Source organism: Haemaphysalis longicornis, unplaced genomic scaffold, assembly GCF_048455015.1.
Source record: "Haemaphysalis longicornis isolate Haplotype H1 unplaced genomic scaffold, Haemaphysalis longicornis Haplotype H1 scaffold_16, whole genome shotgun sequence".
NCBI lineage: Eukaryota > Metazoa > Arthropoda > Arachnida > Ixodida > Ixodidae > Haemaphysalis > Haemaphysalis longicornis.
The window spans coordinates 10,410,478-10,482,566 of NW_027526266.1; the positions used below are offsets into that span (position 1 = coordinate 10,410,478).

Genomic DNA, 72,089 nt, shown 5'->3' on the forward strand with positions numbered 1-72,089 from the left:
ACATCCGCTCCTGCCTCGAATGCCAGCGCCGCAAGTCTCCGCCGCAACACCCTACCGGACCACTACAGCCACTACCATGCCCGGCGCGCCCTTTCGACCGCGTTGGGATCGACATCTACGGGCCCCTCCCGAGCACAACCGCAGGAAACCGTTGGATCATCGTTGCAGTGGATCATCTTACCCGATATGCGGAAACAGCCGCACTCCCCACTGTCACGGCGCGTGATGTGTCACAATTCCTCCTGCAAAGGTTTATTTTGCGCCACGGCGCGCCCAAGGAGGTCTTGAGCGACAGGGGACGCGTCTTTTTATCCGACGTTGTACAAGCCCTGCTGACCCAGTGTCAAGTCGTTCATAGAAAAACTACAGCGTATCACCCACAAACCAATGGGTTAACCGAAAGATTTAACCGCACGCTTGGCGACATGCTTTCGATGTATGTCTCTTCGAACCATTCAAACTGGGACTTGGTTCTGCCATTTGTCACGTTTGCGTATAATACGGCGACGCAGACTACGACGGGCTTCTCGCCATTCTTTCTACTCTATGGGCGTGAGCCTTCCGGCTCCCTGGACACCATCCTGCCCTACCGTCCCGATGTCTCCGAGTGCAGGCCCGTTTCCGAGATAGCTAGGCATGCCGAAGAGTGCCGTCAACTGGCTCGATCCTTCACCGCTGCGGAACAAGGGCGCCAAAAATCTCGTCGTGACGTTTCAGCCACCGCACCTACCTATGCAACCGGATCCCTCGTGTGGCTGTGGATTCCGTCCAAGACACCCGGTCTTTCACCAAAACTTCAAGCTAAATACCATGGACCCTACCGAGTTATCGAGAAAACGTCCCCCGTGAATTAAGTCGTTGAGCCAATCACTGCCACGACCGATCTTCGTCGCCGTGGGCGCGAAACAGTTCACGTACAGCGCATGAAGCCGTACTATGACCCCGTCGTTGTCGCATCGCCTTGAGCCGCCAGGATGGCGTCTCTCTTTGCCGGGGGGTGATTGTAATGAAGATACTACGAGCAGCAAGGGCACTTCCTTAAATGGGTATGTGCGTAGTATCGGGACAATTTCCCCAAAGCGGGTATGTGCTCGAATATGGGACAATCCGCCACAAGGGGGTATGTGCCTGGATCTGGGACTGGCAGCCCCACCGAGAGTGCTGTGCGCGAGACTGCTTCTGAGACCCGCCGAGAGCTCGCCCTGACCCGTTTGGACTTCACGGCAGTAAGACCTCGCTATAACGCCCTGTCAATAAACCCCACTATAATAGCTACACCAAAAAAATGTAAAAATAGCTACAATCTATATGAAACTTTAAAAAAATCAAACCTTCTGGCCCCCAAAGCCGGATGTGGATAGAAACACTGCTTCCCTTCTTCTGTAATATAAGAAACTTGTTAGAGCTGCCTGACCACTCTATTTTCGCCCCTGCCAAGAATTTTGATCAGCTAGAGGAAAGGTCTGTATTTGGTCTACACAGGTTTGAAAGGTCGGCGGGTAAATACGCGCGCGTATAAGCATTTGGAGAGAGAACAAGCAACTAAGTTACGTCACAAATGCAAACAAAATCGCAAAGGGTGACACCAGAACCTAAAGCTTTATACGGGCAATGCGAAGAGACACATTGGAGTACCCTCCATGCGCAGAAACGCCCATCAGGATGCCATCGTATCTCCTATATTTTTGCATTGGTGTGACCGAAAGTAAAACTTTGCATCAATGACACACACGATCGGTCAAAGTGTTGTATTGTTTATATTGTTTACAGTACCATCTCACTCGACCCCTACTAAGCTGCGGCGGCGCTGCCTCACGTCGAAAGAAAATGAGGCGTTATCAATGAAATTTCCTGAAACTCCCGTACCTTTTCATTCCCTCCGTAAAACAAAGGCAGGCCCCTCATTAAGAACAAGCAATAGGAAAGCACACGTGGTTTTGATTTTGTTATTTTCCTGTACAGATAAATGTTCGAAAGTGTTTGGCACTTCCCTTTGTAGACGGGATTGTGCGGTCGACGACTTCTCCATATACAGGCCTTGGCAGCCATATCTGCTGAGGAAATACGTACCGCCTACCCTCAGTTTCTTCTCCCGTTCCGGTAGACTTTGAGTCCTCACGCCTCGCTTTTTGTGACTCCGAAATGCCATAACGGTAGCCCTACGAGCCCCCCTCTGCTTTAGCGACCAATATACGCATTTATTTGTTCGCTAAGCTGAAACCATAAAGAAAACAAACTTTAAAGTTCTACTACCTTTTTCGTAGATGTGTTTTTTCCCACAAAAAGTACTCATGTGATTAACCTGCTCGCCGTGCACACGAGACGCACACCATCAGTGTGAAGGTAGTAGTGGCCGGCTCAAATCTGTCTCATTCCATCTGAACCGGTGCCTTAATCAGGACGAAACATTTTTAACTACCAAAAGGCGTTTTTAACCATGGAATTGCTTTTCTTCTACACCAGTATGCACTTTTCAGTCGGTATAGTGTCCAATTTCTCCTCCAAATATTTGAAGGGCCTCAGTGTTCACAAAATCACCGTCCATGTTGAGAGAACGTATGTAACCAAATAATATCTAAACCGAAAAGACTCCTTCAGAGGTTTAATGAGCCATGTAATGTTCCTTATACTATATCCACATTGCACAAGTAGTTAGAAGTTATGCAGCAAGAGCTAATATATATTGTTACGTAAAGTACGTACAAATTACGGCAGATGAATCCTTTTCTGAAACTACGCTCTCAGGTGCATTGCCACCAGGCATCAAACTGATTTGTTTGCGGTATTTTGTTTACACATAATTTCAAAATCACAAGCTCTCCGCAGTATTAGGCTAAAGTGACCCTAATCTCCAACGAACGTTTCTTTATTTTGTACAGCGGCGTCCACTGTTAAAGGGAAACAGCCAGCGCTTGGATGCGGCTATCCGCGAAGCGCCGGCGCCGAGAAGCTGCGAGAATCGAAGACAGCCGGTGCCTGCGTTTTGACCGCGTGAGGCGGCAGAAGCCACTCTATCGTATGCTACGGCTCTCCGCTGCGCCGCTCACATCATTCGAGATCCTTCGATTGCGAAATCGCTCAGCTATTGCAAGCTGAGCTGCGCAGCGCACCGGCGTAGCAGATGACAGAGCGGCTTCTGCCGCCTTATGCGGTCAGTGCGCATGTGCCGGCTGTCTCCGATTCTCATGGCTTAACCGATGCGCAAACAAACGAGGACGAAGAAGGAACCAACACGGACGAGCGCACTCTAACAACTAAAATTTTATTGAAGAAAACGAAAGACCGATCGTCTCTGAGCACGGATCTTGGCATGTGCTTGTTGCTACATTTCTGCAGAAAATGCTGAATACCTTGACGGTGGTAGATCCGTATGAATTGCCCAATTCCGAGGTACTTGTTGATTTTTTGGAATCTGGATGTGGTAAAACTAGCTGCGGTATGAGCATTGACGTTCAAGATCTGTATTATTCCTTGCCACATGAACCTCTAATGCAGTGCGTAAGTGATTGCATAATGACAGAAAACGATGAAGTTGTGTTCCGGAACAATTGCGGAATGACGGTTGAGTCGTTCCTGGAGTTGTTACATTTCTACATAAATAACACTCACGTTGGTTTCGGAGACAAGACTTTCTTGCAAACAGCAGGTGTGTGTATAGGCTCAAAGGTTGCTCCAGTCCTCAGCAAAATCTTTCTAAGTATTGTTGACAGGGCACTGTCCAGACACTTGGACGGCGTAGTGACGAAGGTGTTCAGATATGTAGACGACTACTTAGTTCTGGGCTCAGAATCTGACATAGATGCCTTTCGGGATCGGGTAATGGAGGCGTTTGTTTCCAGAGGAAAAGGGCTAAAATTCACGTCAGAAATACCTAGTGAAGATCGGTTTCAGTATCTTGATGTTCTTGTGAAATTCGAGCCCAATAATGTGTGTTGGTCTTATTCGCCAAGAGCTGGGAAGCCTCTTTTGAATTACGCTTCGGATCATTCTAGACTAGTAAAAAATGGCATTGTTGTTGCATGCTTCAGAGCAGCTTTGCTAAAATCGTGCTGTCATTCGGTAGACCAGGCCTTCAGATTACAGGTATCTAGATTGCAGGAGGCTGGATACCCGCTAAGTGTTTTGAGAGCATCTTGTGAAAGGGTACTAAAAACGCTTAGGCATAACACACAAGTAGTGGCAGAAGGAGAACAAGCAGAAGACCGCCCTAAAATTTCGGTAATCTCTTATGTACATGGTCTTTCCCACCGAATAAAGAAGGTGGCCCAGAACTTTGAAGTGAAAGTTGTGTTCTCCGCTAAAAACAAAATCAGTAGTGTTTGTCCTAGTGTAAAAAGAAAATTTGAGGGTAAGAATGAAGTAATAAAAGCCTGCACTATCGCCCACAAGCGTCCGTTTGTTGATTGTACTAAGAATGTTGTCTACCAGATACCATTGGATAAATGTGAGCACGTGTATATAGGTCAAACTGGAAGGTGCCTTAATATAAGATTAATGGAACATGCGTCGAGCTTGAAAGGAGGGCCTTTCACGCACTTGGCCACACATTGTAAAGAATGTGGTTGCACACCCTTGTTCGATAAAACAGTTGTTTTGTTTACTCATCACAATCAAACTTCCAGAGAGATTGTTGAAGCATTTCACATATCAAAGCATAAAACCAAGTGTGTTAGTCACCCTTCTGTGGCCTTATTGGACAAAGAAATAGAGATGCTATCTTGTAATGTTTGATTCCGACATGTGATTGATGCGTGTGCTTTGCGTGACGTGAAAACTATTTTGGGATGATGGTGCGCAGGTTTGTAGGTATATAGGTCTTTCGTTTTCTTCAATAAAATTTCAGTTGTTAGAGTGCGCTTGTCCGTGTTGGTTCCTTCTTCGTCCTCGTTTGTTTGCGCATCGGTTAAGCCATGGATAGATTCCAACTAGGCCGACTCACGGTGTTACTCCGATTCTCGCCACCTCTCGGCTACGGCGCTTCACGGAGCGCCGCATCCAGGCGCTTGCCGTTTCCCTTTAATAGAGGACCCCACTGTACATCCTATCGCATACTCCAAAATGAAGTACTTGAGCATTTTAATGAATGTATGTGAGTGTTGTCATGTTACAGTGATATTTGACAGCTTATTTCTGCCTTTATGTCTTGAAATACGGCTTTACAGGCCTATAACGCTACTCCATGCGGCTGTTTTTTCATTTTCTTCTCGAAAACCTACAAGATACTTCCCTTTGTGGAACTCTGCGAACTTTTTCTGTACTCATATTTGCCACATATCTGAATGTATGTCAACCATTTTCGTACAAGCCTGAGCAAAAGTTGACCAGGACCACGGCCCAATGTGATGGAAAGGCAAACTTCCTTCACTGTACTGAGAACCTCGGTGCACCGGGATAGCCCTTTTTTCGTTGATCATAACGACACCTCATTGACCCCCATCTTTTCAATTTTGTTTTTCTGACAGAGGCACAAAGCGAAACGAGTCTTCCGTTAAGGTACGGCGGAGGTTAGGTAACTCGTGGTTGTTTATGCTGCTAGGCTTATTCTTAGCAATAACAAACACTCTAGGCTTGTGCGTAGCAATAGCAAAACAAGAACGGTGGAGTAGTAGGCAGTTTTTTCCGTAAATGATAACTAAATAATTATTTATTGCAATGAATTATCGAACTCGAGAGGTATTGTCCGAGTCATTATTGTATATCTGAGGCACTTCTAGGCACCCACGAAAGGCATCAAACTGGAGTATTTTCAGCGCCGAACTAACTATGTACTGATTTATTCTGACTAATGAATAAATCCCGCGAAATATGAGAAATACCACGTTACCACGCTCCCATCTGCATCAGAAAGAAGCGCTCTGATATAAACGGATTGAAAAGCAACTGTTTTGCCAATTACAGTCCTCAACAGAAAATTCATCACCTTTATAATGGCATGGAAGCAGCAGCAAAAGCAAGTAACCCTGTGCGCGTATGGCATATTAGGCAAGAACTCGGTCGCGATTTCTTGTTTCTTTCTTTTCTGTGTTTCATTCTGGCTCACTAAGAGGAAGCCTGGTCGAGGGCCCTGCTTTACGATGGGAGCAGGAGCGCTGTTAAATTGTTTATTTAAATTTCGTGGGCTTTGTTAATGTAAAAAAATGAGTACACAGTAATTTATCGCAGAAAACGCCTAATTAGGGTTCTCTCACGTGAACAAATAAATGCCTCCTTGACATTTTAATGATTTATGCATACTTTTCGAGTTAGATGGTGAAACAGTGGGAATATTTAAATTTCATTAACAAAAAAATTACTGGCTACTCCTCCACAGTTCTAGAAACATATTGCACTAGGGTTTCTCCCTTCGAGTAACCCCAATTCTCTTTTCTTAAACCTTGGTGCGTGATACCTGGAACACCCTTTATAGTACACATAAAATTGCATTCCCTATGCCTGCATGTTTAAGGGACATAGTGTGCGTAGCTTTATATTATATGCGACGATAATTTTATGTCCTAAAGCAATGCAACGTTCGAAGCTCCTTTCGGCTACGTTTCGGCTACACTCCACGAGGCCTCTCTTCGGGAAGAAAGCATAATATTGTATACGCGGAGTCGGTGTCCGCGTTCATATAGCGCAAGGTATAGTCAGCACTGAGAGTAAAATCGGAAGGTATGGTCGATCTTAAAGAAAATCGCTTGCCTCTCGCATTATTGGCTATTAAAATTTGTGAGGGAGCTTTGTTTTATATAATGAGCATTACGGTAGTAACTATGGCACGTCATCCTCGTATACAAGCAGAAGCAAAATATTACGCGTACTCAGCCAGAATATTTTTTTTGCGGTTTACACCTATCCCGCATCTTAGCCAAAATCAGCAAATTAGTTGAAAAGCTAATTTGTTGAAAGTGGTCACACCACTGGTGAAATAACGCTAGACCTTGGGCGCACTAGTCAAAGGCATTATCTATGGTCTTTATTATAAATCCGAACATGCAGACAAAAACCATACTGCCTCAGCTTCATTAAAAAATTAATGCTGCAATAGGTTCGCGTACCTGCTCATCTCAAGAAAAGAGCTTCGGCTCCCTTCATGGCTGTTCTCATTGTGTTTGCCATTTACACGGCAGCTTGTGAACTGTATCCGTTCTTTTGGATAGACCCATTTTGGCGACTGAGGAAACAAGGAACATCATTGTGGTTGCAGCTGCATCTATATTGTAAGGACAAAGGAGAAAGAGCAAGTTACTATGACAGGATAATACCATAACCTAATCCGGCTTTGCCTGGGCCTTCCGAGCACATCTCCGGTGGCGGGGCGTCCACGGAGGCAGGCTCCAGGAATATCCAGATTCGGGCCATGCAGGTGGGGCTCCACCACATCCACCATCTGCACAGCACAGCGGACGGCGCAGCACTCCTCCAAGGCTACCGAATCCGGTCCAACTCTCGGATGGGCATGGTGCTCAGTACCTACGAGAGCCACATCGCAGTGCCACAGCGGCCCCGCCTGGAGACACCACCCGCAGGCATGGGGCAGGCGCTATGCATCGCGAACACATTGCCGGGGGTTCGTAGAAAGGGGTCAACCCACACCTCACCACTCACCATCTACCAAGAGGGGGCCGCCTTCCGGCATGGACGGCACTGTAGGACTTCTGCAGGTGCACTCGGTTGTCTCCACGCAACAGTAGACGTACAGAGCCGGAGCGACGTGCACGGCCCTGGAACTGGGCCCCAGCCAGGTGTGCAGCCTACCCTTCCTAGCATCATCCACCCTCGCAGAGCTGGATGCATTCCACTTCGCTGCGGATTCTCTACTAGAGCAGGGGACCCAGGTCTGAGTGGCCGTCCTCCTGACTGACTCCCGGTCTGCACTCCTCCATCTCCGCACTTCACATCAACCAGGCAGCCTCAGCGGATACGTAGAGATGTCGCTCCCGACGAAGGTTCATGCGGTGAAGGCCCAGGAGTGTCAACTGCGACTTCCCTGGCTGCTACCGCTTGAGGGCATCATGGGCAGCGAGGTTGCAGACGCTCTGGTCAAGGGTTCTGCTCGCCGGACAAGGTTCCCAGCTTCTCCGGATGCGGTGTCATTCGACGGTAAAAGGGCAGTCCTGGGCCGAGTGGTGGAGGCCATGCATCCAGATGCCCGAGTTGTCAGTTGGCACACGCCAAGGGACCCGCCTGGACGCATCAGCAGAGACTCCCGATCGCTCCTGCTTCACCTGAGGCTTAATTGCTGCAATGTGGGAGTCCGCTCGCACCAACACGGCTTCTGGGCGTTCCCCAACGGCGTCGAATGCCCACAGTCTGAGGCGCTCAAGCACTTACTTTGCTCTTGCCGCCAGCATGACACTGCGAGGGAGGAACTGCGAGTCACACTCCAGTGACGTGGTGCCCCAAGCCACCAGCGGGAAGACTTCCTGTTTCCCAAGGGACCGGACGCCATCCAACGGGAGGACTTTCAACAACTACTCAACTTCCTGGCCGTGACAGGAGCAGCACAGGGTTTGTAGCCGTCACGCCATGGACGATGTTATGGAACGGGACACAGACGCGAGGCCATGGCTGAGCCGGACCGAGGTTTATTAGCTTCTTTCTCTTCTAGCCCCTCATCGCGACGATAGTAGGTGGTCGCCCTCCTCGCCTTCCATAATTCCGCAACATACTCCCACCCCCGACGGTGACACTGGTGGGTAAGTTCAGAAAGGTAAGTATAGGTTCTGCCATAGATGGGTGGTCCAGTGTGATTCGTTTGAAGACGACAGGTGGCAGTTTGCGCCTGCTTTACCCTCCATCGATGCTTCGACGCTCGATGCCTTCTTCTGGATGCCTTCTTGGGTAGGACGGGGCCCCAATTTTTGCTTGGGGCAGGCTGTATTATAAATGATGAAGTAAAGTTAGTCCTGGAGTGAGCATGGACAAATCGTGTTCGTAATGCAGCCTGAACCTTCCGGTCAGTGGTGCCCTTTTCTATTCCTCTTCGCCGTCGACCTTCCTTTCTGCGTACTGGCTTAGTTTTAAACACTTGCATCTGTATCGTCACAATATAATTTTCTGTTTTCTGTTTTTAGAAGGCCGAGCGGACGCTTGGCTTTCACGTGCTTGAATTCGCTTCTTCAGAGACGTACTGCCGAGCCACTCGTTTCGTAACGCTCGCACATGGGTGAATGTCATCTCGTTGCACACGAGACACCTGTCATTCGTTGGCTTCACCTGAGATTTGCGCGTGCGCGATGGCCTTTTGGGTTGGGCCGCGGGCGCACCCGAGTCTTAGATGGTATCGTCATCGCTTCGGCGAAATTCCACGGCGCCGGCTGCTTGGTCGAACTTGATCTTGGTGCTACATCCTGCGTCCTTTTTCACCGACGACGTTTCAAATGTAGGGGCGCTGTGCTGCTCCGTGTTGTCTTCCGCTGAACACGACGAACTCGCGGTTTCGGAAGCAGCCCTTGTTGCGAATGGGAGTGCCACAATGGCGGCGTCCCTTTTCAGGAAGGTGCCCCATCTGACAGGATCCTGCGTCGGTTGAGGTGGTGACAAAGTATTCGTCGTGGTGAACGACGTGCTCAACGTTGCCTGAGAAATTCATTCCTTTAACGAAATCTTCGTGCGACTTATCGCGTATGAATACTCTTCGCCTTGTTCTATGTCTGCAACAAAACGGTCAAAGTCGAGAAGGATCTGGATATGGCGGTCCAGCTTTCGAAGTTCGTCTTGTTTTTGTTCTGCCATACGGTGCAAATCGATGAGCATACTTATATTTGATGGTGACGATTCCAAGACCCGAATAGTGATGTTGGCTAGTTCCGTTATGTCCACCCGGAGAATGACCCGAGAACTTATAAGTTGGTCCACCACCTGCCTGTCATCTAAACCAGAGAGCGCAGCGAAGAAAGGGTCTGGACTGTTCGATGGGTGGGGTTCATCTCCGGGTTCTAGGTGGGGGGTTCTGTGTCCGGCACGCAGCCATGGCAGGCACCGTTCAATGGTGAGGTCTCCGAAATGAGAAGATCCGACGTACCTGAGCACACGCACTACCTTGAAGGCGCTGCGCCGTGAAGTCCGCTGGTACGTCGTTCCCGGGTTTCGGCACCAGAAATATTATGGAACGGGACTCATCTCCCTCTTCGCCCCTCATCGCGATGACAGTAGGCGGTCGCCCTCCTCGTCTTCCATAATTCCGCAACAGACGATACGAACGCAACTATCCTCCACTCTCCTCCCTCTCACCTCTTTCTTCCCTTTTTTCCTATCTTTTGAAACAGCCGCTCTGCTTATCTGTACTGGGTTATATAAGAGTGATCTCCCAGCTGCGTTAAAAAATATCCCCAATTATTTTTTCTTCCCTCCATTCCTAATAAATCACCACCACCATAAACTAAATAAACGTTGCCCCAGTCAATTCGCGTATGCAAATAAAAATAATTAAAGCAGGAAATGCTATTCATATTTGTAAGGCAGGCTGCAAAAATTACGGATCATCCAAAAAATATTCAAGTAACGTGTGAACAGTCGCACACAATAGCAAATATTGAAGTCATAGTTCAAGGCATATTGTCGCCTGTCACTAAGCAATCAGGACGCAGCTTTGTCAAATAGCTCTAAACATCAATCTAACAACGTAGGCGACTGTTCCCCACCCCATTACAGTCGCGATATGAATGGGAGCTCTCCATACAACTGCTCAGGAAGCAGCAAAAACCTTTTTTGCATGCTCGAAGTGGCTATCGGCCAGTAAATCTAATGCCGGGATTGTACGTACTCAGTAAGCATTAGTCCGCAAACCACCGTTTTATGAACCTTTTATGAACCTTGAAGCCATTTCTGTTCTGTGCGTATATGTTCTCACGAAAAGGAGTGCTACTACTTGTGCACTGCCTAATAAATCCCTAATTCTAGGATAAAACTTTTAGAACGAGCATTTTTAGGCGGTATCTCAGAATGGCAAAAGATACCACTACAGGAACGATGAAGAGATTCGTAATCAATTTGCATACAGGTCCACTAAAAACATATTCACTACATAAAAACCAACGCGTTTCGGCATTACTTGTGTGCTGGCAAAAATACATCTCTCTTGAACTGGGTTACTCGAAAAAAAATTGCTTACTGCAACGTATGATCGTTAAACATTGAGCACTTGTATTGGGTGAAACAAGGACGCACGACTGCGGTCAAACGGGATGTAGGTGCCCTTTTGTCAATAATGCTCCCATTTTGAGGACGAAACCTTAGGAAAACGCCACGTATGCTGCATCGCAGAATGATTGAATAGGCAAAAATGTGAGAGTGGGCGCGGGTGCAACTACATCGTCAGTGGCGAGGAAGCAACAGCTGCCTGTTTGGGAAACAAAGTCGACCGTTGAGTGTTTGGGGAATGTCGCGAAGGCTTCTCTTTATTGTTATACGTATTCTGGAGCCTGAACGTCGAGCTCAGATGTATTTAACACTATTCGCCGCAGCATCAAAAATACGCTTAAAATTACGTCGTAGAGGGGCTTTACATGGAAGAATTACCATTTGGACACACAAACCCCAATTTATGTTTTCTGTCAAACTGCACCCACAACAAATTTGGCAGCCCGAAATTGGTGAGCTCTGGTCGGGTAAGGGCGTCATGGGAGCCCCGTCCCAAGTGTGCTTTGATGTATAAAGCCACAGACATGCTCTCTCCTGTGTGCCATGTACAATGCGTGTGTAGGGATGATTTGTGTGTATCCTTGGGCGTTTTCCTGGCAATGTTAGCGGTTGCTATGGAACACCAGTGCTAGGTTCGCTCTGCTTGAACGCGACGCGAGAATGCGACAGCGTGGAGACTGAAACGACTGCCGTTCGACATCCTGCTGCACCGGATCCGATGGAGGAACAACCAACTACCGTCACGGGTAATGGTGGTTCGAGCGGCTCTAGGAGACGAGCAGGTGAACAACCACTAGGAGTCCCTGCTACGTCGATTAAGCACACATTTGTGCGTAACCGGGCACTGCATCAGAAGTGCTCCTGGTGGCATCCGGAGTATCGCCGCTGTAGAAAGTGGCGATTAAACCATGGGAGTGCTTTAACGTCACGACTCTACCCAACAAGGTCCTTCAAGCCTATCTGGATTCCTGCCTCCAAACCAGTGGATTGAAAGGTTTCACCATTCACGGTCCCACTAACACCAGCTCCGTGTTGGTGCGTTCGCTAGCAGTTGTTGACCGTCTTTGCTGCTCGAAGAAATCCTCTGTCTTCCGGTATGGCAGTGGTGGTTCAAGCGTAGCTGATTTCGGGCTCCGACCTTCGCAGGTATGTAGTTTTTGGCGTAGACCCGGACGAGTCGCCAGAAACCCCCGCGGCTACGCTCGTATGCACATTTCACAAGATCTTGCAAAAGCCCGATACAAGGGTCGCGGCCGAACAAGCCTAGTAACCCTTAAGGGCCCGGACTCTCCTCCAGCTCGCATCACATATTACCGTGGTATCCTGCAATTCGGCCCGTAGAAGTCAGGCGTGGTCGATTGCTACTGGTCTTTTCGGCCCGGCAATATGCATTCCTGAGGCTCGTAACCTGAACAAGACACTGCGTGTGCTAATACGCTCTTCTGGATGCTACGTGCACTTCATGGGTTGAAGAGAACCGACCTGCATCGGACCTACATCTTCTCAATCTTGGGGCAGCTCAACGCAGAGAAGAACTGGCTGCCGGTAAACAGCCCACAAATCCGGCTTTCCGACCTTTGTTGCACCTCCTAAGTGCAGCCGCGCGCCGTCATGAAAAATCCTTATCCCGTCAACGGTGGTTGGACTGGTTTACCTCACTATGCCCATCTTCTACTAGTGCGTTTGTCTTGCGCACGTTTCGTCGTATGGAGCGTGGTGGCCGCCCCCAAGACCCGGCAGCAACAGCTTGCCTTGCCTCTGGGCGTACGCCGAGCCAATATGCGCCACACGTGGCCAGGCAGTTCGTTCCGAAGTACAACCAAGATCACCCAGCATTTGTCACCCTGCCTATCATTCCACCAGAGGGCTGGGTCGCTCCCAATTCAGGAAGACCTTGACAGGATACAGGCTCCATTCACTATGGCTGAGTTTCTTGCAGCTATTGACAAGGCTAAACGGCGCAGAGCGCCGGGCCCAGACGGTGTGACGTAGAAAGTTCTTAGGAACATAGACAGTCCGGTATGGAGTGGTTCCTCGACTGGCTGAACACTATCTGGTCGTCTCGCGACATTCGGCTGACTTGCAAACACGCCGATGTCGTACCTATCCCGAAACCTGGGAAACCCCCAAACCGGTTGGCTAACCTCCGTACTATCGCACTGACATCCACACTTTGCAATCTGCTTTAACGAATGCTCGCCACGCGTCTTTCCTGGTGGTTAGGATGATATGGATGGTACCACCCAGCTCAGATTGGGTTTCGTCCACACCTGGTAACAGAAGATGGCCTGGATCATCTTTCACCTATGGTGATTCTCGGTGGCAGGTCAGTTAACGCTCGCACGATGTTGGCCACGGACGTTGAAAAGCGTATAATAACGTGAACCACACTGCTATAATCGGTATACTGGTAGAACGCGGTGTGCCTTCCACCATAACTATGCCACTTTGTGAATTCCTTCGTTCACAACCACCGGTTCTCTATACGCATAAGCAAGGAACGTGTGGGGCACTTTGTTTCCGAGCGACGCGTGCCTCAGGGCTCCATATTGTGTCCTGTGCTGTTCAACGTGGCCCTATTACCCTTGGCTTGGCTGCTGGATAGCAAACCGGACACGTTTTTCCTCGCCTATGATCACTGTGTGGTCAGTGCATGACAAATTGTAAAATAAACAAGCAGGGCTACAGGCTGCCGTGATCATTACCTCATAGTGGTGTTCACTTGTTGGCCTGAAGCTGCCTCCATCAAAAACTGCTTACATGTTTATCTCAAATCGTAAAGGTCAACAACGGCTGTCGCAGACCCCGTATCTGTGTTTTAAATGGTGAACCACGTGCCCCAAGCGATCATGCGTATCCTGGGGCTCGAGATCACTGCAGCTGGATCGGCATCCTCGTGGGTCTGCTCCACTCGACAAAAGACCTACAGTACGCTGCACTTGTTCCGCGGAATCGGCAAGAAGTCAGAGGGTGCCTGCTCTCGAGTCATGCGTACGCTAGTGCGTGCCATCTCCCACCCTCGACACGCTTACCAAGCCCAGTTTCCACACCTTACCTAGCGAGACTGGGATCACTTAGAAACTGCAAATAGAGGAGCAATGCGACTTATCACCGGACTCCCTCGCATGAACTATATGCCGGCACTTCATGTCCAGGCGCAGCTGAACACGCTGGGTGAAATTCGACACCAGCGTCGATTGGCACATTGTTTAAAATTTCAATAAATTTCCTCCGCGGCAGCACTTGCACACTACTCTTATAGTGCTTCGCCTCTGCTACCCGGCTCAGCAGTACCACCTCCCTGGCAGCAACCACAGGTACGGACCACCGGCCTCTAGGGTGCATAAAAAGCATTCATCTTCAAGTGAACGAGGCCAACACACCACGCCCTCTTGACTCCCCAGAAGGCCTCCAAGAGCGTGTGGACGCAGGGGTAGCCGACCGCATTCTTCACACAAGCCTTGTCTTCCCCACTATATCACCCCCCAACCAGACATGCACGTATTTCACGGAGGCGCTTCTTCCTTCTGTTTTGGCGGAGATGGTTGCCATTCGTAATAACCTGAGTGCTGTAACTTCTGAGCTCTGCGCTGAGCCACCACCGTGCTTAGTATTATAGTAGAACGGACAACTGGGCTAGTTGGTAGCTGTTCATCTTGAAGGTAATTCGTAAGATATTCCTTGATGTAATAAAAGGCGCGAAATCAGATTCAGGAGAACGAGAAAAATAAAATATGTGTAAAAAAAACTGTCGTCATTTTGTGTATGCACAAAATGTCGCACGGGTTAAAAAATGTTGCTAACAGGTATGATGTGGACGTGGCTTTTTCGGCCCCAAACAAACTGCCGAAGTTCTGCGGCAAAATAGACAATGTCATCTCCCACTGAGAAGCCGTCAAAAAACAAGCATGCCAAGTGAATCATACTTTCCCCTTTCTGTGGCGTGCAACGTGTGTTGTGTATTTGCTACCGATGACGTGTGGCCGCATGTATGAAGGACAAACTGGACGATGTTTAAAGATGCGTCTGCAAGAACAAAAAAAAAAACGGTGAAAAATCAAAGCAAGGCTTCCTACTATCGGAACACTGTACCACTCATGGGTGTTCGCCCATCTTAGGTGATACCACACTGTGGTCTCGGCATCGAGATAATACCACTCGAGAGCTGGTAGAAGCATTTCACATTTAAAAGGTCCGTAGATGGATGTGTTAGAGCCCCGTCAATTTTTATAACAGACAAAGAATGTTTTTCTGTGCAACTTGTTGCGATCGTAGGGGTTCTTGATATGTTATGGTGTTGCTGATTTAATCCTGTGCCATTTAAGTGTCGCGTGTACACCGGTATGTAACCCATGTAAAATAATTGACCTTAATGTTTTTACCTTGGGCCAGAATTACGCACCACGGGAGATATTGAAGTACATAGTTTTTTTTTCAATAAACAAATAGTGGCGAGTTAGCGCAGTGTCGTAACTGTTTTCTACCTTTCGTCCCTGTTGTGCGAGCGCTTCCACCTTCAAGATGAGTTGGTATTATACGCGGATTCCACCCAGGCTGCTCGAGAGCTCCTGCGCGTTAACAGCACACTGGGTGTCACATCTGAGTTGCTCAAGATACTGCAATCCTTCCCGTGCCCTGTTCACGTCCTCTGGACCCAGCGGAGTAGGACAAGGCATGCTCTCGCTGACTCGGCAGCTTATCCGCAGCAAATGCTGCACCCACTCCCGTATCTGCAGTGGTCACTATAGGACATCCTACTAATCAAAAACGATATTGTCCAGCGCTCCACGCGTGCCCTTCTCCATCTACGTGGGTCTCACCTGCCTGGCGTCTTAACCTGCCACGAAGAGGTCGTGCTTCGGATAACCAGCCTGGGCGTCGCACTAACGCCTGCTGTGCGGCGAAGGGGACTTCAAGTCTAGAGAATCCCTCCACGGCCTGCCCCTACTGCCTGCCCCTGTTGCTGAGGCGACATTAGAACCCTTCCTAGGGACGTGTCCAGGGCTCCAATCAGCCCGATCTCGGGACATGGGGGCCACAGGACATCGCCCAAGGCCACCCTCTTAATATTCATCAGTGGACGCAAGGCCCCCTTTACAAGAAACTCTTGGAATTTATATCGGAAACTGGACTGTATAATTATGTTTATTGCCCCGCATGACTGTGTTTTTTTTTCTTTCCTGATGTGTCCTACTTCTGTCCTGTCCTGTCCATTGTTTCCTTGTTACTTATGCTGTGTGGCAAAACGACGCAATAAAAAAAAGTCTTGCAAGCCTGCTCTTAAAAATGCCAGTATTTTAAGTCCGTATGCCCTCTCATTACGGTAAATAAGGGATTCCGAGTTGTCGTTTTTATTCGTATGCGTGTGTGAGTGTTTTCCTGCAGAAGTATCTGTTGTGTATGCATATCAATGTGTTTTACATTTTTTTTCGCGATATCAGCATTCTCTATTACTACGCGACCATTTGGCTGTTTAAACGAGAGTGTGTGCAGATGCCCGCATTTTTATGAAGCCTGTCTTCGTGCATGCTAATGCACACGAACGTATTATTCATATCTTGTTTATGTATGCGTGTCGGAGTATGTGCGTTTGAGTGTGTGTGCGTACGTGTGTTTTTGCGTGCGTGTGTGCGTATGTGCATGTGCGCCCTAGTGTGTGTGTGTGCGCGCGCGCGTGTGTGTGTGTGTGTGTGTGTGTGTGCACGCGTGTGTGTGTATGTATGTTTGTGTGTGTGTGTGTGTGTGGGTGGGTGTGCGTGCGTGCGTGCGTGCGTGCGTGCGCGCGTGCTAGTTGGTGGTGTGACACTGTACTTCGCGATTATCTGCGTTTCGCATCCAGTATTCTTACTGCATTGTTTCGTCTGTGGACACCCTGTTCTTCTAGCGCCCGAAACAAGAAGGCCTAGTACTTTTCGTGGGCACTCCCCACCAAAAATCAAAATGCAGCCTCGAGACTTCGGCACAACCTCTACGTACGTACGTACGTAGATTCGCACGTAGGCAGGAGTGTGGCGTCAACAGCGGCTCTGGCAGCTGAAGCGTTCTAGTGCTAAAGGCGTGTTTCAGGCGTTGCTCCCTCAGGGAAGGCCGGCCTTGCATGTCAGCCGGCAGAAGCCTGCCTCGACGTGACTGACCGTGAAGACGTCGCCGTGGATTACTGACGGCCACCAGCGAGCCACACGAGCTTCCTAGGAAGTGTCGCGTGCAGGGCTTCTTCGAGCGGCGTCCGTACCCTGGTCGAGCATCGGTTTCCTGCGCACCCTGACTGGGCAGAAGAAGGGACGCGGATCGTCGCAATCTCTGATTCACCGTCGGTGGCGGCTACTTCGGTCGTCACCTTTTACCGGAATCTACGACGTGCGCTTCAACACGTGACGGCGATGACTGCGCTCCTTGGCCTGCTGCATTATAAAATGCAGTGAAAAGGACGCACTCCTCAGTTCGGCGGCACTGCACAAGGAACGCCAGCCTAACCACGCTTGTCACATTTTCAGGTGAGTAATTTATTATCAAGTTCTTGCGGTACCTGCCTGGTGGTGGGATGTTGAGCAGTTCAGATTTCTGCGGGGGGCATCTCAGGCCGGTGTTCACCAGGTGGTTTTCAATGACATATACTGCAGTCTGTAGTGTTGTATCAATGTGGCGATCGCTGCCCCCAGGAACCCACAGGGTAATCTCGTCTGCGTAGATGGTGTATCGGACCTGCGGGATCTCCGAGAGCCGCTCGGCCACACCAATCATCACAAGGTTGAAAAGCAGCGGCGATATCACCGAGCCTTGGGGGGTTCCCACGCTGCCCAGCTCTTTCACCGGCCGCTGTTGATCCCCTGCCTGGATTTCCACAGTTCTCTGCGACAAGAAGTCTCGTATGTTGATGTACGTTCTCTCCCCCATGACCAGTCGCGAGACCTGCGCCAGTATGGCGGAGTGGCGCAACTTGTCAAAGGTGCTCTGCAGGTCAAGACCCAGCACCGCTTTGTTGTCGTGGTTGAGGATGGATGTGTAGAGTATATCGTGTTGTAACAAGATCATAGCGTCCTGTGTGCTGAGCCGTTCCCGGAACCCCAACATGGTGTCGGGGTAGAGGCCTTCGCCTTTGAGGTAACGCTGCCATCAGTTGTTGAGCACGTGTTCGACGACTTTGCCTACACACGACGTGAGGGATATCGGGCGGAGGTTATCGGTGCTGGGCGGTTTACCGGGCTAGGGATGAGGATTGTTTTGGCTGTCTTCCATTATCGTGGTATTGCCCCTGCGTGCCAACAGCGGTTTAAGTACCCCGTGAGAGCCGTGACGAGCCCATCGCTGAGGTTCCGCAGAGCCTTGTTAGTTACTCGGTCCGGGTCAGCCGCGGATTTGCATTTGAGGCTCTGTAGCGCTGCCCGTACCTCCCCTTCTTCGATGTCGTGATTGAGGGCTGGGTTTTGCGTTCCGTGTTAATCGCCAGGGCTTTCACTTGGGGTACTCGGTAGATAACGTGTTTTTATCCGTTTGCACGTCTCCTCCTGCCCTAGTTCCTTGGTGGTGGCGTGCATTGTTTGTTCCAGTCTGTGTTGTTGGTACCCTCTGGTCTTCGTTTCATCGAAGAGATGGTGGAGCAGCATCCAGGTCCGTCCCTTGTGGAGTTGTCCGTCTGCCTCACAAAAAGCGGCATGCCATTGCTGGGAGCAGAGCTCGCGGCTGTGTTTTTCGATAGCTCGTCCGAGCTCCGCCACTTTCATGCGTAGTGTGCGGTTGTGGCGCTGTCGTCTCCATCGCCGCTGTAGGGACTGTCTAGCCTCTGTTATATGGGCCAGGCGACTGTCGACTTGCTGAACGTTCTCGTCCGTTTGCACTTGTGTGGTCGCGTCCGAGGTTGCCTGCACTATGGCTGCCGACCATTTCTCGATGTCCTCGATCTCTAGCTGCGGCTCCAGAAACTCCGATCTGAAACGAGCCCAGTCGGTGAGCTTGTGCTTGCGTCGATGTTCGTTGGTAACTTGGGCGGAGGCTGCAGGTCCAATTCGACGATGAAGTGGTCGCTGCCCAATTTGTACCCCGTGTTCCTCCAGTTGACACCCCTCCTGGCCGTTGCCGTTCGGACAAACGCCAGATCCGGGATTGTCTCTCCTGTGACAAAAGTTCCTATTCGGGTGGGGTCCGCTGGATCTCTGTGGAGGGTGAAGCCGGCGTCGGCCGCCTCGTCCAGTAGGTCCCTTCTTTTGACTGAGGTGCGGTTGTAGCCGAACTCTTTGTGCGGTGCGTTGAAGTCCCCGCAAATTGCGATAGTGTCGTGTGGCGTTGTGCGTAGTGCTATGTGCCGGAGAGTCTTGAACGTTTGGTGCCTGTGCGCTGGGTTGAAGTAAATGTTGATAAGGAGGAAGGATTCCTTCTTCTTGCCTGGTATCACCTCGGTCACACACTGTTCGATGGTGCTGCGTCCGAGTAAGTTCTCGTGCTTGATGAAAGTAAGTCATTTCTATATGAATGTGCATACCCCTTGCACAGTTCACTTACCGCAGTCCGTCGCGCTCTGGGGGCTCCCGTGCGTTCGGTAACCCGGGAGGGTCGGTGCACTTTCAGTGTGGGTTTCCTGGATCATTAAGACGTCCGGAGGCTTTTCGAGGCCTTGCAGATGTTGTTGTAGCACTGCTTTTCTACACTGGAACCCGTTGGCGTTCCAGTGCCAGATCTTCAGGCCCGGGCTTGTTATTGGTGCTCGGGCCATAGCAATGTCTTTGGTTGAGCCGTTTGGGTGCGATCTTCTGCCACGGCTCGTCATGGCCAAGCTTTCTATAAATTCTTGTAACGCCTCGAGTCGGCGCTCTACTGCCGCGAAACGAGCATTCATGCGATGCTCGAGTGCGTCGACCCTCTTCTCTAGTGGGTCTATTCTTTCGGTGCAGCGTCGTAGCCGGACGGCAGCACTAATACTCCCTTGATTTCGCGATTCCTGCTCTTCATCGCTCGTTCGTGGGGATTCCTGTTTTTGGTCCTCCATGGTAGTCTCGGAGGGTGGTGGTGGTCGGCTGGCGGTCTCGGAGGGTGGTGGGCTTGCGGTCCTCTCCCTGGGCTGTGGCGCCTGCGTCGTTGGTTGTGAGCTTGCCAGTGTTTGCGTCGTCGGTTGTTGTCGTGGCGTAAGCGACGGGGAAAGCGGAACCCGTCCTTGCTCCCACTGTGGTTGGGCTGGTGTTTGCTGCGGTGACCGTTCTCCTTGTGCTTGCTGGTTGCCCAAGAGTCTCATGGCTTCGTCGAGTCGTTGGCTGCGTCTTGTGTTCTCGGCCTGGAAGGCTGCGATTTCCTCTCGTAGGTCTTTCATTGTTTTGGGCCGCTGTCTTGACTGCTCCCGGCGCTTCTGAGGCGTCCTGGATCTAGCGCGAGCAGAGGGGGCTCTGACGACTTCAGCCCACGCCACAAGCTCACACGACTGTGACGTAGCCCCTCCTCTCCTGTTTCGGCTCCTTCCACGCGTGCCGCGGCTGGCGGAGCGGCTCGCGGAGCGCTGTTGTCGCTCGCGGCTGCGGTTGCGCCCCCGTTGTTGCTGGGGGCTGAGTGGCAGGAAGCTGTGATCGTCCTTTCTAGGAATCCTCTCCCTGTATGGCGACGTGGCGTTCCTGCGGTTCCATTGCCGCTTCTTCACCAAATATGGCGTATTAAATTTGTTAACACAGCCCGCTGTGCCTGTAGGGTGGGGCCCTCCGCACAGTTTACAGTGTGGTTTGCACTCATTTTCGTGCCGCTCGCCCGGGTTTGCCTTCACGCACGCGAAGTAAACTCTCGCGTGCGGCTACGGACGCACGTCCCTGCGATGCCCGATTTGCCGCACGTTGTAAATTCCTGATGGTGTTGCCTGTAAAGGCTACACCTGACCAGCACAGCGCCGTACTTGACTGTCGAAGCCACTTTGGTGCCTTGAAATAGTACAATCACCGCGGTCGAATTGCCAATTCTGTGCGCGTCGACCGCTGTTGGGTTGTATTCATTTACGATGTTTGCCCTAAGATCCTGGGGGGAGTCCTCGGTGGAGATATTCCGAATCACTCTCTTTACCGTGTCGTGTTGCGCTGCGTGGTAAGTGTATACTTTGTGCACTTGCTCACCGACTGTAAGGGCGCGGAGTTGGGCATATTGCACCGCTCGCCACTCGTCAGGAGTGCTCATTACGATGATATTCTGCTCTACGTTTGGACATATGGTGTATCGCATGGCCTCTTCTCTCGCGATTCCCGTTGCCGCCATTACGGCGGCCATGAGTTCTGTCGCCTTTACTCGACCGCTATGTAGGCCGCCTCGTGGTCGAATAATGATCTTGTACTCGCTGCGCGGGATGTTGCTCGGCATGCGTGCAGCCTTCGTTAGGGTTGCAGTAACTTGTCTGGCGTAGTGCGCCCGGCTAGGTGCAGATTGGGTGCCTTGTTGGAAAACTCACTGGAGGCTCAGGCCTGTAGACTGTCTCGCCGCGGCGGTTGCGGTCGTCACCGTTGGATAGCCCAGCCGGCGTTGTCTTCTGGCGAGGAGTCCTCTCACCGCACGATGACGGCTCTTCGGCCGGAAGAGCGGTCGAGCTGTATTTGTGGTCTAGCTTCTTCTTGTTCGGAATTCGTCTCCATAGCGGTAGCCATCTCGTCCAATGCGTTGGTGGTGAGGGGGTTGGTCGGCATTAGGCCTAGCTGCCGCCGCCGGCGTGGCCGCGTGCCGAGCTCGAGCTAGGCCTAAGGTAGGCTTAGCGAGCCGGCGCCGCCGTAGAACAGTAAAGTCGCGTAAATCCTCAAAAAATGCTGAGACTCACCGAAATTTTGTATCAGCAGGTTCCGTAAACGAAGCCTAACACATGTGTAAAGATTGGGACTCACTGGGGCAGGCTGGTCCACCGAAAATTAGCATAATTTGCGGAGCCGATGTGAAGCACGTCCGATCGCCTCGGCACGATGATGATCTACGAAAATCACGATACGCACGAGAGACGGAACTGTCATCCCAAACTGCCGACCCTTCGCGTCCTCGGCATGACAGTCGAAGCGAGCCAGAGAAACGGAACCACGGTCGACCGCATCACCAGAAAATTAGGAATTGCCACCCGCCTTATCAAACAAATAAAAACAAGGCATCACGGGATGAAGGAGGCCAGCCTCTCGCGACTGATACAATCCTTCGCCATGAGTCACGTGGCCTACGTAGGGGCCTTCCACCAGTGGAAGAAGCACGAGAGCGTCAGAATCAACACAGCAATACGAAAGACATACAAGGCCGCTCTGGGACTACTGAACAGCACCAGCACCGACCGGCTATTGGAGCTGGGTCTCCACAACACCCTGGAGGAGATTAGCGACGCCCAAAGAATGGCCCAGCTTGAACGCCTTCGACCACACGTACAGGCAGAAGAATCCTCGAACGGCTGGGCCTCGGACGAAAGAAGACGGAAATACACAAGGCAAGGGGTCTCTCTCTGGAAACGTTACAACGCCTCAAGATACTCCCATTGCCCCGCAACGTCCATCCCGACTACAACCCAGGACGCCGAGAGGCCAGGGTCCGAGCCCTCACCGAGACGCATGTAAACAACACGGGCGCCATCTGCGTGGATGCAGCCAAATAGCCCGACAGGCCAGACACCTACGCAACAGTGGCGGTGAGAGCCACCACCGGAGAAGTGTACAGTGCGTGTAGTGTTCGCGTACCGCCTGCTCAGCAGGCGGAAGAAGTGGCGATCGCACTCCCGCTAACGAACCCGCAATGTACAACAATACTGAGCGAATACTGAGCTCGGCCATCGCGAACATCGCCAAGGACAAAGTGTGTACAAGTGCAGTGCGCGTAGTGCAGTGTTGTGCAGTGAACAGTGAATCGGTACCGGCTACCCACATTCGTTGGTGTCCGGCGCACATGAATGCTAGCACCGACGGCAGCGGCCACCCTAACCGCAACGATACAGCGACCGCCGCCGCGCGCGCACTTACCAACCACGCGGCGCCCCCCCCCCCCCTCCCCGCATCTCTCAGGCGGAAAGGCAGCTGGAAGCAGACCAGGAACCCCTCGTGACTTACGCCGAAATACTACAGTGGTACCCCCTCGGCAGACAGCTTCGGCCGCCCCCACACCCCAAGCTCACCAGGGCTGAAGCAGTGCTGCATAGACAATTACAGAAAAACTCTGTGATAACTCCGGTGCTGGCGCAATATGTGTGTCCAGAAGTGTACGAAAGTGTGCTGTGCAGTGTGTGCGCGAAAACGAACGCGACCTTGGTCCACCAACTGTGGGATTGTGAACGAAATCCAGTAGAGGCGACCGCCTCAACACGTTTGCCGGGCGATATCACAAGTGGTATGGACTCGTGCGACCACTATGTTCAACTGCGACCACTGCGACCACTATGTTCAAGTCCAGCGGCTCGAGGCTGCTCTTGCAGGGCAGAAGCGTAGGGAGGCGCCGACGGGAGGTCTGAGGGATCACACCGACGACCCTCCGCGCGTCGACCTCGTAGACGCCCGCAAGGCGTTGTCTCGGGGACGACTAAGGAAACGTCAAGGAGGGGGCAGGCCCTGAGTGGCTACCGCCCACCTCCCCCCCCGCAGGATCATTCAATAAAATCGTTCTTTCTCTCTCTCTCTCTCTCTCTAGTATCAAGTTGTCTAGCCCACTGGCCGTATTTGATTGCACTGCTGCCGAACTCACTGCGGTGTTGTCAGTTTTTGGATGGGTAAAGACGCCACGAGGGGAGCCAGTCACAAGGTTCCTGAAAAGGATGTTACAGAGACGAAGGACATGGGTGAGCTATTATCAGCGTTGGACAAGTTCACACGTGATCTAAGGCCGGAATTTGATGAACTCAAAAAGTCTATTTCGTTCTGCACTGACGTCTGCAATGGCGTAAAGAAGAAATAAAAGAAAGAAATAAAAAAAACTGAAGAAATAAAAACTGAAGAAATAAAAAAAACTGAGACAAGAAATGAATGAACTTGTCAAGCAAAACAGGGAAGTAAAAGCTGAGAATGAGAGGCTGGCGAACAAGTGCGAGGATCTATAACGATACCAACGCCTTAATAATCTTGAGATCAAAGGTGTGCCAACTGAAAACGACCCTCTCACCGTCATCCAGCATATAGGCAAGAGCGTTGGCATCAAAGTTGATAGCACGGACATCGACACGTGTCACTGGGTGCCCACAAAGAACTCGGATGCACAAAATAATATTGTACGGTTTGTTCACTGCAGCAAGCGAGACAGCCTATTGAAAAAATGCCGGAAGAGCAGAGTAGACACCTCTGTCTGGGCATTTAGGCGAAAGATGCAATACATGTAAACGAGCACCTGACTCAGGCAACTAAGGCTTTGCTTTTTGCGGCGATCAAAAAGAAAAAAGAAGTGGGATGGAAATTTGTTTGGACGGCTTCTTGCAAAGTGCTAACACGTAAAGGCGAAAAAGCAAAAAGCGTCCAAATTTCGACCCATGCTGACCTGGACAAAATCGTGTAAAGGGAAAAAAAACGGGACTCCAACGGGATGATAGCTACGCTGTAGCGATATGGCGACGACTTCGGACGTTAGTGGTAACTATTACAGCACAGAAAAATTTAATCTTGAATTCTGTAGTCCTGGAACTTCATTTTCAGTTATTCATGTGAACATCAGAAGTATAAAAAACAAAATTGATGAACGTACCCTCTTTCTGGAATCCTTTATTGAGCGCTACGACATCTTCGCCTTTTCAGACTTGCGTTACAAACCCTGATAATGCGCCGCGTTTGAATGGCTATCATTCCGAGCACGTATGTCGCAAAACCAAAAGAGGCGGTGGCCTAGCCGTTTATTTCAATGAAGGACTGACTTCTGAAGTATTACGTGATTTTTTCTTTATCTCGGCAGATGTGGAAAGTTTGGCTGTTCGGTTATCGAAACTGATAGTGCTAATATTATACCGACCCCCGCAAGGGCGAAAACAAAACTTTTTAAAAGTTTTCGAGATGTTCTTTTCCTCTTCAATATGTGAAAAGCATTCTTATGTTGCCTTGGGTCACATTAATATTGATCTGTGTTGTAGTGATAACTATGCGAATGAACTGAATGCTCCATTATGTACCTATGATGCTGCAAATCATATCCATGTGCCCACATGATTAACTACGCACAGTGCTAGTTTACTAGACACATGCGCGACAAACATGCGTCCATACTAATGTCGCAGTGGTGTGCTATTATGCGACTGAGCGACCATTTACCAATATTTTTTCTACTACCTTCCTTTGCTACAAACAAACACGTAAATGACGAACGGGTTTATTTTCGGCAAAAAATTACTAACGATGCTCTAGGAATATTCCTTCGCTCGATTGAATGGGTGGACTGGAACCCTGTTTACCTGCAATGTGACACCGAGAACGCCTACGGTGTTTTGAGGGCATATAAAAGGATTGTCACTGCGCTGCTTTTTCGCTAGAAAAATGTACCTCCAATCAGACAAAGAAATCTCGCAAACCGTGGAAGAGCTCAATCCTATAGGCCAGATTAAAACAAAGAACAAATTATATCATGAGTATCTTAAAAAGAGCAATGGTGAATTGTTTACAAAATATAAAAAATACCGAAATATGTTGATATCCGATCTTAAGAAAGCGAAGGAACAATATTTCCACAATAAGTTTGAATATATACAGGGAAACCACAGAAAGGTGTGGGACGGGGTCAACAGGCTTACCGGGAAAACGAAAACATATCGCAAAATGACCACAATTACACTAGACGGTAGGAGCATATGTGGGTAGGCCGTAGCTTATGCTATGAATGCGCATTTTGTGAACGCAGGCTCATATAACAGGTGGAATGATAGCGATGATGCTGAAACTACGACATCTCCCACATGTATTTCCAAGTGAATTTTTTAAGGCCTACTGATTCTATGGATGTAGAATCTCTAATAAGAAAGCTTAAACTAAACGTCACAGCAGGAATTGATGACATCGGGCCGTCCGAGATAAAGTCAATTGCACCGTTTATCTTCGAAGTTCTAGCATATAAAATAAACCTTACCTTGAGCACTGCTGTCTTCCCAAAAAAGTTAAAAGTTGCAAAAGTCACTCCCATATTCAAGAGCGGTGATCCAGAAAACCCATCAAGTTAGCGCCCTATCGCCGTGCTAACAACTCTATCTAAAATGTTTGAGGGTGTTACTTTGGACAGACTTGTTTCTTTCTTTGATATACACGGCATAATAACAGACAGCCAATACGGTTTTCGGAAAGGGCGTTCGACTGAGCAGGCGTTACTTCTTATGAAGGACGCAATATTAGCTAAAATGGAAAATCGAAAATACACGCTTGGGCTGTTCTTAGACATTAAGACAGCCTTTGACTCTATACAGTATGACCTGCTGCTTCATAAGTTGTTCATTTATGGTGTACGTAGAATTTCCCATGATCTTATTAAGTCCTATTCGCCACACCGTTACCAAACTGTGAATGTTGATGGCACAATGTCTTCAAAATTAATGTTGAAACAGGTTGTCCCACAGGGCTCGATTTTAGGACCGGTCCTCTTCTTTGCATATATAAATGATATTGTTTTGATATCCTATTCACCACAACTCATAATGTATGCAGATGACACTAATATTTTTTTACGTTTAATAATCTTGCATCACTTGAAAGCAGAGTGAACGATTACATGCGACGCCTGTCAAACTGGCTGAAAAATAACAGGTTACAATTGAATGCCAAAAAAACTACGCACATCTTACTTCGCCCTATAAATAAACTGTTATGCACCACTTTTAAAGTTATGTTCAATAACCAGCTCCTTGAAAGGGTTAGAGTCCAAAAGTTCCTTGGTGTTTGGTATCAGGAGGAATTATCATGGAAAGTACACGTTGAACTCTTATGGATAGAATTGGCTCGAACTGTTGGCATCCTGTACAAGTTAACAGCATTTATTTCGCTTTGGCTAAAAAAACTTCTTTACCGGTCTTTGTTATATTCCAAGCTCTGTTATGGATTATTAGTCTGGGGAACAACGACGTCCAGCAATAATAGTAAAATAATTGTGCTACAGAAGAAAGTGCTTAGATGTTTTGAAAACTATCCCGGAAACTACCAGAGTCTGCCGACTTCTCCCCTGTTTTTTAAACACGATATATTAAAACCAGACCAGCATTACTATTTTAAGCTGCTTCAGTACATACAACAAAATAACCTTTGCAGGCCAGGCGTAGATCACGATTCAGGTTATTCAATACGACAAAAAAAGAGGAGAATGCTGCAAACCAGGACAAACTATGGCAAACACCCAACTGGATATCAAACAATTTTTATACTTAATAAATTAAATGGTAAAATAGATTTCACGCGTTCGGTAAGTGCGTTTAAACAGCACGTTAAGAATTTACTGCAGTCACTCGGCCTCCACTATACCAATTGATACTCGCTGCCGTTTTTTGTTCACGCAATCTAGCCGAAATTTTCTGGTTTGTTTTTCTTCCTTTCTTTATTTTTGTGAATGACGTTACCGTGCTTACCGAAATATTATACACACGTGTACAGTTATTCACTGTGTCATGAGAAATGCATGTACTATTGGTGCAACAATTTGATCAGGTGTAAGCGTTTTTTGTATTAATATTCTAATTTATTTTTTTATTTTTTGGTATCGGTTGTATCAGCTACTTTATATTATGTTGTGAACTTGCTCGTATATATTTTGGATGTAGTTATTTTCTTAATGTTTTTTTTACTAGACAAGTAGCTTTTGATTTTTTTTCTCTTTTTCGTGCAAACTTTGCTGTGTACAGATACCCAAATTTTCTAAATTTCTTTCTTTTCTTTTGCGTAAAATGTACACGCAACGTTGTTGTTCTGCAGAGGGACAGAGTCCTCGTCAGGCGATTTAGCCTTTAGTCTCTGTCCCTGTAGTACACTATGTATTTTGGTTTCTTCGAATAAAGGAGTGATTGATTGATTGATTGATTGATTGATTGATTGATTGATTGATTGATTGATTGATTGATTGATTGATTGATTGATTGATTGATAAACAGCATATCCGGGAATGATTTCTTCATCCGCTTGTTAAGTTTATTTTTTTGCGGATGGTATAGTGTTGTTTTCATTGGAGAAGTGGCGCTGAGATTTATAACCGTTGCGACAATTTGGGTTATGAATGCTGTTTGCCCATCCGTGATAACGATGAATGGAGCACCATGTCGAATGATGATATTCTCGAGAAAACTGTGGATTACCTCAAAAGCAATCCCACGAGGCGGAGCGATCGTCTCTGCATTGCGGGGGAGGTAGTCCGGTGCGAGAATATTCCAGCAGTTTTCAAGCGACGAAATCGTAAATAACTGAAACGACCTATGCCGACCTTCACGAATTGCGCTGCCAGAATCTGAAGGGATTGTGGCAAATCGCGGGGATGGGCGGGGGTACGTCAGAACACTGGCAGTCGTGACACACCTCTATGTAGGACGAACAGCCACTGACAGCTTTGGGCAGTAAGGTTTCCGTTTGACTCTGGGTAGAGTGCGGGCATGGGCAAGGTGAACAGCAGTTGTCTCATCATGGCAGCTCAGTAGCATTTCGTCGTGAAGGCATCTAGGCCGTATCAGCAGGTACCGCTGGCCGCTAGAGGCAAAGTTCCGGTTGCAGAGAGCCCTACCGCGTAACAAAAACGACAATATTCTTACGAAACCTTTTGCTACGACTAATGCGTCATTCCTTATAGTCCGGTTTCTGGTGTTGTCGCTGTAATTCTGGCTTTCTTTCGACGTCTATGCCTCATACAGACATCGCATCGTCCTCGTAGTTAGGGTCCGCTGATTCAATTGAGGCACAAGAAAGACCGTCAGCATCAAAATTTAGCCTCTGAGGTGTATGCAACGGTACTGTCCAAATCTTGGCACCATAAGCTCCACCTTGCAATACATACTGATCAATTCTTCACAATTAACCAGCACAGCGAGTGGTGCTGGCCTATGATGTGAAATGGGCCTTCATGCAGATCAGGGCGGAGCTTTATTAAAGGCCATACAACAGCTAATCATTCCTTTTAATACGGAGTAGATGGACCAAGGCTGTAATGGGTCCTTGCCAAACATACAATTTTCAGCACTGTCTACCATTGTGGAAAAATTGCCTCGAGTCCAGTGTCGCATGCGGCTGTGTGGACCATCGTGTCGGCCTTTTCTTCGAAATCCGCAAGCTCATTTGATCCTTGCAAGCGTCGCTTCAGCTCATCGGAACCCGCTTTCTGGTTTTCGACCTAGACAAAACTGTACTTATTTCGCGTTATGGAAGTGAGGGCGAGCAGAATGTGAAAAGGCCGGTTTAAATCATCTATAGTAACAACACGCCGAAGAAGCGCCACATGTACTTCTTATCTGCGGGCACAGGCAAGTCACCGAGAGCTGCAATTTTGTCAGGATTAGTTTGAACTCCTTGACGCCTAACGGCACAGCCCAAAACACGGAGCTCCTGATACGGAAAGTGCAATTTCTTAGGCTTCACGGTGAGTCGAACTAAACAAAATACCAACAAAAACATCAGTCTTTAAATGTGCATGAAATGTTTCGGAGAAGACAACAGAGTAATCGAGGTAGACTAACCACGTTCGCAATTTTCAGTCGGTGAAACTGTGTCCGTCATCCTTTGAAACGTTGCCAAGACTGCACACCACTCAAAAGGATGAGTACAGGAAATGTACCGGGAATTTTGCCCTCTGTGCAGAGAGTCGTCAATTTACTAGAGCGGGTACACACCATTTTCTAAGGCATGACTTGGCTCTTGGTTTTCAACGCAGAAACGTAGAGTACGAACTATCTTCCTCACTAGGGCCATAGGTGACGACCAGCGGGTTTGAGATTGTTGAATAACATCGCTGTAGACCATTTGGTGCACCGGATTTTGTATGGCATTACGTTCTTTTGGAGAAACACGCAAATGAGTTTGATGAATAGCCATTTGTTTGTCGCGGCTAACGATGCGTTGCTTAGTCAGCGCTTTATGTCTAACACTTGCAGCTTCAGAATAGCAATCACAAAATTCATGCATAACTGCAGGAGCCCTTGTTAATTGGTGGTAGGTCTGGAGAAACGTCAAAGATTGGGGCCAGTTGGTATTGGTCTGATGTGTCTGTGTGGAACACGTGACACTGTGCGTCGTCGACGATCTTATAGAAGTTTTCAACGGTTTTACCCTAGAGGATTTTATGGAGTTTATGCCTAAAGTTTGTAAGTAAAACCTCAGTGCAAATTTAATTTAGGTGCACTATTCCATAATGAATTCCCATACTTGAGTTTAGAAAAGACCGCTTGTAATGCAGGTTGGTTTCGTGAATGAAGAAAGCGGCCGTCAGGATACGCAACCTTTAAAAAACATCATATTTGGAACAGCAGGAGATGGCTAGTCCCAGGAAAATGTGCCTACCATTCATCTTCTCTGGCGTGGAACGAAGGCATGAATAAGTCTTGCGCACAACCCGATTGAACCAAAATAAATTAAATTGCCTCCTAATTTTCTGTAGGAATTTTATTTTGGGATATGTTAGTAAATCAAGAAAAACAAGAGTTCCAGCAGGATAACCTAATTGAACACCAGCAACCTTCCTTCCAGAAAAGCACCTAACCACCACAAGATTGTCACACGTGTTAAAGAAAAAATGTCCAAATAAATACAACATCCTTACTCTTCTGACACTCCTTGAAGAGCGCGCATTATGCTGTCTCCTATTAAATCTAAAGCTTGTCACAACCTACGTCCAAAAAGAAAAAAATATTACCTCTAAATAACCTCTGCTGTCTGCAGTGTAACGTATTCAATAATAAAGGCAAGTCTCCGATACATTAGCAAAACCTTTGTCCAAGTAACATAGAGGTATCCGTTTACATTTTTTGTTGACAAAAATAAAATAAGCGCGTAAGTTGTGACTGCGGTTGGAAACAAACAATAAATAAACTCGAGAATACACATTGTTCACGTTTGCAGTTGTACCATGATCAATGTTGTTACATTAACAGCCCCCCCCCCCCACAATGCCTGTTATCCCGAACCATGAACATGGCAGCGTCCAGTCGCAGTTTTTCTAGCACCAAACTACACTCGCAAAGACAGGGCTGAACACTGAATACACAAGTACACGCGACACATCACAGCCGGGGTCACCACCTAGGTGCCACGCACTATATGCACTATACTAACAGCGCTTCTTTGCAAAAGAAGGCATATTAAGACTTTACAACCAGGCGTGAAGGACACACCATGCTCTCACACCCACATTCGGCTTGGAGAACCCACTCTCCGTTCGCGAACACACCGTATGCTCAACACTTGTTCCGTCTGATGCGCTCGTCGTGAGAGTGCACAACTCTGACAAGAGTTCCACAAGGGTTTCACAAGAGTTCAAATGACATCACTCGAAAAAGTTGCTCACGGTAGCCGATGTTTGCCAGACATTTGTCGCCAAAGCAATTCTTGGTTTAGAGGACCTGGGGTGGTGCTGCGAGATACAGCAGCTCTTGTAGCAGCGGAGGACAGCCATGGCCGAGTGCCGCCAGTGGTGCTTGCCTGCGAGCTAGAGCTCGGCGCTTCGGGCACCTACGGGGTGGAGGGGTGCCTGCATCCCTCCCCCGGGGTGCGACAAGCCGTCCAGTCAGGCCGAGCAGCTGATGAAATACGACTTCAGCCACGACTTCAGCGGGGGTGGCAGTGACCGCTGCTCGATGCGGTGCGAGGTGCTCGTGCAGCTCACTATGAAGCGGCTGCACAGCTCCTGCAGGGACAGCACCCGATTCGAGTGCCATAGGTGCTTCATGCAGTTCCGCGGGAGGGCCATCCGTGACAGCTCCACGAAGGACTCGGTAACGTAGAAATCACACAAGAAGCTCACCTCGATGAAGGACATGCCATGCTTGTGGGCATACTCAGCTGCCTCCTGACGTCCCACCTCCCGATTGAAGGCTAGGTGCAACCTGTTGCCTAAGAGAACCTTGGGGACCCCTGGAGCATGGCGCTCGACCTCCTGCAGTGATCGGCCGAGTGCATCGAAGGACCACCGTGTGGTGATGTCGCAGACGAGCAGGATCTCCTGGGCGCCACTCGAGTACAACCGGATTATCTTGGAAAAGTGGCCCTGGGCTGAAGTGTCCCAAAGGTGCAGACGCACTCGCTTGCCGTCTAGCAGCACCGTCGTCGTCCTGTACGAGGCAAACCGGCCGGGGGCGCCGAAAGGAGACTCCAGGACGCCGTCCTCTAGTCACCCGAGGATCTCGCCCTTGCCCACGTCGCTGTCGCCCACCTGCAGAAACTTGAGCACGTAGTGGTAGGCCCGGGCAGCCACCGAGCCACCACCCTGGGTGCCCCGACTGGCGCGGCCACAGGGGCCAAGGCGGCGCTCCCGTTCAGCGCAACCTCCATGGCTGCGCCTGCCCACAGGGGGCCTCAGCGGGGCTCCTGAAAGGCACAGGGCTGCTGCTGCTGCTGTTAATGCTGCTGCTACCGGTAGATCCCTAGCATGGGTGGCAACATTGGCTCCAGTAAGGTCTTATGCTGTGTGGTTGGTTCCAGAACAGAATCACTCTCTGCGTCGGTTGCTCCAGCGAAGTTCTCCGAAGTAGCGAATGACACGCTCGCTAAACTTGATAAGAAACGACACTTCGAATGACGTTCAACGCAAGTGCCCAACGACGTTCGACACATACTGAAACTGTTTGTCGTGTGGAGGTACGTTGTAAAAACAGATGTTAGTAAGTTTGTCGTGTGCGTGGCTTGACGTATCTATTCTAACAAAATGCAATGGAAGGACGTCGCAAGGCAGACCAGGGCCAAGGCTGCCTTGAGGGGGATGACAGATTTTATGACAGGGAGAATGTACATGATAACGATGATGATGAGCCCATAGCCATCGGGACATTTAACAGTTAGCTCTTCGCCAATTAAGCACATGCGCAGTCCAACTGCCCATTTGCCTTGAGGCCAGCCCAGGCGGCACAGAAAGTGTGTCCCAAGACCGGCCCATCTATACCCGCTTTCTGTCATGTCCAGCCAGCATCCAGGTTCTGACAGCCACTGATCATACGATGAACGGCCAACATTCGGCCACCAGCGCTTCGGTATTTCTTCGGCCGCCCGTGTTCAGACGGACAACGGCAGCTGCCCGCCTACCAGATATTCAGTTGCCTTGGGGCTGCCGATGTTGAGAAAGAAATCGGCCGGAGTACGGCTTTAGGGCATCCGTTCTTCCTTCGCGAAGCGGTGTTCAGGCGAAACACGGCAAGCGACCGGCCACAGGATATCCGTATTCTTATGGCAGTTGGTGTTCGAAAGGAGACCGGCCGTAGCGCAGCTGCCGCGCATGCAGTCTTTCAACGTTGAACCGCGCGTCCGGCGGTAGAATATTCGTTTTCTTCGGGCATCCGGTGTTATAAAGGATACCGGCCGACTTACGGCCTCAGAATGTACGTTTTTTATTTGGTTAGCTGTCCACGGCCGAATTACAGCAAGCGAATGGCCGCAGAAGTTTCGGAAACCGGTGTTCAAGAGGAGACCGGTCATCGTAAGCTATCAGGTTATACGTCATTATGCGAACAACAACGGCGCGCGCCTGGGCGCCGAGAATTCATGCACAGACGTGCTGGGAAGAAGGCCCGCCGATGTAGCACCGGTTTTTCCCTGGGTGAAGAAAGAGCCGTTAGGGAGTCGAATGGCGCAGACACGTTTTTCATCCGCTCGGAGTTTCTACGTTTTAAATGAACGAACTACGTTTGTCAAACAGTAATGAGTGTTCTAGGAGAACGGGCAAGGTGCAAGGACTGACTGGACATTACCAGGGAAACGTTTTGGTCATCAAAATGCCATCTATGGCCACAAAAAGACTGTGCCACACCGACGGGTGAGCTAAGCCTCTTCATTCATAGCCGCTACAACGCCTCGCCCGCCGGCTTCGTCAACGCATCAGCTCGAGGCTATTCGCCCCCTCATGAAATGGAGACCATTGGAGACATCGACCCGGCAGCGACGTCCGACCCGAGATGGCGGTGGTTCACCAAAATAAGGGGCTTTAAAGGGTGTCGAGCAAGCGACCACCACGCAGGAGCTCAACCGGCGCCATGTCAAGGACTCCCCAACAAATAAAGGCAAGGGCGAGCAAAAGCGCAAGTTTCCGGCTATTCTTATCACAATAATACTGCAGAAAACAATTTTGCAGTACTTTGTTAATGATACACGTAGACGAGGCTAAGCTCGTGCATTGGTAGTCTCAACTTCGTGCCCTGCACTGTTATTTCATGGGATTTTATGACTGCCTATTTAAAAACAAGTGTTATTTTGAATTTGCCATAACAACAGAGCCTTGTGAATGACGAAGCCTTGATTTTATTTAGTTTTGGCGTATGAAATTTAGATTAACTACACGTGGGATATGACTCATTTGGTTAAAAATAATCGCCAGCATCCTAGCAAACATGGATTTCGTCGGGCTTTTCTTACTCAACGCAGCTTGTTGAGTTGACGCACGCTTTAGCTTTAGCAATAGATAACCCTAAAGTAGCTGACTGTTTTCTTTTGCGGCAGAAACTCATTTCACGGTGTTTCATATCACCTTCTTGTTAGTACATTGCGGGAAATAAACTGAATGAATCGGTTATTGCATGGATAGCCGAGTATATCTCTCTGAAACAGCAGTTGGTCGCTCTCAATGGTTGTTCGTCCGGATATGTTCCCGAGACCTCAGCGATTCCCCAAGGCTCAGTTGCGGGCTTTCTTTTGTTTGTGTGGCCTCAAATGTTCGTTAAAAATGTTCGCGAATGACTCTGTAATCTACAGGACTATAGCGAATCAACGTGATTCCGAATACTTGCAGCATAATTCACAATTATAACATTCTGGTGTGCTGATTCAGAAAAGTCGTTGAATCTTAAAAAGTATGTTAACGTCAACTTTACAAGAAAACCTTCATTCCAATTGAATGCGTATACAGTAAATTACACTGCTTTAGGAACGGCCAGGGAATATAAATAACGAACAGTTTCTTTAACGCGTTGTTACAGAAATAGGCACGTTCACAACACAAAACTTACAGCTGCACGTGTTTTTGGCTTTGCGTGATAAAATTTCCGCGAACCTCCACCTAACCTAAAAGAACAACCGTATTTCACTCATGTGTGCTCAATGTAGGAGTACGCATGTGTTTTCTGGGATCCCCACAGCAAAGAGCTGGTTCATACGCTCGAAAACATACAGAATAGGGCAGTGCTAATCGTATTAGGGATTGGCACGGTCAACTTAGGATGAGGAAAAGTAAAAGTAAACTTAAATGGTAAGACGGGAAAGATCGTAGATGAAACCTGAGTTTGAAATTTTTGCGTAATATCTATCATTCGAAAACTGGAATAGAAGTGGAGAAGTATATCCAAGCGCCATTCTACATACCCTGAAGTGGGATCGCTAGCTTGAAGCAAATTATTAACTTTCCTTTAAGGTGACGCCTTGCGCGACTCATTCTATTTTAGACCAATATGAGAGTGTAATTATCTTCCACGTATGATTTTATCCCCTGTTTATAATGACGATTTTCACGGCACTTTGTGGAATTACTTTTTTATTTGGCCTCATATTTGATGCTTAGTGTTATGTATCTCCCTGCTGTAATGCATGAAAGGGCAAGCAGGCATGAAATAAATAAATAAATAAATAAATAACTGAACTAATCAATGAATAAATAAAAATAAAAAACTAATAAACTTGCGGAGCCGCAAGTTCGCCTCCGACGGCTTGAGAACCCTACGCATTCAAACTAGACCAATGAAATATTTATTGCTTTATTCGTTGCAGTATGCAAAGTTTGCTGTATGAATAATGTTTTCCTAAGTTATTTGTTTGAAAGAAAATATGAAACTCTTGTCTTACGCCTTTCCTTGAGTGAACACAGAGGGACTCAACCGAAGCCATCTGAAGAAGGGCGTCATTCGCAAAACGTCTAGAATTTTCTAATGTAGTACGACTTTAGAGGAAAATTAAGTTCTTTTTGACTATTAAGATGTGTGCACGTAAATTATGAAAACAACATAAAAAATATATTGAAACTGAAAGTACTTCTTTGATCTCTTCTAGAATCAGCCCTGTGAAAGATCATCAGAAAACGTAATGGAGTAGAAAATTTCTTTGCAAGAAAAATGGGCGAATACTGGACATACTTTTTGCTTGGAGTAACTTATATTGAATGCTGCTGAGTGTTTTGTGGAGTGCCGAACCGCTTCGGAAAGGCATTCGCACCGGTTTTATATACAAAAAAACTGGTCGAGCAGCTGTTGTAAAAATAGTTGATTTAGTCACAGTATGAAGGTATTGTCCTAAAAGAAATTGCCTAAAAGCGGCACTTTCATCTTTGTGAAATTCAACCCACTAAATTATGCGCCATCCGCCGCCCCCCCCCCCCCTCCTTCTTTGTTTATTACAGGTAAGCCGCCCCACAGAAGATATCAGGACCTGGACAATACATCTATTCCAGTTCTGCAAAGAAATGAATATTGGCTGTATTCGACAGTAAAAGAGGCACAGCAATTAAAGGAACGACCATTTGTGAGCACTTTTGAATAAATTAATTTTGGTGTAAACTGACACTGATAATTAAGCCAGGCTGCGTTGAAGGCTGGACGGCTGGTGGCTGCGCGCGGGCTCACTTTGATGTGGGTGCAGTGAACCCAAAATGGTGGGTTTGTGCTGCGGGGCAGCGCGATTGAGTCATCTGCTTGCGCTGCATGCAGTGGTCGTCTACCGGCCTGAGTACATCTAACGTACTTTGGCTGAACTACAATGCCCATAGCACGGCCGAATTTCCGGCTGCTTTAGTTCAGCTGGAGTCCGCCGACCGCATCTCGGCTGTCTTCCGGTGGCCGTACTACGGCCGCACATGAGTGGCTTTGGGATAGCCGGAGCCCTACGGCTGGAATCTGGCCGTATGAGCGTAAGCCCGTCGACTGGCCGACGGACACTGGCCGTTGGAGAGTGATGAGTGTGCGGCCGTATACGGCCAAAAGGCCCACATTTGGACACCAGCCGAACATGGTTGCCGGAGAAAGGCAGGTCAGAAAATCACCGGCCAAAATACACCGGCTTGAGTAAGGCCGAACAGTCCTGTGCTGCCTGGGAGGAATGCGCAAGCGCAAAACTTTCGAATGATGCACGTGCCGAAAGTCTCGCAGTTAATTCGAAAGCTTGAGCTTCAGGTGGGCTCTTATCACTGTGCACTGATGCCTCGCTTTTACGCGTCTCAAACCTTTGCTCCGCGCCACAGCTTTAACGTCCGGATACAGTTCTTCGGGCCGTTCTTGGACCTTCGCAACGCTGAAACTTTGGTAATGCAGTGCCCCCCGTACCTGGCTTGGGATATAAGAGGCCCGCGAGATATTTTCGAGAGCACAAAGAATAGGTCCACAACCGTAACATTTTTTCTCGTTTCAGGAGGTCAATTCCTGCGAAGCTGTATGCAAACCCTCTCTCCTCTTGCACTTTTAGCGGTGCTCGCGTTGTCTTGCCGCTTTCAGGACAACCAACTGCCTTCAAGATGACGCGGACAAGAACCCGACAGTGCGCTCTGCTTCCCGAAAGATTCCAAGTCCTTCGGTCTTGTTGTGTTTGTCCTGAAGAGCTAACTGTAATCGGAAGGATAACTCCTGAAATATAAGAAAGTAAACCTCGATTATCAGAAACAAAAGTTGGCCCTCCTTTGTCGGTTCTGACTTTGAGCCCGAGGATTCAATGAGACCCTTAGAAATGCTAAAACCGAAGATGGACAAACAGGAACGCAGTTCATGTCCCGCCTTTCAGGTAACTTTGATCGGTATATAGGAACAGCAGGGCTACCGAAGACGTTTGAGGAACTCCGCGACAAAATGACCGCAGAACAGTTTTTCAATTGCCTCCACTCAAAGCTTGTAGTGCTTCTCAAGGAACGAGAAGTGGATACTACAACTGAGATGGCAGATGTATGCGACTGTTCCCTGGAAGCTCAGTCGATGGAGAACCTGAGTCCGGCTATGGAAGGTGGCAAAAAACATCCGGCCGAGCGAAGACTCGGGCCTGCCAGAAACGATCGAACATGCTTCGTTTGCCATAGGAGTGGACACCCTGCACCTTACTGCCGCTTTTTGGGCCCTCAAATTCACTGTTTTGTATGTCGCAAGCCCGGCCTTAAATCTGAAAAATGCTGATGAAACGAATCCGCAGCACAAGTAATGCCTTTACCTTTAATGTAAATCGTACGAAGCGAATATACTTCGAACCTGCAAGCACAAATTTCCGCAAAGACCTGGAAACATTGGGGTTCACAGGCCGAAGAAACATGCCAGAACAGGTTTCTTTGCTAATGACTGTTCATGGTGACACGAAAGCGCTAATAAACAACCACAACCAGGAGGAACGATTACAACGGGACGGAGTGCTCCTCCCAAATAAACTTTTATTGAAAAGACAGGAACATATATACATGAAGCAGAGACGCCAAATAAATGCTGCATCACTTCTGCCAGACACAAGTGAACCTTTTGCTAGGTAAAATGTAGTAGTGTACTTCAGGATTACAGAGATGCGAAGGAGGGCTATATGGTTGGGCGTCAACGGAGGTGACAGGTAGGACATCCACCTTACTGGCAGAGGGACCGCGGTTTGAATCCTGGTTGTGGACAGTTTCATCCAGATTTTAAAAATCTGCGTATTGATGGAATTGCAGATTGAGGCTTTGGGTGTGGTCTGACCCTATCGAGCACTGCCGTTAACGCATTCCCTCACCAGAGGAGGATTGGCCACCCTGTTGTAGTACTGGCCACAGCCTCCCATGAATACGCCAATTAAGCCACCGCCCTCAGTCTCCGGTGGCTGCAAAGCAACTGACCACGTCGGTGGTGAGACCTGTGACGCAGCTGAGCGTGCTTAAAATCCCTGAAGCCGGACAGGCGATCATTGGAATCTGAATCTGGCTTTGTTTAACCCGAGAACCTTATCCAGCGAAGCGAGTCTATAGTTGCTGTCCGATGAATTACCTGGCATTAAATTGGATGTAATAGGGTTTAGTGAGGTTAGGAGGACAGGTGACGCATTTACGGCGCTTAAAAATGACCACATTGTAGGTTACTGAGGTCTAGTGGACAGGAGAGAACTAGGACTGGGATTCCTAGTAATAAACGCATAGCTGGTGACATAGACGAATAATACAGCATTATCAAAAGCGTAGAAGGTCTTGTACTTAGGCCTAATAAAAGGAACAATCTCAATTTGTCCCAGGGCTACACGTCTACATCCAGCCACGACGACCAGCTAGTTTAATGCTTCTATGAACGTGTAGAATCAGCAATGACTAAATTAAAACACATTATATCGTAGTCATGAGAGACTTCAATGCTAAAGTAGGGAAAATCAGACTGGAGACAAGGCACTTAGCCACAATGGAGTAGGTTGTAGAAATAGCAGGGGGAGACCTACTAGTTGCGTTCGCAGAACGGAATAATATACACATCATGAACACCTTCTTGTGAAACAGGAGAGCCGGAAGTGTACGTGGAGGAGCCCGAAGAGGGAGCATGAAAATAAAATAGACTACATATTGTGCAATAACCTTGGCGTCGTGCAACGTGTGGAGGTGCTCGGAAGGGTAAAAAGTAGTATAGTCACCACCGTATGCTAAGATACGCAATTAGGCTAGATTTGAAGAGGAACCGTAACACGCTAGTACGAAAGAAGCCGATGAATAGGTTAACAGTAAGATGTAAAGTTGAACAATTCAGAATCGCTCTGCACAACCGATATTCAGCACTTGCTGAGGAAGCAGAGTTCATGACAGAGGAAGCCAGCGCCAATCTTACACGCAGTATCACGGAATGTGCAGTAGAAATCAGGTTCACGATGTCTAGACAGGATACTGGTAAACTTTCCCAGAAGACAAAATATCTAATGAGGAAACAGGAAACCATGACAGCCTCAACCCAAGCTGGCAGAATAGAACTAGCGGAGCTTTCGAAGTTAATCAATAAGAGTAAGACAGCTGACATACGGAAGTGTAATATGGAGAGGATCGAATGCGTTGTGAAGAATGGAGGTGGCCTGAAAGCAGTGAAGAAGCGTCTTGGCGCGGTGAAAAATCATATGTATGCACCTAATGACAATCACGGCAATGCCATCATGAATAGGGATAAAATAGTCGTAGTAGCCGAGGATGTCTAAAGAGACCTTTACAGTAGCCGGGACATCCAGGGGGATTCTGAACAATAAGGTAGTTCAGAGGAGATAGATATCCCACCAGCAACTACAGAAGCAGTAAAGAAGGCTTTGAAAAAAATAAAAGGGGGCAAAGCACCTGGTGAAGATCAGATAACAGCACTCCTCTTGAAGGAAGAGGGAAAATTGTACTGGTAAGGCTGGCAAACTTGTGCACGCAATGCCTAATGACCGTGAGTGTACCGGAACCTTGGAGGAACGCGAGCATCATCTTAATCCATAGGGTGACAAATTGCCGCAAACCATATACGGGTTTGTTTATTTATTGTTTGTTTTAATGCCCGGCCACGCCCGCAAATGTTATCTGTGTCCCATGCGAAGCGGGTGTTCCATTCTTTATTTTTTATGGCGCACAGCCTATCTCATTCAGATAAGCAGAGTGTTTCGCCCTAACGCAACTAGCCCAGAATAATCTGTGATCTACAATGTTCTGGATATGAATCGGCGGTTCCAGAAACTCTCGTGCCGAAAGATAAAAGCCTGCACAGCAGACGCCGCGGCATTCGATTCTGCGATGCTCGCCTACGCAAGTTACTTTGTTGACCGCTGCTTCGCCGCCTCTGTATTCTTTAGAGTTGTTAGGGGAGCAAACTTGTTTCTTCTTCAAGACAACTGCGTCGTCCTTGGCTTCGTGACATCTGGTGGAGGTACGGGGTACGCACCCTTTATGACGACCTCTGCAAGCTGCCAGCCAAGTCGAAGTAGAGCCAGCCTCCGACTGCAAGGATTGCCACCCGAGCTCGGTCTTCTGCCAGAAGGGCCTAAGAGAAGGAACGCTGCAACCAACACCATGGTGCACGAACGAGCGTCGCCAATCGTCCTGCAGCATCCCCGAGAACCCCCATCGTTCCGCGGATCCCCCGGAGAACATCCTGAGGACTGGTTGGAGAAAGTGGAGCGCGCCCGCATCTTTAACAGGTAGGATGCCGGAGAAACCTTCCGCCATGTTTTCTTCTATCTAGAAGATACGGCCAGAACGTGGTTTGAGAACCATGAAAGCTCCCTAACCAACTGCACTCTCTTTAAGAGCGAATTCCTCAAAACATTCGCTACCGTCGGGCGAAAAGAACGAGCCGCCCTCTTGATGGAAACGCGCATGCAACACCCCAACGAAGGGGTTGTGATCTTCGTTGAGGAGATGAAGCAATTATTTCGCGGCGCGGTCCCAGAGACGGAGAAAAAGACGCTACGCTTCTTAATCCGCGGTGTAAAGGAGGAACTGTTTGCTGGACTTGTCCGAAACCCGCCCAAAACTGTCGCCGAATTCGTGACCGAATCGAATACAATTGAGAAGGCCCTCGAAGTGCGTGCTAAGCAGTACGAGCGGAACTTTGTTGGCGCGGGTAATGCGAACTACATTGACAAGATGCGATTCCAGCTGAAAGCCTACGCGAGACCATCCGCGCAGTAGTGAGAGAGGAGCTACGGAAATTTCTCCCCACACCGCCACAGCCCCAAGTCGCTACCCTTACCGACGTGACTAGAGAAGAAGTGCAACAAGCGTTGGGAACTTCTACGCCATCCGAAGCACCCCGAGAGCCACAAGCTAGGACATACTCCGCGGCTGTTCGTCGGCCCCGCCCTGCTCCAATACGCTGTCAAGAGGCCCCGCCGTACCACCGCCCACTGTCACCCGCCCGACCCTCGGTAGCCCGAAACCAGATGCCGGGGTAGACGGACGTTTGGCGAACTCCCGATAATCGTTCTCTGTGCTACCACTGCGGAGAGGCCGACCATATCTACCGTCGCTGCCCATACAAGAGACTCGGACTGCGTGGTTTCTCCGTCGACGCACCTCGCCCTCTCCCTGGCCAACGACCACGTGAGATCGACGAGTATCTATCTGAAACCAGCCGTGGCCCAGTTCTTTTCAACCGTTCGCCGTCGCCCTACCTATACCAATCTCCGAACGGCCGTAGCAACGCTGACTTCGCCCGTGGAAGGTCCCCCAGCCCACGCCGGGTAAACTAAAAGCAGCAACTTCTGGAGGTGAAGTGTCTCTAAGGCGAAAAACCGAAAACCCTCCAACGAGGCAACGACGCGCCGAAGATAGTGATTCATGATATGCCCTCATCCCGACGACCCGACCTAACCCTGACGAGACTCCCGAACACGACGACAGCTATACGGCCTGACGCGTACCCGACCTGACCAAGACGTCCGCTGAGAAGACGCACAGTGCCCGACCGTCAACACGCACAATTCCAGATGCGACGCCCCGACGCACGCAGAACTCGAGGAAGGCGGCATCCGACGTCAAGGTGTCCATCGCCGGCTTTGATGTAGTCGCCCTCGTAGACACGGGAGCCAACTACTCCGTAATGGGCGGACCATTTGCGTCTAAGCTGAAGAAAGTTATGACCAGATGGTACGGTTCGTACATACGCAAAGCAGGAGGCCACCTCGTGACGCCAAGTGGAACGTCCACATCGCGCGTCACCATAGATGGCATGACATATCCTGCAGCGTTCGTCGTTTTGCCCAACTGCTCCCGCGACGTAATTCTTGGAATGGACTTTTTGACAGACAACGGCGCAATAATTGATCTGAAGACCAAGTCGATAACGTTTTCCTCCGATCACTCTATGACGCCGGAACTGAACCCCAAACACCGTGCAGCTGTAAGGATCGCCGATGATCATGTCACCCTGCCACCCCGCGCAAGCTTGATGATAACTGTCTACTGCGAAGGTGCTGTTCCTGATCCCGACGCTATCGTGGAGAGTGACTAAAGGTTGCTTCTCGACCGCGGTGTGTCTGTCGCAAGAAGCATTGTGCGGTTTAAGCAACGCAAATCCCACGTATTGGTCACCAATTTCACCGAGGAGTACCAGCATTTAACAAAGGGCGCTGCAATTGCATTCCTCGAAGAAGCGCAACAACCAAGTGACGTGATCGCAGTCACCGACCTTGAACACGCACCCGAAGATACCTTCAAGTTTCGGCATTCCTTCGACGTGAATCCGGCGCTACCGCAAGAACAACGGAACAAACTATTGGCTTTGATGCGTCGCTACAGCGATTGTTTTTCGTCGAAATCGAAACTACGTCAGACACCTCCAGCGAAGCACCAAATAATAACCGAAGATGGAGCCCGACCTACCCGACAGTCACCGTACCGCTTCTCTTCCCACGAACGGGAAGCCATCCGGACTCAGGTCGACGACATGCTCAGCGACGACATAATACGGCCATCGAAAAGTACGTGGGCTGCGCCGGTACTCGTGAAGAAAAAGGACGGCACTTTAAGGTTCTGCGTTGACTACCGGAGACTGAACAAAATCACCAAAAGGACGTGTACCCCCTGCCACGAATCGACGATGCCCTCGACCACCTCTGCCACGCGAAGTACTTCTCATCGATAGATCTGAAGACGGGCTACTGGCAAATTGAAGTGGACGAGAGAGACCGAGACAAGACTGCATTGACAAGACTGCATTTATAACCCCGGACGGTCTGTACGAGTTCAAGGTGATGCCGTTTGAACTATGCACGGCGCAAGCAACGTTTCAAAGAGTCATGGACACTGTGCTAGCTGGCCTGAAGTGGCACACCTGCCTCGTCTACCTCGACGGCGTTGTGGTATTCGCCCGGACTTTCGATGAACACCTTGCAAGGTTGGAGTCTGTACTCGAGGCTATTCGCTCGTCGGGGTTAACGCTGAAGCCCGAAAAATGCTGCTTCGCTTACGAGGAACTCAAGTTTTTGGGACACGTCGTCTGCCACGTGACTGCCAGCGACGAAAAACGCCGCCGACCAGACCCGCCGGATTTCTGCAACCGATCGCCGACCCATCGAGGCCATTTCAACAGATTGCAATGGACCTGCTAGGCACGTTCCCTACGTCACGATCATAGAACAAGTGGATTGTCGTAGCGACAGACTACATGACGCGCTACGCAGAGACCGCCGCTCTTCCGAGGGGGACTGCACAAGATGACGCCAAGTTCTTTATAATCCAAGTTGTGCTGCGACATGGAGCCCCTGAAGTCCTGAAGCAACACGGATCACCGTAGAACGACGGCGTACCACCCACAAACGAACGGACTAACGGAACGTCTGAAAAGGACGATTGCGAATATTTTGTCCATGTACGTCGAGGTTGGACATAAGACTTGGGACGAAGTCCTCCCGTATGTCACGTTTGCGTACAATACAGCGACACAGGAAACTACGCAGATGACACAGTTCGAGCTTGTCTACGGAAGACGGCCGACTACGATGCTCGACGCCATGCTTCCGCAAGTACAAGACGACGACCTCAACGCCGACGTCCAAGGATACCTTCAACGTGTGGAGGAGGCCCGCCAGCTCGCTCGAGTTCGTATAACAGACCAGCAGCTGGTGGATGCCGGCCGCTACAATCTCCGACGCCGAGACGCCGAGTACCAACCAGGGGATCGTGTGTGGGTTTGGACTCGCATTCGACGACGCGGACTCAGTGAAAAGCTTCTGCGACGGTATTTCGGACCCTACTAGATTCTACGACGTGTTGGCCAATGAACTTACGAAGTGATCCCCAGTGGTGATTCCGGCACATCACGACGACGCACACTAACCGAAGTCGTCCACGTGGTTCGCCTCAAACTGTACTTCGCAAGATGACAAACTTTTTTGTTGTTGTTTTGTTGTTGCTATTCGTTCAAACTGTCGTTTCATTTTAGCATCGGGTCGATGCACTCTTAGAGGGGGGGTAATGCCGCGAACCATATACGGGTTTGTTTATTTATTGTTTATTTTTAATGCCCGGCCGCGCCCGGATATGTTATCTGTGTCCCATGCGAAGCGGGTGTTCCATTCTTCATTTGTATGCCGCACGGGCTATCTCATTCAGATAAGCAGAGCGTTTCGCCCTAACGCCACTAGCCCAGAATATTCTTCTGTGATCTACAATGTTCTGGATGTGAATTGACGGTTCCAGAAACTCTCGCGCCGAAAGATAAAAGCCTGCACAGCAGACGCCGCGGCATTCGATTCTGCGACGCTCGCCGACGCAAGTTACTTTTTTGACCGCTGCTTCGCCGCCTCTGTATTCTGTTGAGTTGTTAGGGGAGCACAAGTTCGCTCCAATAAACTTGTTTCTTTTTCAAGACAACTGTGTCGTCCTTGGCTTCGTGACAATATGAACATGATAAATTTCGGGCCGGATATCTTACTGTCTGTTGTATACAACGTACTCACCATGATAATCGGTAACAAAATTTCTGCCACTGTAGGTTTCAGCCAAGCAGGGTTTTGCAAAGGCTATTTAAATATGACCCATACTCACACGATCAATCAGGTGATAGAGAAGTGCGGGAAGCATACTCAACCTGTAAATATAGTCATCATAGACTATGAGAAAGCGTTTCACTCTTTCGAAACTTCAGCAGTCATTCAGACGTTACGGAACCAGGGTGTAGCCGAGCATTATTTAAGAATACTAGAGGATATTTACAATGGGTTTACAGCTACAATCTTCCTCCATAAGTAGAGCAGTAAAGTACCTGTATAACGAAGAGCGTCAGAGACGGAGCCACAATCTCGCCAATGTTATTCACAGCATGCTTACAAGAGGTATGAGAACATTGGATTGAGAACAGGTGGAAGTAAGGGTTAATGTAGTAGAGCTGAGTAACCTCAGATTTGCTGATGACGTTGCCCTGTTAAGTGACTCGGGTGTGTAACTGCAAATCATGCGTACCGCACTGGACAAACAGAGTGGAACCGTGGGCCGGAAAATTATTATGCAGAAAAGTAAATCAATGCTCAATAACTTTGGGACAGCACAGCGGTTTAAAATTGGTGGCGAGTCACTAGAAGTGGTAAGCGAGTGTATCTACTTAGGCCAAGTTGTGACCCCGGATTCTAAACATGAGGCAGAGATGATTAGAACGATAAGAATGGGCTGGAGTGCATACGGTAGACACCTGCATCTTACCGGCACTCACCTACGGGGCAGAAACTTGGAGGCTCACTAAGAAGGTTCAGTTTAAATTGAGGACGACTCAGGTAGCAAGAGAATGGAAGATGATAGATGTAACATTAAGGGACAAGAAGAGAGTGGAGTGGATAAGGAGAAATTGAGAAGATATGGACGCTGGCAGGCCATGTATTGCGAAGTCAAGATAGCCGCTGGTCAATAAAGGTAACCCACTGGATCCCTAAAGGAAAGCGTGGCAGGGGCCGGCAGAAAGTTAGATGTACAGATGAGGTCAAGAAGTTTGCGGGGATGAATTGGTCGCAGTTAGTACATCACAAGAAAAATTAGCGATAATTGGGAGATGCCTCTGACCTGCAGTGGCCGTAGATGGGTTTGTGGTGATGATGATGATGGCGATGACGACGATGGAGAGGGCACTTACGCACTTATCAACCATTCTCGCAATGTGGGGTACCTCTACGATTTCGCGCGTCTTTTCGTCACGGTGTCGATATAAACTAGTTGTTTCATTCAACAAGAGATGGTATTCAAAAGACGAACAATGCGCGGACAGGTTTGAATGCTGATTCGATTGAGGGCGCTCTAATTTCGCATAGCCGGATATTCAAACAGCGTCCAGTTACCCCATTATACGCAGCATTCCACTTCAACTGTATCTTATTGACCACTGCCATGCGGCAGCCTAGATACGAATTATTGTGTTTGACAGACCAAACGCCGAAACCTGAGCACACACTCATGCATACGTGTGCTTCCGCGTGGCGGTGGTCTATAAGATACTGTTGAAGTAGAAAAGTGCCAATATCGGGAAAACTGGACGCTCTTTAAAGGGAAGCTGAAGCGCTTTCCAAAAAATTTGAGTTAGATTAACAGTTATATAGTTTCTTGCGCGCTGATTCCGAATATCACATTGAAATTTATCGTACATAAGTCCAAGTGGCATTTATCTTGCAAAAAGCGCGGCCCCGTTTGAAAGACGCGCGCTTTTCGTCTTTTGACGCCCCTGATTGGTTGCGCCCGTCATGACGTCAAAGGAGGACACCGTTCGGCCGCGCGGGTTGTCGGAAGCATTGCGAACGATCGCACGGATGCCTTTGCGGCAATGTAGCTTGCAGTTTAATTTTCACACATGACTGGAAGTTTGTTTTATATTTTCCCGTGCTGTTGGTTCAATTATCTTGGAGCTTAAATTGCTTTACACGACAGAGAACCCCAAAACAGTGACTGTGACGTCGACTAGTGGGTTCCATCAATATATTTTTGAATTAGGCAACCAGCATAGGGGGATTTTATACCTTATGTTAATATTAGGTACTGCCTTAACTGTTTCTTATTATACACAAAACCATTTATGCAAAAGATTAATTGGCGTTTTATAAACAATCTACCAGCGAAAAGCACGTACATGCACTGCGCGAAAAAATAGCGTTCATGCGCTGTAAACGTATATGCGAGACACATCTTGCCGGTACACGCATAAACCAACAAGCAGACTCTGCTTCCGCATGTCCTTTGTTTGTTGTCGCCCACCCCAGCCCCGTTACTCATCCCCGTACACAGACCCACACGCGCGCGCCATTTCGGCAGCGGCACTACGGCGCCTCCGCGATTGCTAGCTGCAATTCGATGAGTGGCGTCTTACTGCTTCCCATGCATTTATTCTGAAAACACTGCAGCATACTAGTGCCTGCTCAGCAAAATTGGCTGTAGTAGGGCTAGATTTTCGCTTGTGCGTTGCGCATTCTGCTACAATATTACGGCCACCTCGTTATAATTAACAGACCAGTCGGACAAGGCAGTTACGTTGTAGTTACGTTACTTTAGGTAACAATCACCAAACGTTTGTGATAATGAATCGTTGGCCTGTTTCAGCATTTCTAGATTTAAGCATTTACCGCGCTAGTGGGACAGAGGCCGTATATTTACTCTCAGCTGCTAATTTTTTTAGTATCATCATTATATATATCACCGACTATCACTGGAGCACACTTGAGGTTCAGTGACAAGAAGTGCTTGCCAGGTTATATTCTGCAGCCACACGGAATCTTGGGCAAAAAATTAGACCCCCGCCGCAGTCAACACAAATTATGGCACGGTGGTGGTTCGGAGTGGTGTTTTTTGTTTTTTAATTCCAGACAAACATCACCTTATCGTGACATGTATACTTGCAAAATAAGTAATCTGGTTGTCTTGGTTCTTTTACTTTGTAGGAATACTGTTTACCTCTAAGCCGGGAGAGAACTTCTATCAGGATTGGCCCCTTGTTTTAGTTTCGCCAAAAAAGTGTTTTTTTAACACTGTCCTGAGCCCATAGGGAAAGAAAACCGACGCGTTTAACGAAACAAGTATTTCCTGAACAAATTTGACTTGGTTTCTGGAATGGAACGAAACATCCCCGGCCAAAGTACAGCAGTATTCCCCATCCTTCCTAAATCTAGAATCTAATGTGAACATTCACGTCCGTCGCATAAAAAAACCGCATTGGAGCGGTTTACAAAGTATTTAACGTAGTGTGGTATATTCTCTGTCATCAAGCACAGCCACCTCGGCTGTCGCTTCCGTATGTTATCAAGCATCCCGGCGTGGCATTATTCTGCTTAGGAATACAGCATGATAACGTATGCCTCGTTTGGCGTTCGTGCACACAAATGAGTGCTATCAACCACAACAACAACAAGTATCATTCGCAAGGAAACACGGCTAAAAGAGCATGGCCGAGGCGGCCGATCCGGCCGGAAGTCCAGGTATGACGTTTTTCAGCCGGTTTTCGCACGCGCTCTTCGGTCTTCCGGCATCACGCGGCGTGATGGGGGCGGGGCATCGGGCCACTTTTGCTTGCTCATTGCGCCGCTTCTATTGCATGTATTGCAAAAATATTTCGTACACATGAACTATTCAATGTGTACTTGCTGCTAATCAACTTTTCTTCTCATTCTAAAACCACTTCACCTTCCCTTTAAATATCCGGCTGCGGGAACAACAGAGGTAGAGCGAAAGAAAGAAGAAAAAAATAACGAAAGAAAAACTTGTAAGCTTTGAAACCTGTCCGCTAATTTCTGGTCGTGTGGATGCCACTCCTTGTTGATTGCAACCACTATTTTACATTGACACCGTGACCAAAAGACGCGAAAAATTATTGAGGCCGCCCATATTGCGACAGTGGGAGATAACTGTGTAAGTTCTTCCTCCGTATCTTTATCTAATCTTGAAGTAGGCTATCTAGATGTTGCTTAACACAATGTTCACTTGTGCTAATACAGGTGATGCAGCACCTTATTAGGTGCCTTTTCTTCATGTGTATATGTTGCTAATTTTTCAATAAAATTTTAGTTGATAGTAGCGTTCTACCCTTTTGTAATCGTTCCTCCTGGTTTTCGTTGTTTCTTCGCGCTTTCGTTTCACCATGAACCGTTAACAACTCGCCCAGCTTTATTTGTGACTTGCCAGTCTAGTTAGAGAGTTCGCCTGAAAACCAATATTAGCTATGTGAGATTGTTGCAGCAACACTGTGCTTGTAAAAAGAGACTTGGTCCCAGAAGAGTGTCCTACGGGTCGAGCAACAAGTGTGACTTTCCGTACAAGACAACTCACCTGCTTGGAGATGCATATATAGCAGTGCGCACGCTCTACTACTCATAAAATTTCTTCCTAAACTGTATGACAGACACTCTTTATGGACTTTTGATAAGGCAGAAGACAAATTCCATAAGTAAGCTGGAATGGCAGGCCACAGAAAATCACCGTTAATGTTGTATGCGCCAGAAGAAAAGGAGAAGGATAAGAAGAGATGGCTGGTGACGAAGCAGGGTGGGATCGGAGGAGACATGATCCGTAGGGATATCCGCAAGATGCGGTAGCCGTGGTCTGCCGATGCAGTCGTTAAGAGTGGCCGGAGACGCAGCCAGGCTGCGGTGCCAGCCGTTCGCGGACCGCGCAGTAAATCGCCGGCTCCGACTGAGCAGTTTTGTGTACCCCCTGACCACCACAATGAAGTCGCCGACAACCGGAAAATAGCAGCACCGACTTCATCGACTGCGCTAGAGTACGGGAGCCATTTACTCCATCACGGCTGTGTTTTTTAGAATAAACTGTGAACTGTTAATAGCTTTCCTCCTCCATTTCAGAACAATGCGAGTTTAGGATTGACTTTAGTGATGCATTCACTTTGTGACTGTAACATCCATATCAGTACTTTGTACCGTCTGAATCAATGTTAGTCCCGGTTTTATACGCCCAGCTCAAGCATAGGTTTCATAATACAGCAGATATCTATTGGAGTTGCAGGGCAAAAAAATATCGGTTTCTGCAGGCATTAAGCATGTAGCTTTCAGATTTTCGCATTACGTTTTGTTGTAAGCTCTGGAGGTCAAAACTTCGCTATTACGCTTCTTTGCAGAATCCTTACCTATTAAAATCTGATTCTCAAACTTTCCTTCTTCTAGCAAAGTAGCGGTTTCTTTATGTACAAAATTCTATACGGACTGTCAGGTCTTAGGAGGATCGCAACGTATGTGCGAACATTTATTCGAATAGTAGAAAATACGCGATATTGTCTTCTCGCTAGAGGGTTTATTCTGAAGTGATTTGCGCTGCTTTAATAGAGCTAACGCAAGGGCAAGTTAGAAACTTATTGAACGGCTTACTTTTGCCTTTCATTTTGTGTAATACTTGTCTCGTTTTCCGGGAATTTCTGATATTTCTGCTGATTCGTATGATGGCTTCTTCAAATGCGATATCGTAAAACAATTTTTTGATGAACTGACAATGCAAACCATTTGGATCTGTCCCGTTCAATTACCCTGTCCAATCTGTAGACGCACCCGTTGCAAACGTGCTGTGTATTTCCCCGAGTTATATTGCGTATTATAGTTTTATTACTACTCTTACTCGCACCGTTCAACCATTTTTAGAAAAAAAAGACCAGAAACGAACAATTCACCAATAAAATAAATCGCCAATACACCCACTTTCGTATCACTTCCGTCATAAATTGTTAAGCAGAGTTGAGTCAGTGTCTCTCTTGATAGTGTGGAGCGAGCACGAACGTTGATTACGTGGGAAAACCAGTTCACGGAGAGCATGTCACAAAGTTCTCTATGAATACGTGAAACGTTAGAAGGGTTACACTGAAGTCACCAAGAATAACGGGAGGTGCCTTGGAGTTTGACATAAGAATTAACATAGGTCCAAGAAAGAGCTCAACTTTTCTTCAATATCTAGAAGATGGCCTATAAAACACACCTAACACGAAAGCATTAGTTTTTCAAAACGTAGTTCAAAGTTGGGATCAACACTACAGTAATCATGAAGAATGTCATAAGATTCCTTGCTTCGCAAATATATGCTGACAACAACGCCGTACATTACCGCCCTACACATTTCTCGGCAACGATACCCATCAAACACTATTTGGTCACTGGTACTAAAAATATATGCCACACAAATGATTGCAGTAAGTGCAATTCCTGGTGTTTCTCTTTGAAGCTTTCTACATTTAATTAAAAAAAATGGTGGGATGGTTTGCTGCAGCAAGAGCTAAACGAACCCAAAGGAGTCAGCGCCATGATGGGCACAGTACAGAATTGAGGTTGCTATTTCAGAGAGGGAACGTTATTAGAATATTGCCTTTCACGTTTGCGGCTTACGCAATCTTAATCAGATTACTATTGTTATGTATGCGGAGGGGTGTCTCACCCTCGTGCTTCGGAACAAAGACATGTCCGTTGTTTTGCCATGCGAAGGTGTAGTTATGTTCATCGGCTTAACCCACAGAGGTCTTTTTTTTCTGCAGGTAAGTAAACGATCGCAGCATCTGATCTATAGTCTTCATAAAAGTGCGGCACTGGACCCATTGTTCTTTCAGCTGTAGCCTCACAGGCTCTTTTCGGGGCCGTTCTGGAAGGCGATGCACGTTTTAAATAATGGCGTGCTTTATTTCATGGTAGCCCGATTTCACTGCCGGTCATTCAACTTCTCGAACAAAAGCTCTTTATGTTCTTGCGGTAAACCACGGATCTCGAAATTTTGACGCCGGCCGTACTATTGAAGTTTGTTAACCTGTGCGTTCATTCTTTTCATGACGGAGGCGTAGGGCGACTGTAAATGTTCAACCCTTTTCCCTAGCGCCTAAACATCATTCGCTTACCTGAGAACGTTTTCCAGCATTGTATTGTACTGAAGAAAACAACTCAAAACTTCTATGTATTACGAGTCCACGTAAACACATTTTAAAATAAATATATTTTGCTTCAAATAAACAGCTGCTAGTACTGTTCTGTTGCAAAATTACATTATTTATAAAATTTTAAAATAACTAGATGTGTACATTAACTGATTCCTAAACAAAAACCAAGTAAAAATACCTTGCAAAGTATCAGCCTAGGATGGTAACTTGCGGCATGATACTAATATCAAAACAAAGCAAGTGTTTTATTTAGTTTTCATCTAGTTCGTGTTCATGACTCCCTACGGAAAACCATTCTTCACAAGGGTGCATTAGTCTGCAGCAGTTGCCCAATCACTTATAAGAAAAAGATTGATACATGTATTTGAAAAGTTACCAAGGTAATTACTTATACGATCAAGGTTGATGTTAAAAATAAGCGTATTTATAATTAGAGGAATGGGGAGTAATACATTTTGGTTAGTTTTGCCATATTCCTGTCCTTAGTACCTGATAAAAATTCAAAATACCTCAGATAGAGGGGGAACGCAATGAAGGAAAACAGAATGGTTTTAAAGACGACAAATCATTGAAAATTAGGGAAAAAACACAATATATCAACAACTCCTTTATTGAAATGACAACATTAGGGACATGCGAAGCTTTCCAAAATCACGTCCCCCACCAAGCCAACCAAATAACGGAACTAGAAGCGAGAACCTGTTTTGTATGGGAAGGGTTTACTGCCCTGCGACTGTGCTCTCTAGTGCGTTGCTGATACGGGAATTCTATAGATTTCCCAAGCGTTCAACCATCGTCACCCGATGGAGGGCAGCATTTCCTGTCTACTCTTGCACAGTGAACGCGTCCCGCCCAAAATAAAAATTGCTTTGACTGTACCGTATGGGCGCAATAGGACAGACGTCGGCTTCAATTCGGTAGGTAGTCAGGCTTGATGCTGACCACAGAAACCACTTTGTTTTTTTCTTTTCACCCACGATCAGAACCACAATAAGAGTGAGTTGGCTTTCCTCAAGGTGTTGTGAGGGGACTGCAGACGACATTAGTGAGCTTTGCTTTAATACAATGTTTAATGTACGGTTTCATTCAGTTCATTATATTAGCAGCCTTAATCTAGTAAAACCTTAAAAAACTCGTTGACTGTTTTATGAATAAATTTAACATAAAAAATGGGGCTCATTCAATGACTTACCTTTGTCACGATCGTGCACCATCGGTTATGGTCTACATGCAATATGTACAGCTATAGTGTCCATCATTCATATGAGCTGTTTAATAAGTCCAACAGATTTATTTTCGTTACCCAACATTTATTGATTCTTTTTGTTATTTTGCATACTTTTCGACATTTTCCTTGCATATATCATTGCTGATACAGCGCTGTGTTTCTTCTTCGTCCAACTACTTCGTTATTTACAGAGTGCACACCGCGACAGGCGTCATTAGTGTTCGACCTGTTTGCTGGTATCGTGCATGATAGCATTTAGAAAATGAGTGAAACTATATTTGCTCAAAATATAGTTTCTCTGGTTATTACGCTCGGAGTGTTTGTGAAAGGATGTAAAGGGGTTTAGGTGCGTACCAGATGGGCTTTCCTTTTATTGATTCGTTTTTTTTTCTTGTTATAGAACTCTTGCTGCGTCAGAACTCTGAGCAATTCAGGGTGTAACAGCTTACATGCACCTAAAAAGCAATATTGCTAAAAAGCAATATTACAATATTACATTATTAACATAAAAATATTCTTTTGTAAAAATTATTTGTTTTCCCCACGAGTGCTCTGTAACCGTCATCGTTAACGGCCTCTAAAACTACAATTGTTGCGACCACTCACTTACTTATCCCAATTACTTTGCTGACAGTGAATGTTTAAGCGTTACAGAATTACTGTCGTTGGTTACAGCACTTCAGAGGATCAGGGTTTCGTGAAAAAACGGATCGGATAAGGCAGTTTATTCACGAGATTTAGGCACATATGGCACCTGCAGGGGTTTTTTACGGGAGCCCGGACCGGGCTAAGCCTTTATGGTGTCGTTCGTGCAAAGTGCATCTAGTTATTCACGCGCCTCTCTAATCTAAAAAACCTTATGGTTGAAGCTGGCAAAGAAAAACAAAGTTTTATGTCTTTTTATTGTACTTTCCCTTTTTTTCTTTCGTGTAGTTCTACGCTACTTGAAGTTCGAACAGTCCAAATCCCGTCGGCCGCCTGGTATCAACCGATAATCGCCATCTTAAGCGTTCTTCGCTGGGTTCCAGCGAAGCAAAGTTCATTTCACTTGCGGCAACGTAATAGGTCTTGACTGGCAGCCCTGGCGTGAGATTTTTTCGGTGGTCGCTTATGTTATCAGTGTTGCCATCGGTTCGGCAATCGTCGCAATTTTGTGTCCGATTACGTACGCTAGATTCTAGTGTCTTGTATAACTAATATTAGTCACTAGGATTTTAAAGGTACTTACAATATACTGAGAGGTACAAAGCCTTTACAACCAGTTTCGGACACAAGAATTCCTACTCAACTCACCGAAAAAAGGCTTAGTCGAAAAGCACAGATATACAGCTTCGCTGTAACTGTAATTAAACGCCGATGTCTCTTCAAAGCAAAATATCTCATTGTCTGCGTGAAAAAAAAACCAATTTAACCAAGGCTTCGAGTGAACCTGGAGCCTGGCTGACTTTTCAAAGTCGTATTGGCGAAACGATTACGGTTGAGATAAGGTAATGCGTCAGGACACTACATCCATCATTGATTGCAGTGATGCCTACAGCCGGGGGCGTAGCGATAGTGCATTACGCTGCTCTATGTTCGTACTTTGCAAATAGAATGGCTTTCTTTCCTTCCCTTGCTCCATGCGCAGCGTTTCCCCTTTGCCGCTTTTCTGCGCTAAAGCATTGCCGGGTCGTAGCCCCACTGGGCGGACACCGCGACGCATGGAACTGTTCCACTACTTCCAATCTACAAACCAAGATGGTGAAATGGCACCGCCTCCGCCGCAGGTGCCTTTGCTTGTTTCTTTTGACAAGGCAACATGCATTTCATGAGCTGGCAATACCGCCGCTTATGGCGCACTTGAAACTTGTTCTGTAAGTGCTTCAGGACAGGACTAAATCCGTTGGCCCAACCATCATAAACATAAACCTCCACACAAATTTTCGTAGGCCATCTTGTAGCGAATTATCCAGCTTCCGAGGGAAACCTCTAACTCCTCTGTGGGCCCTGGAGTATGCGGCGTACATCCACCGAATCTTCTACGAATGCCTGCAAAGTTGGTGCCATTGCAATATGTTAAAAGTTGCTCTGCTGAAGCCTAGACATTTCGGTGTCATGTCACACTCTTCCTGGGATGCTCAAGCGTCATCTGTTACAACGATCGTTGCAAGCTTAAACAACGAAATCAAATACGGAAAGCTGGTGGTCATCCCGAAATGCTTTACAAAAGGCGTGTAAAAAAAGACTCCGTCGACGTCTCGGCTTAGAAACACTAACGGCTGTATCACAGTCCTGTGTAAGAACAGTAACAGATTTGTAACCTTCACTAGTGAAAACTTCACTTAATTAAATTTCATTAAACTGAAGCGTGCGGCGTCTCATACAAAAAGAAAGAAGTGTGTACAGTGAAATCTCTATGTAAAGAACCTCCACGTAACGAATACCTGGATATAACGAAGTTTTTATTTTCCCATTGCCACCCCCATTAAAGCCCACGTGTATACCGCGTCTGTGTAACGCAACGACGAGTCAGTTAACATTGACGTAACGAAGTCGGCAAGCGAATCAGTCATTGCTTTTTAGCTTGTACTCAGAACTCTACCAGACAAATGAAATAATGTCGCGTGTACCAGCACTGCTGTTAGGAGCCAGCAGCAATGAAAACGTATGAAACCACCTAAACGCGTAATTCACCAAGATGATTATGATCATGAATGGAGGGCCAGTATCCATCCCTTGGCTAACGTAGCAGTCACTTCTGGTTTTGCTTGTGTAGCATGACACCCCACCAGCTAGCAAGAATAACTGAGCTTCCCGTTTTTTTTTTTCGCCCGTGCCGCCAACAACCGCGCACTTCCACGTGTGCCAATGCGGCAACGCGGTATGATGGCCCGGCGCCCCGCCTGGTATATAATGGTGATAATACCTCGGAAGGGTAAAGGCAGCGTTCCAGGCGTGAATTCCCCATTTAATGGTCCGCACTCGAATAGACCGCATTACCCATTCAAGTTACGGCCCGTTCCACCGGGGCATTTCCTGACACAATCGGGTGACTTCCTGAGCACGAGTCCCCCTATGCAGGGGGTCCTTGTACCAATCTTTTCCTGTTGGTGCCCAGTGGAACCGAAGTGCCTCCCGCATTTACGTACCCCATCGTACAAACTGACGTGACGGAACAGTTTCCAGTGCACTGAATCTTCGTACCAGGGGCTCTTGTCCTTCTTTACGGTAGGTGACCAGTGACTCCACAGGGAACTACCGCGTCTGGCGCGGTTGTACTGCGTGTCCAAGCACTTCATTCCCCGCCGAGACAGGGGGCGCTCGTACACTTTGAACTGGTGGGTACCCAGCGGTCCCAGACCACTCCCGAAGGTGCTTGAGGCACCTACTGCATGGCCTCCCATGGCTGCTTGTGGTCAAGTTGCAAGCATTTGTTCCACCATCGAGACGAGCTACACTACGGGGATGCTTGTACCATTTAAACAAACCGTGGGGTATCCGGTGGCCCAGGATTCTATCCAGGTTTCCCCGATTACGAGGCGAGTGCTATACCACTCAACCATAGCCCTCAGTAAGTTACAACCTCTTTCACCGTGGCATTTGCCGAAGAAGTCAGGTAACGTTCCGAGCACCAGATCCCCTAGGCAAGGGGTTCTTGTACCAATTTCTGCTGGTTGGTGCTCAGCAGTACCGAAGTACCTCCCACATTCTCGTACCCCATGGTACGAACCGACGTGTTGGAATGGTTTTCAGTGCATTGGATCACCCTACGGGAGCGCCTGTTCCCATTATTATTGTTGTGGGTGACCAACGGCTCCAGAAGAACTTCGCAAGGCTACCGCAGTGGTAGTGCTTGGCCAAGGCCTTCATCCCCTTCCGAGGTATGGGGAGATTGTACTCTTTGAACTGGTGGGGGGCCAGTGATCTCGGACCCCAGCCGAAGAGGTTCGAGGCACCTACTACAGGGCCCCCCGTAGCTGCTTGTGGTCAACTTGCAAGCGTTTGTTCCACCGCCAAGTCGAGATACGCTACGGTGACCGCAGCGATGGCTCAGAAGTACAGCACTCACCTCGTATGCGGGAAATACCGGGCTCGAATATTGGTTCCGCCAGGCCCGCACCAGTTTTTAATAGGTACAGGTGTCCCTGGTCGAGTGCGAACCCTTGAAAGAGAAATTCATGACTGGAAAGCTGCCTTTACCCTCGTGAGGGGCCCCTGACCATTGTTCATCTGGCGTGGCCCCCGGCCTTCTAGAACACCGCATTGCTGGGGTGTGAAAAAATCAGGCGGCATGTCCTGCCACAGGCGGTTACAAGTTGCGCGTCTGTCGGGGTTTTGGAAGTCACCATGTGCATTTGTGTGCCTTGGTGGCGCCGGGAACCTGCCTGTAAACTAGGTACAAGCGACTACCCGGCCTGGCCCTTGGCCCTTCTGTGGGACTACAACGCTTGGGAAGTCACCCGACTTGTACGGGTGACCCTAGGGCGGGAGAAAAAATGGAGGAACTTTATTTCTATTTTTATTTTCTTTCCAGGTAAGCCTTTTTAGGGGCTTTTATTAAAGAGGGGAAAACCCGTCTTCCCCAGCAACTTATCCTCCGATTGCTCTCACAAGCTGGCTGTGTAGTTTCTTCAAAAAGATGATTAACAGGAGGCTCGTGCACTTTGTAAAGTACAAAGGACTTCACAACATCTGCCTGGCATATTTCATGGCTGGCCGATCAGCAAACAATAAGCTGCTTGCCTTAGAATCTTATAAAAAAGTTGCATTCAACTTTAAAAATATTGCGTGATGATATTTTATGACATACAGAATGCTGACGATACGGCATGGTGCTATAGTAATCGTAGTAAGCCTATGTGTTTTGGTTTGCCCCGCAACATGTTAAAATACGCTTTCAATCTACATGTGAGAAAGAACCTTTTGGGTGAGAGTGGCCACTGCACTTTCATGGGTTCATGTCTGGAAAGATGGAGTGCCTCATGGGGAGGGGGGGTTTAACTTGCGCACTGTTTATAGTAAAAATGAACACAGTTAGGAAGGCACTTCCGCAAGGTCTCCTAGTCTGTGTATATAGACAATGTTGAAATGTCCTTTAAATACTCTAATCTATCCAAACGTGTGCCGCAAGTTCAGGTCAGTGTGAACAAACTTTCTGACTGGGCCGACAGGGATTCTTTAGCCATAACCCTTAAAAGTGTGCTTGCGTTGTATTTTCGACAAGGCGTGGGATCCACACGGACGCTGACACTAACCCTAAAAGTTTTCCACTCCTCTCAAGAAGGCACCCCAAATTTAGGCGTGGTACTTTATGTAAAACTGGCATTAAATCCAAATAGAAGACATCTGAAACTTAAATGCTGAAGAACACTGAAAATCCCGAAGGTCCTCTCGCGTTACTCTTACAGAGCAGACAACCAAATACTCGTTTAGTTGGTTTTTACCAGTATTGTTGGCTTACGGTTAGGCTATGGGAGTGTCGTCTATGGATTTGCCTGTAAGCGCATTGAAAATGTTGGACCCAGTACTTCAGTTGGGGGTACGTCGTGCATCCGTAGCTTTACGGACTAGCCCGTTTAAAATTCTATTCGCAGAGTGCGATATAGGGAGCCTCAAACACCTGTGCACTTTCATACCATGGTTCTCTGCCATTAGGTAACCTCAATAAAAAATCACTCTTGTAATTTTATCCTGAACGACATTTCGTCCACTCAACTGCACACAGCCCCATAAATCTTCACCTGGTCCGTTCTTGAAAGTGAGATAGCATGGGGAGGAACTACAGATTTTTTTCGAGGAGAGCATGAAGTCGCCTATTGCTGAGTTCGTCGCGTATTGGGACAGGTCAGCAATCTCTTGGGACATGTCGTTTTAGTCTGTGGACAAACCAAACGCACCATACAGATAATAATGCAACAATTTTAGAGCTGAAAGACCAATACCAGTACACCGCCTTTTACACTGCAGCATCCAAGTTTCCTTGTGCGGTGTCAGGTGCGGCACAGGATCCAAATTTTTTCAGCCCGAGGGCATTACACATAATCAGTAGTATATTCACGACAGAAGCGTATGGCATTTCAATGGCAGTACAGCACATCATACATGCCAAAACACAACACTCCAGTATCTTTACAAACTCTTGGGTGCAGTTAGAGACTTAGAAACGTTTAAAGAAACAATAACTACGTTCTCCATTGCCTAATTAGGTCTTTATTCTCTACCTATATCTCAAAACTAAAAGTAATTGTTTGCTGGGTTCAGTATCAGAGCGCCATTCTGTGAAAGAAAACCGCTAACCAGAATAGTGGTGTAGCGGCTGTCCGCAGCAACGTGGAAACACCCTATACCCACTGTGAAAGTCCTCTACTCAACCTGAAACCAGTGGCATGAAGGTCTCTCCTTAAATATTGGCAGAAAACATGGGATACATCAAACTGACAACAAACTACACCCTGTAGAAACTCTATTAGGAACATACATAGCAAACATATACCTAACTAGCCCTAAGCTTGCTAAGGATAGGCCACCGCATGGTTTAAGATAGTTTAGGTGGTGACACTCCGCCGTCCCCTCTAGAGCCGCCGCGATCAGATCATGTGCGGGGCTAGCAGCGGCGCAAATTGCGCAATTGTAGAGGGCGCCGCGGCGTGGGGGCCCAGCTGATCGCGAAGTGCGGCTCGATGCCGTGGATGGTGATCTGCGGCGCAGCCATGCCGTGGGCGCTGTTAGCAGCGTGCTGTGGTAAAATAACTTGTAGCACTGAGATATTTCGGCCAAGGGAAAAAAGCGCTTTGTTTTCAACTGAAATGTAGTAACATAAGGTACGAAGTGCCAGCGCCGCTCTTCCCACGTTCTTCTCTTCAATGCGCGCTCAACACTCCCACACTATTTCTTCCTTCCCACGAGCCCAAAGAAGTGACCGCGTTGCTGCTGCATTACTATGTAAACATGCGTTTGAGGCAGCACTGTCAGCGAGCCAACTTGGATTCCAAGAAACACATAAGAAGGGCCTCACAAAGCTGAGCTCGGCATAGACATCCCGAAACTGACATATGAGAAAAGGTTCTGTATAGATCAGCAAGGTGTAAGGAAGTTTGCACATCCTCCGAGCGCAGGTTTGCAACGGCTGTTTGCTTAATTTTAATGGTGTTTCTTGAGTTTCTTCTTTTCCAGTTGCTTGGCTTTTGTTGAAAGTGCTTTGAATAAAGCTGTATTCGTGTGCAACGTTGTACTGAAAGTGTAGAAGGCGCATTACAAAATATTTGTGGTCGTGTATATATATATATTTATATATATAAATATATATATATATATATATATATATATATATATATATATATATATATATATATATATATATATATATATATATATATATATATATATATATATATATATATATATATATATATATATATATATATATATATATATATTGTGATTGTGGCGATGCCGAGGTCTGGTAATGTTTTCTAGTTGTTTTGAGTTCTGTGCCCGCAGCAAGGGCTCTTCCTCCCAAGTGTTTTTGGTGAAAGCTCTTCGGACGCGACTAGGCCCTGGCGGCCTTTTTTCTGAGAAACGGACCGGTGAGTGTGTCTCCGCGCTGAGCGACCGGGGACACGGCTGTTGCGAGGGTTAGGTTACCACGCCCGCCGCAGGGGCGTCTCCGACCCCCGTTGCGTCTACGCGGGCCGCTCTGTTCTCCGAACCCCGCTCTCGTTCAAACGACCGCCTGTCTTTTTCCCTTTCGTGTTTGTACATCTTTACTTTATTCTCAACAGTAATTCTTTTGCCAGAAACGGGCGCCTTCGAGTTAGAACTTTGTGTCTTCCGTGATTGGTTCCTTTTTCCTTTCAAAAATGTGGCAGATTGGAGCTAAGAAGCTTCTCCCCGATTGGCTGCAGAAAGCCTTGTTCCATTGCATCCGCACGCTCCAGGATGCAGTTTTTCCCCAAATACGTCCTCCACCGGACCGCTTGAAGCAAATATAACGTGGCTCCGCTGGATATTGAGGGCGGCGGGCGGCCTGCACCCGGACTCACTTCAGAAACTGTGCCACACCAATATCCCCCATTAAGACGGCATTCAGACGGCCATAGCAAATGAGGGGGTCGTTGAATTATTATAGACATAAGGGTGGGCAGCGAAGAAAACCTCGGAAAGCTATGGGGAGAACGCGGTTGATAATTGAAACCTGTGAAGAATATGGAAAGAGAGAAAGTGGAGAAAAAATGACCGCCGGGTGTAATCTGAACCCACGACCTCCAGAATACCGGTCTGGTGCGATGACCACTACGCTACCGGCGGGGCTATTTTACCCTCCACTTTCTGGGGTATTTATGTTAACGTATTTTTTCCTGCCCTTGAGCGTGGTAGCCAGCGCCACTCGGGCTACTGGTGGTGAAGAGGCCATTGTTTTTAACCCCCGTACCATGACTAGAGTGTCTACAACATGTCGAGAGTGGTCGACCAGTGTTGAACCCTCTTAAGCTCCCTAATCCACCAAGACTGCCAGAACAGAGGCCCTCGCTATGCACGCAGCGAATCAGAATAGAAATGATGGGCTCGTTGAATTAAGAGAGAAATAAGGGTTGGCAGTCAAGAAAACACCGGAACGCAAAAGAGAGAATGCGGTGGATAATTGAAACCATTGAAGAATTGGGAAATTGGGAAATTGGTGGAAGAAATACCTGCCAGGTGCGATACAAACCCACGACTTCGGGAATACCGGTCTGGTGAGAAGACCACTACACTACCGGCGGGGCGATTTTGCGCTCCACTCGTGGGGTAATTATGTTAAGGAATTTTTGTTTCCTGCGCTTTTGGAGTGGTAGGCAGCGCCACTCATACTACTCGTGATTAACGGGACCTTCTTTATAACGTAAGTCCAGTGCCGTAACTCGAGTGTCTGCGACATGTCGAGAGTGATCGACCAGCGTTAAATCCTCTTAAGCTCCCTATGGCTCCAAGACTACCAGAACAGAGGCCCTGGCTAAGCATATAGCGAATCTGAATAGGAAATCAGGGGCTCGTTGAATTAGGATGAGAAATAAGGGTTGGCAGTAAAAAACCTAGGATAGCAAAGGGGGGAATGTGGTTGGTAATTCAAACAGATGAAGAAAATTTAAAGAAATAAAGTGAAGGAAAAATGCCTGCCGGGTAGAATCTGTACCTACGACCTCCAAAAAACCGGTCTGGGGCGATGGCCACTACGCTGCCCGCGGGGCTATATTTCCGTACATTTTCTGGGGTATATATATCAAGGTATTTTGGTTTCCTGCGCTTGGGGGTGGTGGTTAGCGCCCTTCTGACTACTCGGGGGAAAGGGGACCTTCTTTTTAACCCACATACCATGACTAGAGTATCTACAACATGTTGAGAGTGGTCGACAAGCCTTAAACCGTCTTAAGCTCCCTATGATACCAAGAGTGCCAGAACAGATGCCCTGGCTATGTATGTAGCGAATCAGAATGGTCAATGAGGGACGCGTTGAATTAAGACATAAATAAGGGTTGGCAGTCAAGAAAACCTCGGAAAGCAAAGGGGAGATTGTGGTTGCTAATTGAAACAGATGAAGAAAATTTAAAGAACGAAACTGGAAGAAAAATGCCCGCAGGGTGGAATCCGTACGCACAACCTGCAGAATACCGGTCTGGTGCGATCACCACTGCGCTACCGGTGGGGCTATTTTCCCCTCGACTTTCTGGGGTATTTATGTTCGGGTATTTCCACGTGGCGGTTATTAGAAGAATAAGCTAACCCAGAAATGAGCTGACCAGAGTTTCGACTTGCAAAGGGCGCAATCCTGCCAAAGTGGGCGTGTGCCATGGTTGTGCGGCAGCCTAGCTAGCCATCGAGGAAGAAGAAGACGCTCTGGTGGACTAGCGTGTGCACGAGTTGGAGGATCTAGCTTCCTGTTTGAATTTGCCTTGATCATTATCTGCCAATATAGAATCATTCGTTTTTACTTGTGAATAGGCGTTTTTCCTGCTTGGCAACATCTATGGTGTAGGTGCTACCGAAAATGGAGCTTCGGAGCGGTCGCCGCATCCCAGAAGGAACGATGTTGACTTCTAGAGCCTCTAGATTTGCGTCATCGTTTGTCATCATCTCCCACCCTCGCGAGCCCGGCTTCCTCAACGATGGCGCCGATGTTGAGGATTGGCTCAAGATGTGTGAGCGCGTCAGTTGCCACAACCGGTGGGATCCAACAATTATGGATGCCATCATAGGAAATTACTTGAGGGGGACACCACAGGTCTAGTATGGAACGACCGAGCACAACCTTAAGAGCTGGGGCGATTGCAAGTCCCGATTGAGGGAAATATTTGGCCAATCAGAACGACGTCAGCCAGGGGCGAAAAAGCAACTAGCGACGTGTGCACAGACAACCACCGAGTCCTACGTGCCCTATATCTAGGACGTGCTGCCCCTCTGCATGAAGGCTGACGCCCAGATGACAGAGGTCGAGAAAGTAGGCCATGTGCTTAAAGAAGTAGCGGATGACGCCCTTCACTTGCTGCACTGCAAAGACCGCACCAGTGTCAGGGCAATTATCAAAGAAATGTCAGAGGTTTGAGCAGGCCAAATGTCATCGCATCGCAGCACCGTTCACTCGACTGCCGAACACGGCTCCGACATCTCCCTGTGAGCACCATGTACCCTATCGTCGACATTACCCGTCTTACATTGGCCGAGATGCTACTCAAGGTCTGACGCGCATCATACGACGCGAGCTCGAGGCAATGGCACCAGCCTCCCTATTTCAGCACGCATCTGAGAGCAACGACCCGTCCATCCCGTTTTATCCGAGCCGTCTTACGTCAGGAAATCGACAACCACCTGGCCATACGCTCCGCCTTCGCTGTGAACCATCCTGGCAGCCACGCGACTCCTTTCCGAACGGCAAGCCGAAATACTTATCCCCCGTCCAATTACAGGAATCCAGCTGAATGGAGGACGTGGGACGACAGACCGATTTCCTTCAACTGCATTAGGGCTGGCCATGTTGCGAGATACTGCCAAAGCCGTTATCTTCAGCCTAGCCGCCGGGCCTACCCAGATTCAGTACGCCAACGATGCCCACCGTTCGTTCTCGACTCGACGCCAACCACACGGTCCCTCCCGAATTTCGGCCTCTCCTTTTGACCGCTCACCGTCCCAGCAACGTCGCAATTCGCGCTTCCCGCCGTGGCGCCGCTTTGTAATGATCAGGAGTCCAACTAGTATCTCGCACCAGACCTACGACTCGCTCCGTTGCACGTTGCCAGCACTTGTATTTCCAACGCAAAGACAAGACCACGAAATGAAAGACTGGCGATTAGTTCCCAGGACCCAACACACACAGACGGGCAGTTACGCAAAACACGTCTCTGGAGAATGTCCTCGCGGCGTCTCACCAAACCCCAGTCCAGGCTCGGATGTCAGCGTCGGTGACTGGCCGAGACTGCTGAGAAGTTGTGTTCCTCAGGCCTACGCCGCGAGGCAAGCGGGCACCAGAGCTGTTTGAGCGCTCCTCCGGAACAAGGACGAGAGGTACGCCGTGTCTTCTCGCCGGCCTGGAGCTTCGGTTAGCCCGTCCCCTCTTTTTTCCTCGTCTTCCTGCTCTTCCCACAGCCTGATCCAGCTATCTGAACGTCCTAGGTGTTGGCCACACACGCTTTCCGTTCCGCTTACCACACTTGTCCTCACCCACTCCTTACGACGATTCGCCGGAAAGCTAAGAGATGCAGCGCTTGCAGGTGACCTGCATTGACGACCAGTCCACAGAATCTAATACCTGCAAGGAAATTTGCAGGGAAATCTGCAGGGAATCTGCCGTTACCTGCAGGGAAAAATTTACGCGACGTTTATTTAGATGGCGCGTGTGTACGTGCCCTATTGACACTATAGCCAAAATTTCTGTAATGAACTCTAATATCCGCCGCCAACTGCGAACATTCCTTACACCTGCCACAACCAGTATCATACCTGTTTGCGACGAACGCATGCCGGTCGTCTCTGGGCTGTGCACTACTCGCGTTGAAATTTCCGGCCACCAATCCCCGTCCACTTCACAGTCATTCAAAATTGTCTCCACGACGTTACATTTGGTCTTGAATTTTTGTCGGAACATGCTACCCTTTGTGGGGTTCTACATTTCACACACTAGTGATTTCCCACCCCGCAGCCATCCGCGCTCAGCAAACATGCCTTGCGAGCGCCGGCTGCGGACGGGTCCATTGTTTGCGGAGACAGACAGAGGCAGGAGGCGGCGAGGGCAAAACATCAATGGCAGCATTTATTGCAATGTGCAAATCAAATATACTGCATACAGACTAATCGTGGGCCATAAAGGTAGCACTGGGAGCGAGACATTAAACAACGCTAGAGATCGAGATGGTTCGACTCACCGATGGCATACCGGAGCAGCGGAGCGCGGCGGAGTGCGCGCGCGGTTGCAGTCTTCCAGCTCATCCGGACGCGTCCCATTGTGGCGTGTTCCCCAGGTCAGGACAAGTGCGCCGAAACGTCCACGCGCTACCGGATCCCCAAGACAAGAGAGCGTGCTCTCGTCATACGACAACCCACCAGACCTCGCCTTTTGGTGCCGCTAGTATTGAGGAAGAACTGGTTCTCGGGTAAGGCAGAGGGGAAAAGGGTCAACTCCTCCACCAGGGCGACAACAAACCGTCCGGTCGCTGGCGCCCTCCCGTATTGTTCCCGTCGCGTGAGCGAGGTGCGTTGTGCGCCGGCCGCAATGGGAAGATAGCCAGAAAGGGCTTTCCGTGAAAGTCGCAATCCCCACATCCCTCCCTGCTAAATTCCTTGCGTACGCCGGTAACAGCTGAATACAGGACTAGAGGCGACGAAAAGTTCGTTCGTCGATTAAATCGTTTGTCACTGCATCGTGTTGCCTACGCCGGCTTCCACTCGTCCAATGCCACAGCTGGTTGTGTACCAGCAGGCCCGGTCGTCGCCCGCTGATGTCTGCAGGCAGGTAGCTCCGGGAAGAATCGCCCCAGCCAACCCAAGCAAGCGTTGCTCAAGTGGCGGCACATTCGTGATGGCCCGTGGCCGCCAAGCCACCAGACTGCCGACTCTCTCAGCCAGGCTGGTGACGGCATGCTGTACCGCACCGCTTCAGCAGGCTCGGCAGCTCGCCCGGAACATTAGACAGCAGCATAAACACGCTCCGTCATGTGGTCCAAGCCGGGGTGGCTTAGCTGTACAAAGAAACTCCCCGCACCTTCAGTGTACGGCAGAAAAAATAGCTCTCCGATCGCACCGCCTTTGTGGCGCGATCCTAACGGCAACTGCCGAGTTGGCAGCATTGCCATCGCTCTGTTAATGTGAACAAAGCCCAATAAACAATCCAAACCCTACAATGTATAGGGCAGGAAAAAACAGGCCGCAGTAGCCCTTTGATCCCAACGATCATGTGGTTCGATGTCGAGTATCACAACTGCCAAGGCTTCGGCATACTTACCCGCTTGTTAGCGTCAACAAAGCACGCCAAATAGTCTTAACCCTGCAGCGTGCAGGGTAGGGAGAATACGAACTCGATTGCATCGATAACGTGACACAATCCGATGGTTCAGCTGCTAAGTTTCTCAGCAATGCAACCGCTATGAAAATGTCAACAGAGCTAGAACCTGTCCTACCCCTATACGGTACAGGGCACAAAGAACACACATGGTCGCATCGCCCGCCCGGCGCTATGCTTAACCACACAAATGCGAAAGCAGTATTCGCTCACATCAGTAACACTTCGTTCATACACATGAACGCGGAAACAGTACTTGCTCCCAACGACAGCCCTATGTTCACACACACGAACGCCGCTTGCGTAAAAATGCTGAAATACGTTTCAACACATAGGCGCGTACTTTAAGTGAACAGAGCTTGGTCTCTCGAGCCGAACAAGAAGGCTCCTATGACGTTACCATCATCGGGCGCAAAGTTTGCCTCGCGTAATTGTCCCCGTCAGTGGAAGAGGGATGAGGCCCCCCTTCTGTCCCGTCGCCCGCGTGGCGCGACAACTACGCTGCGGAAAGCAGTTTTTCAAGCAGCGAGGGGTCAAAGCAAGTCTTTCCTGAGGCGGGAGAGATTCCTTTCTCTCGCGCGAGGCGATCAACAAAAGAGGGGAAGCGCTCCATGCGCATCGTATTGTTCCCAAGGTCGTGCCTTCGTCTGGGAGGACCGGCTGCGAAAGCCTTCGGGTCACTCACTTCGGCAAACGACCCGCATTCAACAACACACCAAAATAAAACAGACCAAACGAAAGAAACCCTGAACGCGCCCGTACGTGCAGCCGTGAGGAGACATCTGCTTTTTAGGGTCCTATACGCTCGCTGTAACACGAACAGCTTATGAGTGAACGGCGCCTACCGCGCAATCAGCGGTATCGGAGCGCCCGTGCCAGGCTGCAATACCAGCTAGCTTTTTGCGGCACACGTGGCCCGGCCGCACGGCTCCCAGAGCCTCGACTCCCAGAGTCGACAAAACGAAAGAAAACTGGGACCGAAATTGCAGCTTCCGTACACACTCACTTCGGGCTGACACAACGGCGCGGGCTCCCGGCCTCGCGTGGATGCAAACTCGGAAACGCTTGTTTCCATAAACAACAACGTCCCGACAAAAAGTCGGAGACCACGTGTTAACTGGCAGCGATGTCCTGCCATATACACGATTGCTGCAAACTCGGCGCTTAACAAATTAAAAACGCCGCAGAAATAAATATTTCGCCTCACTCTCAGGAAAGTTGGCCTCTGCTAATAACTCGCTCCAATCAGTTAGGCCTGAAGTCTGTTGTCTGTCCTCGGATCGTCCGACGTGAGAACAAAGGATGGTGCCGTGCCTCCTGCTCGTCTCCGCAAACAAGGCCTCACGTTGGGGCGCCAGATGTGGGGTTCTACATTTCACACACTAGTGATTTCCCACCCCGCAGCCATCTGCGCTCAGCAAACATGCCTTGCAAGCGCCGGCTTCGGACGGGTCCGTTGTTTGCGGAGACAGACAGAGGGAGGAGGCGGCGAGGGCAAAACATCAATGGCAGCATTTATTGCAATGTGCAAATCAAATATACTGCATACAGACTAATCGTAAGCCATAACGGTAACACTGGGAGCGAGACATTAAACAACGCTAGAGATCGAGATGGTTCGACTCACCGATGGCATACCGGAGCAGCGGAGCGGGGCCGAGTGCGAGCGCGGTTGCAGTCTCCCAGCTCGTCCGGACGCGTCCCATTGTGGCGCGTTCCCCAGGTCAGGACAAGCGCGCCACACCGTCCGCGCGCTACCGGATCCCCAAGACAAGAGAGCGTCCTCTCGTCATACGACAACCCACCAGACCTCGCCTTTTGGTGGCGCTAGTATTGAGGAAGGACTGGTTCTCGGGTAAGGCAGAGGGGAAAAGGGTCAACGCCTCCGCCAGGGCGACAAAAAACCGTCCGGTCACTGGCGCCCTCCCGTATCGTTCCCGTCGCGTGAGCGAGGTGCGTTGTGCGCCGGCCGCGATGGGAAGCTAGCCAGAAAGGGGTTCGCGTGAAAGTCGCAATCCCCACACCTTATAGACTGCTCCTCTGGTGTCCTCCGTTTAGAGCTGCTTCTTTTGTCAACAGCAGGCGATAAACCAGCGCCACGCTTTTATTGCCAAAGAAACGTCCGTCTGCTGGCAGGAACCCTGACATTGGTGCCCTTGTCATCGCGGCCGCCCGTACCTAATGGTCACTACGTCGTGTTTGCCGATACGCTCCGTGCTGATAGAGCGCGACGCCACTCTTCCCCGCACCATAGTGGCAATAACTGATAACGTGAACAGCCTCTCTTTTGTGTTCTTTGGGTTGTCAATGCAAGTGCTGCCCCAGGGTGTTTCTCTGGCAACCCTTCGCCCTTTGGACGGTGATCAAGTTTCCCCTCTATCGGAGGACGCACCATCGAGCCCTATCAACGAGACCCTTGCGGGGACTTGGCAGGACGACGCGCTAGTAGACATGATTGCCTCCGGACTTCCATCAGCATAAGTTGACGTACTCTGCGGCCTTTTGGATTCCTATAAAGACATATTTGACTGTGGTGACCGCGAATTGTGCAATGCTTCTTCTGTCAAGCACCGGATAAACACTGGTAATGCAAACCCAATCCCTAGGCGTCCGTACCATGTGCCGCAGGCTGAACGGCTCGTGATATAGCAGGAAGTCGACAAGATGCTCGACAAGGACATCGTAGAAACTTCGTACAGCCCGTGGGCATCTCCCGTCGTACTCGTAAAAACGCACCTGGTGGTTCTGCGTTGATTACCGACATCTAAACAGAGCAAAGAAAGACGTTTACCGTCTACCACGCATTAATGATGCCCTTGATTTTGTGCATGGAGCCAAATATTTTTCATCAATATACCTATGATTATGCTTTTGGCAAATTTCAGTGGACGAAAAATACCGAGTTAAGACCGCTTTTGTGACACCCGATGGCCTTTATCACTTTAAAGTGATGCTATTGGCATCTGTAATGAGGCGGCTCTTTTTGAACGAATGATGGACTCAGTTTTACGCTGGTTGAAATGGTCCATTTGCCTTTGTTATTTCGACGACGTCATCGTTTTCTCGCCCACCTTTGACAGCCATATCTACCGCCTCTTTAAAACACGATCAGCTTTTCGTCGGGCCAGTTTCCAGCTCAAACGCCAAGTAAGGTCGCTTCGGATGCCACCAGCTTACTATCGTCGGCCACATGGCTGATTCCACAGGAGTTCGACCTCACCCTGAAAAAATAAATGTCGTTCGCAATTTCCCTGAGCCCCGCTCCCCTAAAGACGTCCGTAGCTGTATTGCTTTATGCTCGTACTTCTGCCGCTTCATCAAAAATTTTGCTATTATCGCTCGCCCTCTTACCGATCTCCTTCAGAAGAGCAAACCGTTTATATGGGGCTCAGACCAAAATCATACATTCTCCACACTGATTGGACTCTTGATCTCAACGCCAATTTTGGCTCACTTCGATGCCTCTGTTCTCATTGAAATTCGCACGGACGCTAGTGGCTACGGCATTGGAGCTGTATTGGCCCAACGCCAAGCAGGTGTTGATCGAATGGTCGCATACGCCAGCCACCTCCTTATGCCCTCGGAGCGCACTTACTCTACAACTGAGCGCAAAGGCCTTGCTCTAGTGTGGGCAGCCGGCAAACTCCGCCCCTACGTATATGGTCAGCGCTTCGTAGTGGGGAATGACCATCACGCACTGTGCTGGCACTACTCCTTGAAGGATCCTACCGGTCCGCTTGGCCGCTAAGAGGTGCGCCTTCAGGAATACTTTTTTTTCGGTGATACACAAGTCCGGACGCCTACATAAGGACACCGACTGTTTATCTCGAAACCCGGTCAGCCCTGCGGAATGCTCGGCGGACGGCACTGACACTTGTGTCCTGGCGGTCTGCGACTTCCTGAACATTGGCGAAGAACAGCGGCGCGACCCTTCTCGGCGCTCCACCATTGACCGCGTTAACCTTGGTTCCGCTGACCCCTCCCTCCACTGCGTTGTTATACACGATAGTCTTATATCGGCTCAACGTTCGCTCGGATGGTCCGGATAACCTGCTCATCGTTCCGGAACACCTACGTCGCACAGTGCTGCACCAGCTTCATCACGCACCTATGACCCGCCATCTCGGAGTGACCTGCACCTACGACAGCGTGCGACATCGTTTTTTCAGGAAAATACGTACCACTCAGTGCAGCGTTATGTGCGTGAATGTTACCTGTGCCAACTCAGTAAGCTACCCTCCAAGCTACAAGCAGTCCAGTTACAGCCACTTGAAATCCCCACTGAACCTTTTTTCGGATCGGATTGAATTTACTCGGGCCCTTCACCTTGTCTACATCCGGAAACAAATGGATTGCTGTCGTTACCGAGCATGCGACCCGCTTTGCCATCACCCGTGCGCTACCCACAAGCTGTGCAACTGACGTGGCGGATTTTCTTCTCTACCATGTCATACTGAACAACGGCACTTTTCAGCGGCTTCTTACAGACCATGGTCGAAGTTTTCTGTCTGAAGTGATTGCGGACATACTCAGCTTATGTTCGATTCGCCAAAAGGTGACTAGAGCTTACCACGCACAAACAAATGACCTTACTGAGCGTTTTAATAGAACCCTTACCGACATGCTCGCCATGTACGTGTCTACTGATCACAGCGGCTGGGACATTGCACTGACTTCCGTCACCTTCCGGTATAATTCCTCTTCGTGAGCTTCACGTATAATTCCTCCCGCCACGACACTGCAGGCTTCCCACCCATTTACGTTCTGTACGGGAGGGAACCGGCCATGCCGCTCGATACCCTTTTGTCTCCCACTACACACCCGTGCACCGAATATGACCACGAAGAATCGCTCGAGCCGATGAAGCACGTCAGCTTGCCCGTTCCCACCTCGCCGTTTCA

General features: G+C 48.6%; 1 pseudogene; it reads right to left on the bottom strand.

Annotated features, from left to right (window-relative positions):
- Positions 1 to 31,734: 31,734 nt before the first annotated feature.
- LOC144166219 (ras-related protein Rab-40C pseudogene) lies at positions 31,735 to 53,670 on the bottom strand (annotated as a pseudogene).
- Positions 53,671 to 72,089: the final 18,419 nt, after the last annotated feature.